The sequence below is a fragment of the Chaetodon auriga genome, chromosome 11 (genome assembly GCF_051107435.1).
Source record: "Chaetodon auriga isolate fChaAug3 chromosome 11, fChaAug3.hap1, whole genome shotgun sequence".
Lineage (NCBI taxonomy): Eukaryota > Metazoa > Chordata > Actinopteri > Chaetodontiformes > Chaetodontidae > Chaetodon > Chaetodon auriga.
The window spans coordinates 3,320,207-3,378,039 of NC_135084.1; the positions used below are offsets into that span (position 1 = coordinate 3,320,207).

At 41.4% G+C, this 57,833-nt stretch overlaps 2 protein-coding genes across 2 annotated transcripts; both read right to left on the reverse strand.

The window, feature by feature from the left end:
* Positions 1-9,122: 9,122 nt before the first annotated feature.
* On the reverse strand, positions 9,123-41,484 carry LOC143328277 (cytosolic phospholipase A2 zeta-like). Its single transcript, XM_076743344.1, has 14 exons — positions 41,400-41,484; positions 23,843-23,979; positions 23,485-23,616; positions 20,850-20,884; positions 20,082-20,220; positions 15,062-15,198; positions 13,788-14,010; positions 13,549-13,666; positions 13,040-13,177; positions 12,836-12,943; positions 11,359-11,538; positions 10,477-10,649; positions 10,183-10,369; positions 9,123-9,337 (listed from the first exon to the last, which is right to left on the reverse strand). The coding sequence occupies exons 1-14, from the start codon at positions 41,482-41,484 to the stop codon at positions 9,123-9,125; spliced, it is 2,007 nt and encodes a 668-aa protein (XP_076599459.1).
* A 2,588-nt stretch (positions 41,485-44,072) lies between these two features.
* Positions 44,073-55,134, reverse strand: LOC143328278 (cytosolic phospholipase A2 zeta-like). The gene is made up of 12 exons (XM_076743345.1): positions 55,021-55,134; positions 54,749-54,789; positions 51,092-51,230; positions 50,070-50,206; positions 48,066-48,288; positions 47,832-47,949; positions 47,323-47,460; positions 47,126-47,233; positions 46,290-46,469; positions 45,390-45,562; positions 45,096-45,282; positions 44,073-44,548 (listed from the first exon to the last, which is right to left on the reverse strand). Exons 1-12 carry the CDS (start codon positions 55,132-55,134, stop codon positions 44,334-44,336), a joined length of 1,773 nt encoding a protein of 590 aa, XP_076599460.1. The 3' UTR covers positions 44,073-44,333.
* Between the last annotated feature and the right edge of the window lie 2,699 nt (positions 55,135-57,833).

A 57,833-nucleotide genomic window follows, 5' to 3' on the forward strand; every position in this document is an offset into this window, starting at 1 on the left:
CCTCCGTTTTCAGTCCTCTTCTGTTGTCCGCCCGTATAACCTTTATCCACTTGACAAATTTCGGGTTACTTGATTTAAACACATCTACCATGACTTCCACCCACTTCTCTGCTGTGGCACTGTCTGATAATTTATGTTGGATGAATTTCTTCAATAGAGCATCGCGACCTCCAGCTTACTGCCAGAGGTCTTGGCTCTTCTTTTTTCCACCTTTCTTCAATCTACTCATCGCTGAACTCACACCTTTGCCATGTGTCATCTCACTCCAACCGGATGTCCTGGAGATTAAGCGCCACTTGCGTCAGGGCCTGAGTCTATTGGCTACTGAGGCACCCTTTTTTCGTTTACTTATTATGGGGTACGCACTCAAATATGAGGATTTTTAGTGCTGAGAATCTTTTTCACATTTGAAATCCTTTCATGTTTTTTTTTTAAATGAATTTTTAATGTAGGCTATGTCAAAATGTAGCTAAATAGCTCAATAACTATGAGCATTATCGCTTAATAACTCCCAGGTCATATGACCTATTGGCCAAAAATCACTGTAGGATAGTAGATCTCATTGTGCTCTATGATATGCACCTCTTTTTATTGCATTTGAACACATTTAATAATTTTTAATGAATTTTTAATACCAGTCATAATGTAAATATGAGCAATATAGCTCAAAAACTCCCAGGTCATGTGACCTTTTGGCCCAAAATCAGTGTAGGACAGTAGATCTAAGCCTGCTCTATGACACACACCTCTTTTTATTGCATTTGGACACAATTAGTATTTTATATGAATTTTTAATTTAACATTTAATATTATTTTTTAATGAATTTTTAATCTGTTTTAGACTGTAAATATGACATTATATTTTTTATGTAGTTCTCATATTTTCAAAAATAAAATCTTAATACATTTAACACCCCCGTTTTATTTTGAAAACCGGAAGTTCCCACACGCTCTTGTAAGTTAGCGCTGACTTTCCCACTCGTTTCTGTGCGTTTGCCATGAAGTCTGTAATAAGAGCACACTTAAAATGTTGGCGCGGCTGGCTTGACCACCCAAAAACGAGAGACGGCTGATGTGACCGCAGTGTAAAACTGCTCAGGTTCATTATGTTGGCATGTACTTTTGCACAGTTGGGTGATTCTTCATTTAAGGGAGTTTTTCTGCCCCCAGGATAGATTTTAAAGAAAAAAAATGTTTTTTAGACAAAATAATTACCGTATTTTCTAAGGTCTGGTTGTAATAGCTATGAAAAAAAAACAACAACAACAAAAAAAAACCTGTGTCTCGATGACGTTTTAATACTTTTTCAGTGTGTTGAAAATTCAAATGTGCAAGAATTTCACTGTTTTGGGCTTGTCCCCAACCCAGACTTTTTGACATCCCCTCCATAATAAAGCAATAAAAAGTGCTAAATTCATTAAATCTTTACTTTGCATTTCCTCATAACAACTTAAAAAAACATTTTTCAAATTCATATAGTTTATAATTGTTCAATTTGCAATTTATTTAGAGTTAAATATCGCTGTCCCTCATACATCTGTCATTACCATCACAACATTTCAGAGAGCAATAAAGTTTTTACAAAAAGTTCTTACATTGTTGTATGCAAATTAGATGCTCCAGAGGACCATTCCCAGACATGAGGCAGAAGCCTGATTTTTTTTTTTATGACCACATATGTAAGTAATTCGATGTTTTATACATCCTGATCTGAAAGTATGTTAGTCATAGGGTCATTACCAAACAAGTTACTATTTGAGTATTTTAATTCATTAACAGGAAATTTCACTTTATTTACATATACTCAGTGTACATTTTATGCTAGCTAACCAGTTAGCTTAGCAAGTCTAAAACTTAACCAACATTTTCTGCAAAGAGTGAAAATTGTCATTACCATCACACAAGTGACTGTGATGGTAATGACAATTTATCTGTTTATTACCTTAAAACTAGAATATATTAGTTTAATTTACTATTTACTACCTTACTATGATACATAAATGAACGGTGACCAACCATGATTTACATTATTTTTGTTAGAAACTGTCAACATGGCCCCAAAAAAATACAGAGACAAAATAAAATCCCAAGTCATATGAGAGGACGGAAAACTATGAGAGCAAATAGGGCAAAAGCTTACCGTGACCTTGCTGAGTGCCATCTGAAGCTCGAACATGCTCTGAGAAAGGTGGAGTAGTATAAAAAGAGATATCAAAGGCTCTCCGAGAAGCTGAAAACCAGGATCCCCCAAAATGAAATTAAAGCAATAAATGCAGCTAAAACCAAAGGCCCTTCAAAGAACACTACTGTTTCAGAATGTAGTGCTTTCTCAGCTAAAAAAAAATATAGGGATTCTGGCACAAAAGAAAAACAAGTAGTGTCAAAGATTTTGGCTTTGATGATTCTAAAGAAGTACCACTTGGTGAAAGAAGCGCAAAACCAACTTGGTTTCTCAGCCAAGATGATGAGGAAAAACAGCGAACGGCCCGCTGGTCTTCACTTCCATAGGAAACCCTACAAAAACATAATCAGTGTGGATACCACTGAGAAAACCAAAATTTTCTTGGAACGAGACGATAACAGCAGAGCAACAACAGGGAAAAGGAAGACACTCACCCGACAGAGGGTGAAAAAGCAGAAGTGTTTTCTAAATGACACACTTCACAACATTTATCTGAAGTTCAAGATGGAAAGTCCACTGCTGAAGCTGTCATATACACAGTTTTGCAAAAACTAACCTTTTGGGGTTGTGACACCTACTTCACGCAACAGAGATACCTGCTTATGCAAAATACATGCCAATGAGCAGTTTATGGCTGAAAAGCTAACGTAGCATGCAGCCTGTTGCAGTCGCTCCGATTTCTTTTCTTTGTTTTACAAATTCTTTTGCTCTATTCTTGATTATTAATACCTGCAATTTTATGACTGTCATTTGGAAGCTGTGCCCTCTCCAAACATGTTGGCCAAGAGAGATCTGGTTTGTTTTCTCACTTTGGAATTACTACTCTCACTGGGACACAGCACCGATGTGCAGCGCATTGTTTACTCCAGAGATCAGCTGATCACGCTGAGGCCGGCCGGCTTGGCGGCCAGAACATCAGAGATCCCCACTGAAATCTGGAGGAAAACACACAGAGGATGCAGGGGAAGCAGAGGAAAAGAGCTGGGTCGAGACAACAGAGGCTTATTGAGGAGGGGGGCTCGCCGTTCTAGTCAACAACAGATGGTGTAATCCTGGTCACATTACCATCAAGGAACATATCTGCTGCCCGGACATTGAACTGCTAGCTTTTGGGCTCAGGCCATATTAATTGCCCAGGGAGTTTTCACATGCCATTATCGTAGCTGTTAATACCCCCCCCTCTGCCAACCCGACGTTGGCATGTGACGTCATTCACTCCGCCATGGCCCGTCAGCAAACTCAACACCCGAGTGCATTCATCGCTATCTCGGGTGACTTCAACCACGTCACCATGGCGACAACGCTGCCCAATTTCACTCACTATGTGAGCAACTACAAGAGAGGAGAGAACCCTGGACTTGCTGTATGCTAACGTCAAGGATGCATACAGCTGCTCCCCCCTCCCCCCCTCTGGGCAGGTCAGACCACAACCTTGTGCACCTCGCTCCCTGTTATGTGCCTCTGGTGAAGAGTCAGCCTACGACCACAAGGACAGTGAGGACATGGTCAGAGGAGACATACGAGACACTGCAGGGCTGTTTTGAGGTGACAGACTGGCAGGCACTCTGTGAGCCGCATGGGGAGGACATTGATGGGCTCACAGAGTGCATCAAGGACTACATCACTTTCTGTGTGGACTCCACTGTCCCAGCCAGGACTGTCCATTGTTATCCAAATAACAAGCCGTGGGTGACAATGGACATCAAAGTCATCCTCAATGAGAAGAAGAGGGCTTTCAGAGCTGGTAATAGGGAGGAGGTGAGAACGATACAGAGGGAAATGACAGTGAAAATCAAGGAGGCTAAGGAGAAATATAGGAGGAAGCTGGAGTGGAAACTCCGCAGAACAACTTGAGAGAGGTCTGGAGGACCATCACTGGCTTCAGGACGAACAGCTCCGGCCCATGGTCAAGCCACTCTTGGACCCTCTTCAGTTCACTCATCAGCCCCGACTTGGAGTTGAGGATGCCATCATCTACTTGCTCAGCCATGTCTATGCCCACCTGGACAAGCCGGCGAGCATTGTGAGGGTTATGTTTTTTGACTTCTCCAGTGCATTTAACACCATTTGTCCAACTCTACTGGGTGACAAACTGACAGCAATGCAGGTGGACGCCCCTCTATTGTCCTGGACTACCTGACTGGCAGACCACAGTATGTGCCCCTGCAACACTGTGTGTCAAACAGAGTGGTCTGCAACACTGGGACCCCACAGGGAACTGTTCTCTCTCCCTTCCTCTTCACCCTCTACACCACGGTCTTCAACTATTGCAAAGAGACCATCTTCAGAAGTTTTCTGATGACTCTGCGATAGTTGGATGTATCAGCAAGGGTGATGCGGATGAGTAAAGGGCTGCTGTGGACAACTTTGTCACATGGAGTGAGCAGAACCATCTGCAACTAAATGTGGCAAAGACAAAGGAACTGGTAGTGGACCTGAGGAGAACCAAGGCACCAGTGACCCCTGTTTCCATCCAGGGGGTCGGAGTGGACATTGTTGAGGATTACAAGTACCTGGGGGTACATATTGGCAATAAACTTGACTGGGCAAAGAATACTGACGCTCTCTACAGGAAGGGCCAGAGTCAGTCGTCTCTATTTTCTGAGGCGACTGAGGTCCTTCAACGTCTGCATGATTTTGCTCAGGATCTTCTATGAGACTGTGGTGGCAAGTGCTATTCTCTATGCTGTTGCATGCTGGGGCAGCAGGCTGAGGATGGCGGACACCAACAGACTCAACAAACTGATCTGCAAGGCCAGTGACGTCGTGGGGATGGAGTGTGACTCTCTGACGGTGGTGTCAGAGAGGAGGATGCTGACTAAGGTACGGACTATCTTGGACAACGTCTCACACCCACTTCATGATGTGTTGGCCAGGCACAGGAGTACGTTCAGTGAGAGACTCATCCCACCAAAACTCAAGACTGAACACCGCAGGAAATCATTCCTGCCTGTGGCCATCAACCTGTACAATTCCTCCCTCTGAATGGCCCTTGAACTTTTCACTGCCTGATATTATATTATTATACTGATACATATTCGACCAAATTCAATTTTGCACATCCTCTGTGTATACTGTGTTTATTTTTCTCAGTATATATATTTTGTTTTATATTTTGTTTTATATATATATTTCAGTATAAATATTTGAGTGATACAAAGTAAATACCCTGACAGGTTGATGGAGACCTTATGCTGTGAAAAGCCAACAAAAGAATGTGCATACAGAGAGTGTAACCTCTGCAAAGGAAAAGAGCTGCAAACTGGTGAGTTTGATCTTGGCTTACACACCCACTGGTTTAATTGGAAACATAAAGTTGAAGAGCATGAGAAGACAAAAAAAGATGGAACGAAACACAAGTTCTATAAACACTTAACGACAAAGGAGCGGATATATGGTACCCTTCAATCTCTTGTGGAAGACTTCACAACTGCTTTAAAAGAGAGGTTTGCAAGACATGTCTTCAACATCCGCCATCAGCACTCCACGCTGAGTCGTCTGAAAGAAAATGTTCGGCAGAGTGAGATTATTCTTCAAGTGGATTTTGCTGAGAATTACTTCTGCAAATCTTCATCTGAGATTCAAGCCGTACATTTTGGCGACTCACACAAGCAAGCATCCCTTCACACTGGAGTTGCCTACACAGGAAAAGGGATATCGTCAGTGTGTTCAGTTTCCTCATCAATGAGGCATGAGCCTTTGGCTATAAGGGCACATCTCTCTCCTGTGCTCTCCCACTTCAAGGAACAGAACCCCTCTGCAGCAACCCGCCTTGTCATAAGTGATGGCCCTACAACCCCGTACCGATCCAAGAAGAATTTTTATTTACTCTCCACAATGCTGTTTAGGTTTGGATTCAGCAGAGTGACTTGGAACTTTTGGAGGCCAGGCATGGCAAAGATAGATAGATAGATACTTTTTCAAGGGAAATTCACAAATGGAGTTCACAGATGGAGTTGGGTCAGCAATAAAAAGAATTGCAGATGCTATTGTTGCCCATGGAATAGACGTACCAAGTCCTTTTCAATGTCCTGTCAAAGGAGTAATTAAAGATCAAGCTCTTCCATGTCATTGAAGAAGACATTTCAGCAAAGGATGCCTTGCTACCAAATCAACTGGAAAGAGTCCATGGAACAATGAAAATACATCAGAAAATACATCAAATATTATATTATAATATTTATTTATTAAATTCATCTTTATTTACTATGTGAATGTAGCATATTCAGTAACACCCAATTGTGTTAATTTTTGTACAGATTTTCACCAACAATTTAGGTCATATCAAGTGGCGGGTACTCAGCTGTTTCTGTTCAGCTCCAGAGGAATGCAAGTGCTATGGTCCGCAGACAGTGGCCATTCAGCGAGATGAGCCGACAACAAGACAGGAAGGATCACCCCTGGATCTGCAGCCACCTGAGATGGACACACAGCCATCACCACTTGTCCCTGTTTCAGAGATCACAGATCAACTGACAGGACAATGGTGTGTCATTCAATATGACTAAGATGTGTATCCAGGCATCATTCAGGATGTAGATGCAGCAGGTTGTACCCTTGTGAAAACAATGAGCATCATTGGCAAGAACTGTTTCTTTTGGCTTTTGAAAGATGATGGATGTTCTGTGGTATCAGCCACATGATCTGCTTGGCCTTGTCCCAGAGTCCCAGCCAGTCGCAAAAAGGCACATGAGGCTACCAGAGGATGTGAGGGAGATGTTGTGCTCCCTCAGGGAACGAAACAAACTTGTGTCTAAGGTTTATGTTGGTAGCACACTCTAAACTGTCGAAGTAGCTTTTTACAAAGTGATATTTGAATGCTGTTAATTTAAAAAAGTGCTAAAAATAAAGCCAGACACTTTAATTCTGCTCTTGAGGTTCTGCGCATGATGAGTTTTTATATTGTTATGTGTCACAGTCTCGGTCTCTCACTCCCTCTGCTCCACTCTACCTGCCAGCCACGCCCACCTCATCAGCTCTACTCTGCTCACCTGCCGACACAGCTGCAGCTCATCACAATCAGCCCTGCATTTAAGCCTCTCCAGCACTCTCACCCGTTGCCAGATCGTTCCTCTGCAGTATGCGAGACTTTCCAGCGCTTTCCAGATTGATCACCCGTTGCCGACCTTGCCTGTCCCCGACCTGCTCTCCTCGTCTGCCTCCCGGTAAACTTACCTGCCTTCCGTCCCTGACCTCGTGCTCTGCCTCAGCGTTTCTGGTGTCTGACTGCTCTGCTGGTAACGGTTCATCCGCCTGGCTTCGGCTTTCCTCTTTCCTGCTCCCCATCGGTACTTCTGCTTCCGTGGACTGCTCATCTGGCTTCGACCCCCCCGCCTGCCTCCGACCACCCCTCTGCTCTCTCCTCGCCGGCAACGCTGTCCGATCAGCTGTTTCTTCAGGCTGCGGAGTTTCCTCCTCATCATCAGCGGCTGAAGAAAGATACTCCGCTGCGCGCCGGCTCGATCAGCTGTTTCTTCGGTGGCGGAGCTTCCTCCTCGTCATCAGCGGCTTTGGTAAGCCAATTCTCGTTCCCTCGCTTGAGCCCCAGAGACATTTTGAGAACGCTCAGCCCGGAGAACGAACTTACTCTGATCCATACCTTGTTTCTGGTGGTATTAAATAAAAGTCATTACCAACTGATCCTGCTCTCCGTTGTACTGCATTTGGGTCCAAAACACACCCGTTTCAGTTATGTGCATTTTCTTATTGCTAGTGTGTAAAATCAAATGGTTACTTATGTGGTTGTTACAGTCACAGAATGTGATATGTTTTATAATGACTTAAATACCATTTTTCTTACTATACTGTATTTCTTACTAGTATTTGTCTTTTTATGACATTGTTCCGGCAGGTCCCTGACTGTTGTTTAATATGGGTCACGCCACTGTTGCTGTGCATGAATTAAAATACTACACACTTATTTGAGAGTGCTGAAAACTTTATTTTCTATTTTATCATTTTTGGATTGGCACATTTATCACATAAGCAATGCTGTGGTAGTCCACCAACTGATTATTTTTAATGCAAGCAGTTAAAAAGCAGTTTGTTGTAAAAAAAAAAAAAAAAAAAAATACAAAACAAAACACCTGTGTTAATTTTTTATGTCATTACCAAATCATGTTGTCATTACCGTCACAATACATTTTTTTTTTTGACAGAAAATGTTGCTTTTCGGTTAACTTGGGTTTTACCTCAATCATTGTGGTAATGTTTAAAAGTCTAAATTTGCATTTTCTGAAAAAAAAAATATACATTGCAATTCAAATATTCTGATTAGTACGCAATATTTCATTGAGACAAGTCAATATATGAAAAACATGATATTTCAAACATGATTCTTAAAGAGCATGTTTTGGACTTACTGGAATGATTGTGAAAACTTTGCTTGTAAAATCATTTTCTATTAAAATCAGTGTTTTGTTGTTGTGATGGTAATGACATTTTGCTGTGACAACCTTGAAAAAAGCATCATAATATCAAAATTATCATGAAGTACAATCAAAGCTATGCTACGATCTTTGTTCCAGACCAATTTATAAACCTTTTGAAATAGAAAAAACAGAGATCAAAGAACATTATTTTCTCAAAATTCCACAAGTCAAAAGTGCCCTGAATTGAAGAATCACCCAGTTACTCATCAGATATTACTTTACTAATTTGCAGATGAATTTGGCTACTATCCCATGATTTAAAGGTGGTACTCTGACACAGTAACATATCTTGATTCTGGCACTTCTGTAGTAATCTCACAGGTCCTAGCTTTCTTTTGAGATCAAGATTAGTCATACAGTCCTTGTGGTTGTGAAGATATACTCTATTTATTTTGGGTAGGTCATTTCGGATAGGAGGTGGACAAAATAGGCCTCGTATTGAAGAGGATTTATAAGGCAACATACAAGAACTTGGTGTGGTAAACGGAGGCCTATTAAATCCTCATCTCTTATTTCTTTATCTTGGATGTCTTCATCTCCAGGACCTTGCGCAAGACTTCAAGGATGGTCTTCTCGTTGTTTAATATGTTGTAAGAGGCCAACTCCACCAGAGTCTCATAATCTTCTTCTGAGTAGGTCAGGTGTCTGGTGGCGTATGGAGACTCGCTGGTGCTCACATCCACCTCCCCAGCTTTTATTTCTTCCTCAGTTTCACGCTTCACACCTGTTAAATCATATGACATTAATACAACTGGTTAAAACTCGTTTCATACAACCCATCCATCTATGTTGTCACTTCAGAATAAATAAGGGACAATGAGGGTAGCAACATTAAGTGAAAAATGAAAAAGGAGCCGTAAACTATTCTAAAATATTTTGACTCATGTGATGTGATGAAATTAGTGAAATGAAACTGGTCAATTGATTGCCTGCAGTCTTAAAGTTGCACTAATTAACATTTTAATAATATCAATGGACTATGTGTAATATGAAAGGTGTTGCTTGTGGTGCAAACCCACAGAAAAGACACCCACTCTGAGGTTATCTTTAGTCTTATGGCACATTTAGCATCTTTGAGTATGAAGCTGCATCATTGACTTTCAAGTAAATTTGCATGTAATGCTCAGTAATTCAGCAGACCAAAAATAATTTAGAAATTCTAAAGTTGTCAGGGCGATTGGTTGATGTCTCAAGTGGTTGTGTTGAACATCAGTTTTAATTAGCAGAGTACATGGGATGCCCTGTTGACCTTGGGGTTAATGAGGTGGGCATCTGGCTGGGGGACCTTTGTTGCATGTCATTATATCCCCAAATTTCCTGTAATCTCTCTATTTTAGCAATCTAATACAGGTATGAAATGCACTAATAATACTAAAAATAAGTAACTCTGTCCTGCCATTATCAATAACATTTTTCCTTTTGAAAAGATCTTTGTTGGTCCATGACTTCCAGGATAACTAGACTAGCTTGAATAGTAAATCTTCATAGGAATTCTTCCGATTGCTATATTGCTAAAGTAATAAAAGCAACACAGTTGCACTGAAATTCAGCCACTTAAAATTTGCATACCGGGATGTTTGAAGTGTTTGTATGTGACATTGACAAGTGGGAAATGAACCACTATCGGGGCCTTGGGATTCTCCTTATCCTCAAAGATGTAGACCTCCTTCTGTGGCTCCTTTTCCAGACTGGCAAAATCAGCACTTGGAAAGGGGATGTTACGATCTTTGCAGTAAGCCGCTGTCTTCTCTAGGACCTGACAGATTAAACGTGATCATAAAGAGTAATGTTAATTAATTTATGGAATACATTCAGGAACCATTCTGTCTCTTTCCGGGATGAGCTTCTCCTCCTTCTGTTTACCCTGAGGATGTGCTCTGGATCCCATGAGTAACTCAGACATATGATGACATCCACATCTCTCTCTGGCCGCAGGACAGGCGCACAGCCAATATTGATAACGTGACCAGAGTCCACCAGGAACATGGTGGGGTCCTTGGGTGTCAGTTGGTTTGGGAAAGAATCCGGATGTGTCTCTGGACAGAAAATAGAAGATAATAACAAATAAGCTTTCAGCCAATTGCAAGAATTGGTGGACAAGTAAACAGAAACTGAAAAAACTGACCCAGACATACTGTCCATTGTATTCTGTGCTTTACTTTTCTGTTCTTAGGCAACCATTATATGAAATGATGCTGCCTTGCAACAGCAAACTATGTAAGGGTCCTGACACCAAGGAAGTGAGCAATATCTGTACAGTCTCCTCAGCAGTTACTCTGCAAATTCAGCATATTAAGTTAAAGCAAATATAACTAGTTTGTGCATTTGGCTGTGTGTGCCGTTAAAATGCTGCACAATATGCTATTACAGTGCAGTTCTATAGCCAAATCTCCTCTGGAAAGTCACTACCTTGTTGTGGAAGACAATCTTATGTTTTCTTTCAATCCAAGAACCCAGTACACATCAGAATATTCCTTCAGTACCAAGGGAACAAGACATCCTTTCCCTTTCAGGGTAAAACAGGGATCAAGATCATTGCCCTCTATCTATTTATCATTCTCCATTTTGTCAATCAAAACCTGTCTCCTAAAAAACTGGCCATTCTTGAAATATACATGATACTTTAACTTTATTTACCCTTAATGCATTGCTGCAAGAGGTCTAGTATTGTGCAAAAGATACTGAATTTTGTGTGACTGTGTTGTGTGCAAGCAACATATCAATAACAGGAGTGAGAGAGCCTACCTTTCCAGGCAACAAAGTTGTTGTTTTTATTGTAATCAAGGTGCATGAAGAGGCCACGCATGAAATTGTACATTTCAGCGATGACTGGACGATTTTTCATGAAATCACTCAGTATGCTTTGGATATCGGTGAGTGGATTTATCAGGTGTGTGTCTAGAGGTAATGGTTGAGAGCCAAGCTCTGTCAAAAGAACACAACATTTTAGTAACACAAGTAACAAAGTTCTGATGTAAACATGGAAGTGTCATTACTTTAATAGACTATGGTGGTAATTAATACTGTCAAAGGTTTTAAAATACTGTTATATGGTTTGTTGTGTAAACAATGAATGATTGCAACGACTTAAGAAAATGCTTTAAATGATTAGGTTGACAATAGTCTATATTTTTCTTATTATTCCATGAAATGACCAAAACCAACAATAAATCCATCCTACTAACAAGTATTGTGCAACTAAAGCCTGATATAACTTAATCCTCTGTGCCAAAGACCTTTGTTGATCAATGAACAACCACTGCAGTGACAGACATGTTTGCCATCATGATGAACATGGACACTGTAGTTGAATTTTAGTTCACCCCACATACAACATCATTGTGCCATACCGTAAGTACTCACTAGCACACCAAAGTTTCCTAAAACAATCCACACTATTCACTCCAGTCTGAATGACATCTGTTAAACATTATGATGGCTCACCTATATTTTAGGAAAAAGCTGAACCTTTTTAAAAATCAAAGAATATATTTGTGAACTATTTTTAAAGAGGCTTGACACCATTGGGAAGTGAGAAAGAATTGAGAAATTGAATGACACATTGTTGGTTTTGGCCTTAAATAGGACGTACAATAGATTAAATAGAAACACCAGCAGCTGTACCTGATGCGTTGACAGATGATCCAAGCCAGGATCTCCAAGAGGGCAGGGACTTGGTGGCAAATGTCCAAAGCTCGGCCAGCTTGGCAGAAAATATGCTGCTCCATATTTCTGATAGGGTTGAAAGATGAAAGTAAACCACTGGACTTCTTTAAATCTGTATTGTAGTACTGTGCATGGACATTGCAACAGACACCGTGGTCTTACCCATCAGTTATGGTACGGTACAACCACAGCAGTGACAGATATGTTTGATATTATGATGAACATGGTTACTGTAGTTGAATTTTAGTCCATCTCACATACAACATCATTGTGCCATACCGTAAGTACTCACGAACACACCAAAGTTTCCTAAAACAGTCCACACTATTCACTCCAGTTTGAATGGCATCAGTTAAACATTATGATGGCTCAGCTAGATATTTTAGGAAATTGCTGAACCTTTTGTAAAATCAAAGTATATATTTGTGAACTATTTTTTAAGAGGCTTGAGACCGTAGGGAAGTGAGAAAGAACTGAGAAATGGAATGACACGTTGTTGGTTTTGGCCTTAAATAGGATTTTAAAATAGATTAAATAGAAACACCAGCAGCTGTACTTAAACGGCTGATAGTTGATCCGAGCCAGGATCTCCAAGAAGGCGGGGACCCGGTGGCAAGTGTCCAAAGCTCGGCCAGGTTGACAGAAAATATGCTGCTCCATATTCCTGATAGGGTTGACAAATGAAAATAAAACACTGGACTACTTTAAATCTGTATTGTAGTACTGTGCATGGACATTGCGACAGGCACCGTGGTCTTACCCATCAGATACGGTATGCGGACTTCTGCGTGCCTCTTGATGATGTGACCAAGGAAGAACTCACTCCCAAAGTCCTCACTTTTGACAAATGCCCCATACTTCTGCATGCCTACCTCGTAGGGGGTAAACTCACACCACTCTGTCAAAGAGATTTGTTACATTATTACATAATATTAGAACAAATTCAGTCATTTTCACAGAATTTTCACTTTTTAACTTCTTCACTTCCTGCTGGATATTCACATATGCCCACGGTTGGAAAAAATGTAATATTCATTTCATTTGAAAACCTTTGTATAAAAACATTGCATTCATAGGTTTTACTTCAGTTCCACATCAAACCTGCAGTTGTTTTTGGTACAGCTATGAACAATTCCATTTGATATGCTCTATACTGTATGTCCTTGGGCTTCAATTACCTTCCACTAAATATGTTCAGGATTACAAGATAATTTTTCAGCCATTACATTAATTCATGTACACATGAAACATATCCTCCAGAATAATTACCAGCTTCAGATTCACAGCCCGATAACTTATCCTTCATGTTGACAGCAGTGTATATGGGTAAAGGGTTTTGCCCTTCATCCACTGCCAACTGCTGCTCAGACAGTGTGCTGCTGACTTCCTGTAATTGCAACCACATGTAACAAATATTATTTGAGGAAAAAAGTAGTCTTTGCACCATAATGTTAAGATTTCAAATTTATATATAATTTAAAGTGACTGCAAAGTATTCAGTTACTTACTCTCCCAAAGACAAGATGCTCAAGGACCAGGCCTGCTGTATCAATGGGGGACACAATGTAACCCTCGTTTCTTCTCTTTATCTTTTCGTCAAGGTAATACTGCAGTTTCTCAGGAGAGAAGGCACTCAGAGCACTTTTGGTCATCTGTTTCTTCGCTGCTGAGATGACACTGTCCATGTCCTCCTGTGACCAGTTAGCTTCTTGATACAGAGTAGACATAGCCCTGTTCACATGGAAAATTGTGTTAAGGGGATACAATGATCTGAAAACAATTCATATAACCTGGTAAATGTATACTTAGACAAAACACAAGGAGACAGCCGAGGGTTTGCCAGCATTTTCTCAACCATAACTCTATTTTTAGGTGTGGCCTCCACGAAAGAATTGTTTAAAGTCAGAACAAATAATTTTATTTAAAATCCATCACATTTTACTTCACAGTAAGTGCACTGCACTTATTTAGCACTTTTCTACCTTAACAGACAAGCGCATCATTATTCATCTCTCATTCACCCTCACAGACCAATGCAATGCAATGGCCTGTTCATCAGGAACAACCTGAGGTTGAGTGTCTTGTCCAAAGACACTTTAACAAATGGACAGGAGGAGGGTGTGGTGGAACCTCCAACCTGGTGATTAGTGGATGATCCATTCTACCTCCTGATTTGCCCATAAGCTACAGTGACATAATGAGACTAAGGAAGATTTAGAGTGCTTAATTGAAAACAAATCAAACAAAGAAATATAATAAAACACAATAACACTGTTTCATTTTCTTTTCATGTATGCATGTAATGTGTCACAATTAGATGAGGAACATTTGTAAAAGAAAAGAGAGAAAACTTCATCAAATCACAACACAGAAATTAAGTAAAGATGTACGGGGTGAAGTACAGGTGTTTCAGTGCTGTCCAGCAGAAAGTAGCACACACCTGCCAAATACAAATTACCATTAGTTTTCATGAGGAGGGACAATTTTCTTTTTGAGATGGACACACAATGTCCAAACTGTTTATACTGTGATATACATGAGTGTGACTCTTGTCTCTCTCTCTCTCTCTCTCTCTCTCTCTCTCTCTCTCTCTCTCTATATATATATATATATATATATATATATATATATATATATATATTCTATTTTCTAGCATAAACAGGTCATGCTTCTTATTCACAGCCCCACTGCAATGTTTCCTTGTACACTATGCTAACTGCCTATGAAAATAAGATTGATAGTAGAATACTGTGGACACTGACTACTCAACTGGTTTTCTCACCATGTGGATCCAGAAACTCCAGTGATGTAAGTGGTAGCATCCAGGACCCCAATACTCTTCAGGGCCTTCAGACTACCAAGCAGGCCTGTCATGGCTCTGGTTCCTCCTCCTGAAGCCACCACTGCTATAGTTGGCACCTGGGCAGAGGATAGAGAAATGTGGTTCTCACAGATCAGTGGTGCTTTACACCAAATGCTAATGTCAGCATGCTCATAACAGTAATGTTAACATGGTGATCTTGAGTAGGTAATGTTTAATGTTCACCATGGTCACCTTTGTTAAGTAATCTTAGTTTAGCATGTTAGCATGCTAACATTTGCTAACTAGCACAAAGCACACAGCACTGCTAAGGCTGATGGTAATGTCTTTACATTGGCAGGTATTTGGTCGCAAACCAAAGAAATGGACAAACTGACATTTGGATGTAATGTAAGATCTCTGTAGCTACATAGGCTAGATGAGAGGTCACAATTTTTTTACAGTTCATCCTGTGGGCAACATTTATGCTTGTACCATAAATGTGGTACATTTATATGGTACAAATAAATCTGTGTGTGTGTGTGTGTGTGTGTGTGTGTGTACACACACACACACGCACACACATATGTGTATACATACTGGAAGACGTGAACATGGCACTGATGACTATATCCACAGAAAACATCACCGAGACCAATCAGCTGATGTATGCAGCGGCAACAGTCATCCTGCGCATGCTAGGCTACAAGATGAACAGCAGAAGCTGGAAAGAGCAGGGGAACCCTCCATGGAAAAGGAGACTGGAGAGCAAGATCATGGCAACAAGGAGGGAGGTTAGCTTGCTAACTGAACTACAGAAAGGTGTAAAGATCAGGAAGGAAGTGCCAAGGAGATACAACAAGCTGTCCATAGATGAAGCTCTGGAGACTGCCAAGCAGAGACTCATAGCTCTGGCTACCCGCCTTAAGAGATACAGCAGAGAAGTCGAGACCAGGAGAATAAATAGACTGTTCTCCAACAACCCAGCTAAGGTCTACTCTCAATGGCAGGGTAGTAAGAAGACCCCGATAAACCCACCAAAGTCTGAAACTGAGCTCTACTGGAAGAGTATCTGGGAGAAGGAGGCATTGCATAACACCAATGCCCAGTGGTTGCTCAAATTGAAAGCAGACCACAGCAGCCTTCCAGAACAGGAACCAGTAGAATTTACCACTGCAGACATCCAAGAAAGAGTGTCTAAGATGAAGAGCTGGACAGCACCTAGGCCCGACATGATCCACACCTACTGGCTCAAAAAGTTAACCGCACTCGATGAACGACTGGCAGCACAGATGAATCAGCTGCTAAGATCAGGAACCCACCCAGAGTGGCTGACCCAAAGCCACACAGTCCTCATCATGAAGGACCCACAGAAGGGCCCGGTACCACCCAACTACTGGCCTATAACCTGCCTGAGTACAACATGGAAGCTCCTGTCAGGCATCATAGTGACTAAGATGAGTAGGCACATGGATCAGTATGTGAGTAGAGCACAGAAAGGAATTGGCAACAACACCAGAGGAGCCAAACACCAACTACTGGTTGACAGGGCAGTCACCCAGGACTGTAAGACCAGAAGTACCAACCTGTGCACTGCCTGGATTGACTACAAGAAGGCCTATGACTCAATGCCACACACGGATACTGGAGTGCCTTGACCTGTGTAAGATCGACAGGACACTTAGAGCCTTCATCAAGAACTCAATGGGGTTGTGGAAGACAACTCTGGAAGCCAGCTCACAGCCAATTGCAGAAGTGAGCATCAAATGTGGTATATACCAAGGAGATGCACTGTCCCCCCTGCTGTTCTGCATAGGCCTAAACCCCCTCAGCCAGATCATCACCAAGAGTGGCTTTGGATACTAATTCTGAAGTGGGACAACAATCAGCCACCTCCTCTACATGGATGACATCAAGCTGTATGCCAAGAGTGAGCGTGACATTGACTCCCTCACTCACCTCCCCAGGATATACAGCAATGACATTGGGATGTCATTCGGACTGGATAAGTGTGGATGGATGGTGTGCAGAAGAGGGAAGATTATCGCCACTGAAGGGGTTGAACTACCTGAAGGCAATATAGCAGATGTTCAGGGCAGCTACAAATATCTAGGGATCCCACAGCAAATGGTAATCACGAGGAGGCAACATGGAGATCAGCCACAGCCAAATACCTTCAGAGGGTGAGGCAGGTCCTGAAGAGTCAGCTGAATGGCAAGAACAAGATCCAGGCAATAAACACCTACACCCTGCCAGTAATCAGATACTCTGCTAGTATAATATCCTGACCACTGGAAGAAATGGAAGCCACTGATATCAAGACAAGGAAGCTCCTTACGATGCATGGAGGGTTTCACCCTAAGTCCAGAGTCCTGAGGCTATACGGTAAGCGGAAGACAGGAGGCCGCGAACTAGTGAGCGTCAGAGCCACTATTCAGGAGGAAACAACAAGCCTCTGGGAGTACATCAGGAAGATGGCTCTCTGCTGAGTGAATGGTAGCAGAAGCCCAGTAAGGAGGAGCCAGAAGGGTTGGCAACAGACAAGCCCCTGCATGGCATGTACCGTCGACAGCTTGAGGAAGTGGCTGACATAGCGAAAACATACCAGTGGCTGGAAAAGACTGAACTGAAAGACAGCACAGAGGCGTGGCTGCACAAGAGCAAGCCTTGAACACAAGGTCAATAGAGGCCAGGATCTACCACAGCAGACAAGACCCCAGTTGCAGGCTGTGCAAAGATGCTCCTGAGACAATTCAGCACACAACAGCGGGGTGCAGGCACGTGCAGGGGGGGGGGGCGGAGGGTGCTTGAGCACCTGCCCCTTTGCCCCTTGGCACCCAAAGTGCCCTTTTGTCAGAGTGTTTTTTTTTTACGGCTATGAGCGTATAAAAGTCAGGTTGTGTTTCCGAAAATATAATAAAATAATAATATTAATAAAAAGAAATAATAATAATAAAGATCGGTCGGTCACATGACGTCCATAACGTACCCTCATTATGCGCTCACTGCCCTGACGCGCTCGGACATGCCCAGCTGGCAACGAGTTGTCAATCCGAAGACCCCAGACGGCCGAGAGAGTGGAAAAACTGACCCGGTAAGTAGGATCTGCAACGTTATTTTTTTGTGCACACAGTGTCATCTTGATATGATGAAGTGAAATGAGCAATGAGCATCCTTTGTCGTCCAAATCTCCATACCGCATCTGCCTCTCACAAGTTAGGCTAGCTAACCACAGCGTGCGTGCTGTGGGGATAAAGTCGGTCGGGACGGGCTTTTGTTGTTGTTTCTGTACCAGTAGGCTACTCTTGTTATGGGGAAAACGCATAGAGACACATCATGTATTATTTGACAGTCAAGCAGTTTTCTCCCTGTGTCTAGAAGCAATGAGGCATGTGGCTAAGGTTAGCCTATATTTTTTTTTCCATGCATGGCATATGTCTCCACCGCGACTCTCTCTCTCTCTCTCTGCGTATGTGTGTGTGTGTGTGTGTGTGTGTGTGTGTGTGTGTGAGAGAGAGAGAGAGAGAGAGAGAGAGAGAGAGAGAGAGAGACTGACACTGACAGAGAGACAGACTAGACAGAAATGCAGAGAGAGAGAGACACTGACACTGACAGAGAGACATGGAGAGAGAGAGAGAGAAATACTGACAGACAGACAGACATGCAGAGAAAGAGAGATACTGACCTACTGACTGACTGTTAGCCTTGGCTGAGGCCTCTGTCTATGAGTAGTCACCTCCAAACTACCAGCAGTATGGCAGGTCAGTCCCAGTGAGCCATTTTCAATGTTTATTATCTTTGCATCTTTCCATGACACTAACACTTATATAATCAGCTATATCTCCCCCATGTTTTTTCTAGTGTCTACACTCCGGATCAGTACAGCCCACCTCCAGCAATATCAGCAGCAGTAACCTCCTCAGTGAGGAGTTTAGTTGAGGGGATTGGTGAGGAGTCCTCACCAATCCCCTCAACTAAAGGTGTCCAATGTTGTACCCATGAGGTAAAAAGACACATATTTTGCTTTGCAGTTGTGGCCTCTAAAAAATAAATGACTATTTCAATGATATGGTATGTTGTGATTCTGTGTTCCCTTCTTTATGAATAAGGGTCGCTAAAATTCAACGGTTTATATTGCAAGGTATACTTCTGTACCGTGTTTCAAATCTGTGCTCAATGTGCCCCTTTTTAACTTTGAGCACCTGCCCTTCCAAAGGTCTCTGCACGGCCCTGGCGGGGTGTAAGATGCTAGCAGGGAAGGCATACATGGAGCATCATAATCAGGTGGCTAGCATTGTACACAGGAGCATCTGTACCGAGTATGGGCTGGAGGTCCCAGGATCAAGGTGGAAGACGCCTCCAAAGGTGATCCAGAACAACTGAGCCAAGATCCTGTGGGACTCCCAGTTCCAGACAGACAAACTGGTGATGGCGTACCAACCAGACATAGTGATGGTAGACAAAGAACAGAAGACAGTCACAGTGGTGGATGTAGTGATCCCATGACGATAACATCAGGACGAAAGAGCACGAGAAACTGGAGAAATACCAGGGTCTCAAGGAGGAGTTGGAGAAGATGTGGGGCATAAAGGCAGTGGTGGTGGTGGTCCTGGTAGTGATCAGGGCACTCGGAGCGGTAACCCCCAAGCTGGGAGAATGGATCCAGCAGATACCAGGAAGAACACCTGCTTGTAACTTTGTTGGTGGAGTGCATGATGTCATGGTGCTGTTTCATATCTTGGTCATGATGTTTGGTCCACTTACATAATATTGCTTTTTTTTTTTTCTGCAAATCATTTTTATTTATTTACTTTTACAGTAACCTAACCCTAACACCATGAATAACATTCGTTACATTCAAGCCCTTGGCAAACAAGTTCACTCAGTGCTGATTAAGCCTTTCACCACCAGGTAAATCTCTGCATTTTGCAGTACACCAGAGTTTTTAAATAACAATAATAAGGTAATAACAACGTAATAATGTCCAAGAGTTGCACTCTACCTGTTCAGGTCCTAGTTGTGAGCCAAGGCCTAAAATCTTCTGCAAAGCCTGTGCCACAACACCTTTCCTCTTCTTCAGATACTCTTTCTCTTGAGGTGGGATGTCAAAATCCAGACGAACTGCAAGAGGATCCTCCTCACTGTGGACGTCCAAGGTAAATGCAAGTGAAGCAGAACACAAAAAGCATTGTTTCACTGACTGACTCTTCTGGGTGAGAAGTGTCAAGTTTGTTGCACTCCTGTGCAGTATTGTGTTGTCTATGGTCAGAAGGCACAGTACCCATGTGCACAACAACAGCTCTATAAAAGAAAAAGAATCTTAAAAGAATGCCTTTCTAGTTTGGTGTGGAAGAACTTGACTTTCCTGCACAGACCGCTGACCTCAACCCCATCAGACATCTTTGGAATGAACTGGAATACCAACATGAATGGTCAAGCTCACTTTATTCTGTACACACATCTGTCTCTTCTTTTGTCCTTCCTGAGGCCTCTTCCATTTTTTAAAGGGTTTTTTAGGCAACTTTTTCTGTATTGAGGGTCTGAGGATCGATAGTGTCATATGCTGCACATTTTGTGAAGTCCCTTTAGGCAAAATTGATTGATGTATACAAATAAAATTTACTTGACTAATGCTTTTGTGGTAGAATGGGAGCAAATCCCTGCAGCCCCCTCAGAAGGGTGGAGGCTGTTAGAGTAGCAGATCAGTGCCCATGGTTTTGGAATGACATATGGTGTAATATTTGGGTGTCTCCATACTGCTACACCTTACCACTCATGCGTTTCCACATCTAAATCCACTGTCTCCTGTGAAGGAAAAAAATGCCACATTACTATAAAACAAATATCATTTAAACAGCCAACAAGTAAGATTTCTTATGTTCATCTCCTATAAATCTGAGGTGAAAGAGAAAAGAGTGACTACGGTAACTTTTCAGTCAGTAATTTCTAGCTGGTGAAAGACTTTTCCTGTCTTCAGGTGTCAACATTGTTAATGTGATTGTAGGATCTTTGAAATTACTCAAATGTTTGCAGAGAAAATGTAATGGCATTAAAGATGATGACAGTAATATTGATTAATTTGAATGTAAGGTCTACCTAAATTGGTTTTCTAGATAGCTTAATGAACACATCAATAATGATGGCAAGGGAGTGAAGGACATACTATTTTGACATATCTGAGGCAATAATGAAAAATAACAGCTTGGCCTGGCTCTGACTCATATGTTCAGCTGTTCAATACAAAGGCAGCACTTAATCTAGCTGCACACAAACTACTAAGTCCTTACCTGATCAATAACAAGGGACAATTTGTCAGCATGTTCGGCTGGTAGAGGCTTGACATTTACAGAATATTGCTTTCCACCAGTAGAGACAAATGTATGATAATGCATCTGGAATACAAAGAGATAAATAACATGTTACGTTAAACATTTCTTGCAATTTTGATTAATATGTTAATTTGTTGCACTTTGTAGGCGTGTAGAGAAAAGCAGCTACGAAGTTCTTATAAAAGAACAGCATGAGGGTGAAAAGTTCTTTCTGTCAAACAGATAACACTAACAGACAGTTAAAACTCACTTCAACATTTAGCTCTGTCTCCAAGTCTCTATTGATGAGGAAGCGCAGTTTTGCGGTGTCCTTTCGATTAACTGTTTGGCTCTCCTGAAAGGCCCCCCTCAGCTTCACCACCATTTCCGTAATAGCTGGCAAAAAAAATTGAAATTGAAAACTGATCAATAGCATTCAGGGTTGCTTCATAAGTCATTACTAATAGTTAGCATAATTCCAAAGCCATTTGAGCAGCTTAAAATTGAATGTTGGCCACCAATGAAGTCATTGTCCCGACAATCTTAAGAGTTCAATGAAGTCATTCATGCCTGTGAAGCTGGCTCAATCATTCTTTCCAATTAATGAAAGCACTATTTGACCAGGACAGCGACAGCTTTAAGTCATTTCAACCTGACGAATTGAATTGGACAGAATTGTAGCCTACATACATTTATTGCTTAATAGCTTGTCAACATGGATATCGATTGCAGAGAATGGGGCAGCCTGGAAGACACAGAGACACAGTTACTCTTGTTAGGGTCATTAAAGCAAGATACATTCATACTTCATAATTGTTTGTACAAGTATCAGGACCTTCCTGGTCTGTGTTGTGAGGCAGCTTGATGGTCATATATAATCACTATCAAAACTCAAATGCATTGCTTCATTTCCATGTCAAATTAGTGTTTTACTGAAATTCATGGGAGTGTGTGACCTTAAGTTTCCCGTTGATTCCTTGTGCCATTTGACCAAATTATTGAGGGCAATACATTGAGCTAGCTTGATGGCGATTTACACACTTGCTATACGAACCCTTAGAAAACGACATGAATCAGTGTCACAAGTGTGGCAGTGGGTGCGCTGATATTTTTGGTTTCACTCAATAATACACAGAAAGTCAAAGATTTCAGACTTAAACGTTAATGCCAACTTTTTGATGCAATTCCAAAATCCTCCTGCAGCCATCTTAACGGTACAATGTGTAAGAATTGGCCACCTGTGGAAGGTTGCTTGACAAAAAAAGTTAAGAGGGCTTTGAAATGTTGTAAACTTGCATTCATGCCAGCTGAAACCACAGTAGGCTTTACTGTCAGACTATCACCTCTTGAGGTACAAAGTGGTATTACAAGACAGGACTGGCTGAGGCTAGCTGCTTAGCGTGCTAACTTCAGTAGATATCTCTGCATCACAATGCACAACATCTTTGGAAATACATCAGAACTGTTACTTCACATTCTGTTGATAACGTTCATTCATTCTTGTCACTCTAATCCATGATTTCAGTCATCCTGTCCTTGGGAATTACATGGCTTCTTGTATTCCAAGCTGGTGATCATCCATACTTTGACAGGATTTCAGCTAACATGGAGGATGGAGGGGTGTGTTTATTTAGACATACAAGTTGAAGCCATTTCAAAAGTCTTACCACAAGGACGCCATTACTGAGATATTCACATGGTTGGTCCTTACTACAAAAAAAAGACATTTATTGTGAAGAAGATCAGAAGGTGTACTAGAATAAGAGCAAATTTCTGCAAATATCTTGTAAGAATGTAAACAGAGCAATATATGAATCTCAGTTACCTGTCAAGTAGCTCAAACTCTATTTGCAGTGTGTCCTCTCTCTATACAGAAATAGACACAGGAATAATCTTGAATCATAATCATTTGGTTAATGGCCATATTATAAGCACATTCACGCTACTAACATAAGAAAGAACATGGCATACACTTAGAAACAACTTCTTTTCTTCTGACCAAGTACAGCTGGTCACAGATCAGTCCCATGCCAAAATGCATCACAATTACAGCAAGTGTTGCAAAAGTCATTTTCAATATTTTGTTGATGCTTTTACCTCAGGGTTTATGATGAAGACCTCGGTCTCCTTCTTCCCGACTGTGAGGTTGGTGATGTCAAACAAAAGTGTACAAATCATGTCATCACGTGCCATTGGGTCCTCATCATACATCCTGATCTCTAAAATGTTCTGGGGAAACAGCAGAGGAACTCAATCTTCCCAAGTGAAGCAGCCACCGTTAAAACTGTAGCAAAAAAGACTACACATTGTTGTCATTTGAATATTAATGTGCTTGCTACACCGCCGAGGAAAGATGAGGTGAACTGTTTTTTTTTTTTCCAGGGTGGACTGAGCATAACTGTACAGTCAGCCAGATGCTTGTGTTTGATGTCACGCTAATACTGAGTGGACTCACTTTCACATGGTTTGGGACCCTGAAGGTAAAAGTTTCATTCCACTCTGGGTTGTTATTGTTGGACACTGTTTTTGTGCGGTAGGTCCTTGTCGTCGCCGTGGGGAGAGAGAGAATGACAAAGCAGTCGGATTCAGACACTGTAACAAAGAGACAGAAAAGACAGGAGCATGAAAACAGATGGCAGTTTCAGTTCAGCAATGATAAAGCACTGCCCTCTGCGTGTCACTGTGTATGTCTCATGTGAAAAGGTAAAAATAAATAAAGTCGGTGAAAATGATTTTAAAAAGTGGTTGTCATTCCAAAAACACGCACAGCACAAATGTGCTATTTAACAATCCTGTGACCTGAAAGCTGTTCTTACAGTAATCTTCGGATTGATGTGTGTTTGCCTTCAGTACGGTGGCATTCAGGATCCAGTGGGAGACAGCTTCTTTCTGTTGAACGAGCCAAACAAAGCAATTATAACAAGACCTATGCCATGACAACCGTTCCTCTATTTAGGTGGACAGTTTTTGAAAGCCCAGCAGAGTTATTGTGATCAAAATATGTACAACCCTGATTCCAAAAAAGCTGGGATGCTGTGTAAAATGTAAATAAAAACAACTGTTTACCAACAATAGTTTTACAACGTGTTCCTGAGCCTGATATGTGGTAATATTGTTTATATCAGGGGTTCTCAAACGTATCACTCAAATGTCTGCTTCTGATTTTTATTCAAGATCAGATGTCCAGAACGATTGGTGATAACAAAACATTTAATCAGTGAATTAAAGTCCATCTCTTGTGATTGAGCCAGCATGAAACCAAGGCAGACAAGGCTCAGACAGTTAGTCCATATTTATTTCTGACTCAGACATATTCTGACAACTACATTTACACCAGTTAGTGTGTCCCAGAGAAAGCAAGACACATTCTGTATCTGTGATTTAGGTTAGCAGTTGCCATGACAACAATGTCAATCATAGAGAAATAACACACATTAAATCCACATTCGTCTGGACTACACTGTATATTCAACATCACTTGATTTTTTATTTTTTATTGATTAATTGAAAATTTACTTCAAAATAGAAAACATTACACTTCATAATGTACTGTTAGCCTTTTCACAACATGAGGTACGATTACTGTATTTGTCCAAGGGCCCAAATTATTCAAAGCACTGTGGGGGCCGGACTTAATATACATATACGGTATATCCCAGGTTTATCTGTGTTTAATGTTTGTGTAAATATTATGTTTAGATAGTTAACTTCCTTTCTGGGTAAAGTAAAACACTGAAAAGTATTGTTTAAAAGTTTAGTTTGGTTAATTGGTTCAGTTCTGTGTTAAGTCAAGCATTTCCTCTCGTTGCTACTTACCCTCCCCTCCATGTCTTGCAGGTAGATGCTGAAGTTGTTTGAACACTTCCTGCATATATATACACTGGGTGACATCATGAGTGATGTCACTGGGACAGACCAAGTATGAGGTGGTTAATTATTGATTGTGATCTGTGTATGTCTGACTGTAATTGTATAATACATGGTAAACTATGTGAAGTGGTTCAACATGGAGAATGAATAATGTTATAACCTTCCTGTTGTCAGGTAGGTACTGTAGTCACCTGCACCACGTGTGGTACAGACTAGACTGGCTCATGCCTGACGGGGTTATTTTATTTCATTCTGTGTTCTGTGTTTACATGTGTCTCATGGCACCACTTTTGTAAATAAACCACCTGTGTTAAAAACCTGGACGTTTCTCAAGTCAAGCTGTCCTCTGTCTCTGCTTTCTCCCTCCCCCACCTAGCTGCATGTAGATACCTGGCTGGGTCTAATGGCTCCACCCATCCTTTTCTTGTTCCTAGGAAATTATCATTACCACTGCTCTAACTCTGACTCACTTACATAAACAACAAAGAGGAAACAGACAGCAGGGGAAAGATTAGATACCAGGATAATCTTATTTAGTTCAGTGTTGTGCTCTGGTTTCATTAATAATTCTGATATACTGATTAATCAAAGTACTCAAAAGCATTTTCTCATCTTCTCTTACAGAACTTATAGGGAATGATCACACTGCACAGCTGCAAATGAAACCACAAAAAGCGCTGGATGAACTAAACCTGTTCACTACCAAAGTTAAGTTAGTCTGTAGGCTGTAGACTTTATTTTAAGTTACTTAATGTGAAATTGCATACTGGGGGTATTGCTTGCTAGTATAAAGTAGTTGTTGTAGCCCTGTCAAGGCGGTAAGATGCACATTGTGTTTGCAGTTTTTTTTTTGTTTTTGTTTTTTTTTTAATATGGATGTATGAAACTCATTTTTTGTGTTTGGTTAGTTGATTCAGATTGTCTTGAGAAGGGTGTGTATGTGACCTTACCGTTATGGGGACATCAGTGGGGGGCCCTAAAACTTCCTTCTCTCTTCTTTCTCAAAAAAACGAAACCAAAGCATGAATTATTTCAATCTAAGTTCAAAGCTAAATAGTTCCAACTAAAACATAACTTTAGAAATACTGAGGAATGGAAGAGGAACAGTTACCCATCCAGCAGCTCAAAGGTCACCCAGAGTTTACCCTGGGACCAAAGAGAAGATGGCAGGAAAATATGTGAATGTGTGATGGAAAGCAAACATGGTAATCGTATCACATCCAGGCATGAATCTATCTAATGTCTGCTTCTACAGGTATGCGTCTGATTTATAGACTGCCTCCAATCTATAGTTTGGGAGTCAACAGCCTTGCTCAAGGGCACCTGAATGATGGTAATGATGGAGGGGGCCTCACTGTCTGTGCTCCAGTGAATACTGCCATTTGTGTTGACACAACCAGAGGTGCTATTAGTGGTGGACAGCAGCGTTACCTCTGCACCACCTCTGTGCTCATGCTGCAGCACAAAATATATAAGTTCCTCCACCATATGCAAACACATTACTCAGCATTTAATGGCATTGAGCAGGCTATTTCATGATGAACTTTTTATTACAATGTCTACTATGTGAGCCTCTACATGCAGCTTTTGCAATGTGGAGCTATTTTGAGACATTCCGAGGTAAAAAGTGCAAGCTCATTTTAACCACTGGAGGCCAAGCTAAACCAGTTTGTGACATTTCCACATCTGCCAAACATGCAAATGAAGATGGCACTGTGTTAGGTGGCAGCCTGTTGCTCCGTTGTTTTCATTCTTCTTTTGTTCTTTTAGTGTGTTTTTCTACGTTTCTTTTAATTTCTATTTTCTTACAGCGTTTTTGGAAACTGCGTCGCAATGTTCGTGCACAACTTTTTTGGTGGCCTTTCTGTTACTTTTTATGCTCCTTTCAACAGAGGGCCATACAGAGGGCAGTGGGGGCATTGTCTACACACGTGAGCAGCTGATCACGCTGTGTAAATCCTCACTGCTGCCCGGAGAGAGGATTGTAGTCCCGGACGAGCTGAAAAAACGACGTCGGGGCTGCAGAGCCAGAGCCAAACAGAAGACGAAGGCACGGAGATACACACCGTTAGTTCCAAATAAGATGGACGAGCTTGTCGCGCTAGTCAGGACTCAGTGGGAACGCTGACAGTGCAGCCTAATGACTTTTACAGAGTCATGGTTTGCTTTCAGATGTCCCGGACCGGAGCTTGGAGGTACCTGGCTTCAGCTGTGTGCAGGCGGACAGACACGTGGCTCGGAGTGGTAAGAAGAAGGGAAGAGGGATTGTGCTGTTTGTGAATGAAGCAGAGTGTAAAGTGTATCCCAGAATACATCAAATTCTGTGAACAGACCATACTGCCAACCCAGACTGTACACTGCTCTCCCAACACTATGCCCTGGATCACCAGTGAACTGAAAAGTCTCCTGAACAAGAAGAAAGAAGCTTTCAGGTCAGGGGACAAAAAAGAACTGTGGAGTGTGCAACACGAGCTGAGGGAGAAGCTGAGGCAGAGCAGAGATGCCTACAGGAGGAAGCTGGAGGCCAAACTCCAGCAGAACAGAGCGAAGGATGTGTGGACAGGAATGAAGGAGATCACAGGGCTCAAGGCAAAAGACAGACCAGCAGCTGGCAGCCTTGAGAAGTCCAATGAGCTAAACTGCTTTTTCAACAGATTTAGCCAGGAATGGCGCTACATTCCCCCGCCCTTCACACCTCACCACTATCCACAACCCCCCTCTGCCCAAGCTTTCTCCCTCCAACCCTCAACCCTCCCTGGTGATCCCTCCCTTGGACTCAACTCAGAATCAAAATCAGAATCAGAATCAGAATCAGAAAAAGCTTTATTGCCAAGTACGATTTTACACATATGAGGAATTTGTTGTGGTGTAGTTGGTGTATGACACATCTACTAAAAATAAGAGTACAAAATATAACAATATAAATATATGTACACACATATATATACACAAGTCTGTTTTTTGTTTGTTTGTTTTTTCCGGAAACAAAGTCTGTTTTTTCAGAAAGAAGTCCAAGCTGAGCATTAATGTAACGCATAGAGCTGTGTCTATGTCAATGTGACAAGATGAGGCAGAGGTGGAGTGTGAAGAGTGTTGGGGGGTTCCAGGCCTTGTTGATAAGGCTGACCAGAGACGGGAAAAAACTGTTCTTATGGCGTGAGGTTTTGGTGCTGATAGACCACAGCCTCCTGCCAAAGGGGAGTGTCTCAAAGAGTTTGTGTCCGGGGTGAGAGGGATCGGCCACAATCTTTTCTGCACGCCTCAAGGTCCTGGAGGCGTACAGGTCCTGGAGAGATGGGAGATTGCAGCCAATCACCTTCTCTGCAGACCGAATGACACGCTGCAGTCTGCCCTTGTCCTTGGCGGTGGCAGCAGCGTACCAGATGGTGATGGAGGAGGTGAGGATGGACTGATGGCTGTGTAGAAGTGCACCATCATTGTCTTTGGCAGGCTGAATTTCTTCAGCTGCCGTAGGAAGTACATCCTCTGCTGTGCTTTCTTGATGAGGGAGCTGATGTTCGGCTCCCACTTGAGGTCCTGGGAGATGATAGTTCCCAGGATGCGGAAAGACTCCACAGTGTCAATAGTGGAGTCACAGAGGGTGATGGGGGCAGGTGAGGCTGAGTTCTTCCTGTTGTCCACAACCATCTCCACTGTCTTTAGAATGTTGAGCTCCAGGTTGTTCTGGTTGCACCAGGTCACCAGATGGTCAACCTCCAACCTGTAGGCGGACTCGTTGACATCAGAGATGGGTCTGATGAGGGTGGTGTCATCCACAAACTTCAGGAGCTTGACAGACTGGTGACTGGAGGTGCAGCTGTTTGTGTACAGGGAGAAGAGCAGAGGAGAAAGAATGCAGCCCTGGGGGGATCCGGTGCTGATGGTCTTTGCGATGGAGATGTGTTTCCCCAGCTTCACGCACTGTTTCCTGTCAGACAGGAAGTCTGTAATCCACCTGCAAGTGGAGTCAGGCATGCTCAGCTGGGAGAGCTTCTCCTGAAGCAGAGTTGGGATGATGGTGTTGAAGGCAGAGCTGAAATCCACAAACAGGATCCTAGCATAGGTTCCCACGGAGTCCAGGTGCTGGAGGATGAGGTGGAGGTTGACTGCATCGTCTACAGACCTGTTGGCTCTGTAGGCAAACTGCAGGGGGTCCAGAAGAGGGTCAGTGATGTGTTTGAGGTGTGAGAGCACAAGGCGCTCAAAGGACTTCATGACCACAGAGGTTAGGGCGACGGGTCTGAGGTCGTTAAGTCCTGTGGTCCTTGGCTTCTTGGGAACAGGGATGATGGTTGAAGACTTGAAACAGGCTGGCACATGACATGTCTCCAGTGAGGTGGTAAAAATGTCTGTGAACACTGGAGACAGCTGATCAGCGCAGTGCTTCAAGGCGGATGGGGAGACAGAATCCGGTCCAGCTGCTTTCCGGGGGTTCCGTCTCCTGAAGAGCTTGTTGATGTCCCTCTCATGGATGGAAAGAGTCGTCACTGAGGTGTCGTGGGGGGTGGTTGCTGGACTGTCCCTTTGTCTTTCAAAGCAGCAGCAGAACTCATTCAGGTCATTGGCTAGGCATCGATCGTTGATGGAGTGGGGGGCTTTAGGCTTGTAGTTGGTAATCTGCCTGAGCCCTTTTCAGACAGACGGAGAGTCGTTAGCAGAGAACTGGTGTTGGAGCTTCTCAGAGTACAGTCGTGTAGCCTCTTTCACCGCCTACTCCAAGTAATCAGTGCAATAGTCTGGACAATAAGCTGTGCATTAAAAACATGTACATAACAATCTGTAAATACGATCTACAATTTCTAACAATTTTTTTACAATTTCTTTCTTTTTATTTTTATTTAAATCCTCACTCTTTTGTATATACTGTTTTGTTTCTAATCTGCATTGCACTTTTCCCCTCGCGGGACAAATAAAGGAATATTGATCTTGATAAACTTGTAGTTTGACTCTTTGTATCTGTCTTTGTCCCCACTCCTGAAGGCCTCTTCCTTTGCCAACCTTAGGTGTCTGAGTTGGGCTGTGAACCAGGGTTTGTCGTTGTTGTAACTCACCCTGGTGCGTGATGGAACACAGCAGTCCTCACAGAAGCTGATGTAGGACGTCACAGCCTCCGTGTACTCATCCAGACTGTTGGTAGCAGTCCTGAACACATCCCAGTCAGTAGAGTCCAAACATGCCTGGAGATCCTCCACAGCCTCGCTGGTCCACTTCCTTGATGTCCTCACTACAGGTTTGCAGAACTTTAGTTTCTGCCTGTATGCAGGAATCAGGTGTACCATGACATGGTCAGAGTGGCCCAGTGCAGCACGGGGGATGGCGTGATAAGCATCCCTGACTGTGGTTTAACAGTGATCCAGAATGTTCTCCTCTCTGGTCGGGCATTTGATAAACTGTCTGTATTTAGGGAGTTCATGCGTGAGTCATATGAACAATGGAAATGCAGGTGTGATAGTCTTATGACATCAATCCTGTATTCAAAGGCAGCATGGAAGATGCCTACTTTTGTGCCATTGGTGCTCTGACAAAGGGCTATCCCGATGGACAGCGGTGGACAGCCGGTGTAGGACAGACATACTTTAGCACCTGGGCCTTCTGGTGTCAGTAACAGCGGAGGAGCGGCGCCTTTAGTGGCTATGTAACCCAAATAAATGGGCGAAGCCTGTTGCAAGAATTCGTTCCAAAAAATGTTGCGTCTAGTGATAAAACACTGCTGATTGCTCATCGAAATTATCTACAAAAATATTCTTACTTGGTTACCCTAATGATTAAAAAGAAATTTGGCTGTAACTCTTATAGGATATATGGGTGGCATTTGATAAACTGTCTGTATTTAGGGAGTTCACGGAAATGCAAGGCAGAATGTGTGTGGAAGGTGTCGGTATCACACTTGCTGATATGTAATCAACTGCTTAACCAGTTTCACAAAAGTTTTTTATAACTGAAGGCCACAGAGAAAAGAAACTTTGTTGAGAAATACTCTGTAAGGGACTGTGCATGGATGGATAACGGGACAATGGAGCCAAACTTACAGGCTTTACTACAAACATTAAACTAAATACTATGGAATACTACACAGAACATCGTAGGAAATCCTGAAAGGAAACCTGTGATGTGTGTTATTCTTTCATCACACATTCTTACTCTACTCAAATCCAAAAATCAAAACAAAATAAACAAAGAAAAAACTAGATTGGGACATCTCATTTTTTGCTGTGCTCCTCCTCCTCCTCTGGTAGCTGGTTTCTGTCTGGGCTCTTGATTTCCCATCTTGTTTTCTGTATTTATTTTAATTTTCCTTAAACTTGAAAGTTTTAATTTTTGGCTGAATTGGACATCTAAAGACATATTCTATGGACAAATATTTAAAAGTTGTGGATGACCCTTGGGACCTCTGATATTTCACGGATACACTCTGCTCTGGCCTACTGACAGAAAAAGCCTGCTACGGCCTACCAACAGAAAAAGCTTGCTGGCAGCTAAAGCTAACTAAATAGCACCAAGATGCCTCCTTTCTCCACAGATGACCTCTACAAACTTCTGCAACAGGTTGCAGTGTTGGAAACTCAAGTTCAGCGTCTGGAAATAAACGCAGAAGTGAATGGACCTTGTGGAAATGACAGCACTTTGCCGCTGACTCAAAACAGCGGACTGGAGAATGCTAACATCCAGCTAATTGGCTCTGATACAGCTCCCACGAAACTAAAGGGCTGTGTACCGGGTAATAAATCTGCCAGTATCAGTCCTCCCTGGAATGCTCTCGGGGCAAAGCCCAAGAGTAAATCAGCTGATATGGGGAGACGTCCAACAGGTAGAACCCAGCGCCCAGAGATCTGTGATGCGACAGGCTGGCCTGCGTTATCATCCTCCTCAACACCTGTGCAGAGTAAGACACAGCTGTGGATAAAAGCTAAAGGGAAGGTGAGCAACAAAACTCCCAAACCAGCTAGTGTGCAGTTACAAAATCGGTTTGCTCCACTACTGCAGGACCCTGGATCTCCAACTGAAAACCTGGATAACTCCTCGGACTCACAGAGAAGGGTAAGGCCTGACAGGAAGTCAGAAGCTAGAAAGCTACACGGAAAGCTACTGACTGGTCCTGAGACTCTGGTTGTTGGTGATTCTGCTATTAAAGACGTGGGAAGCATGTACAGCAGAAACATGAAAGTATTGTGCTTTCCTGATGATACGGTCTCCAACATGACTGACAGAATCCTCAGTCTTGTTGCAGAAATTCCAACTTTGAAATACCTTGTACTGCACACAGGTGCAAATGATATTGCAAAACGACAATCTGAAGTGCTCAAACGAGATTTAGATAAACTGCTAAATGCAGTGAGCTCTCTGAATGCTGAGGTCTTCTTCAGTGGGCCTTTACCACCAGTCAGAGGAGGAGGAGAGAGATTCAGCAGATTATTGGCAGTAAACAGATGGCTTTCAACTGCATGTGATGTCCACTCAGTGCATTTTATTGACAATTTCAACTTTTTCTGGGACCGCAGACATTTTTTCAAAGGAGACGGACTTTCCCTAAACAAGTCAGGAGTAAAACTTTTTGCCTCCAACCTATCTTTCTTCCTGCGTAACACTGTTCCCACTCCCAAGGACAAGAGACAAGAGGAATCCAAACAAAAGCAGCAAACACCAAAACATGAAGGAGAACCAACTCTCCCCCCGCCTGTATGCTCTAACCATGAAGGATGCCAGAGCAAAAAGGGGGATGCCTCATGTCCTCCACCAGGGGCCACTGCTCGTGAGGATTCACTGACTCCAACCACTAAAACTCCACCTAGGTCACCATCTCCAACTGCCCAAACTCCATCTAGCTCATCATCTTCACTGGGTATCCCATCACCATCCTCCCCCCTTCTGGAGTTTACTGACCAAATGAACAAACTTGTCAGCGCGGGTATCAGACTTACCCCTCGCCCATCTGGGGTCCTGTCCCCCCAAATTCCACCCCGCCCCCTACAACCACCCTGTCCCCCTCCACCACCACAGCGCCGACGGGCACCACCTCCACCCCCTCCACGGCTTGATCTGAACCTACTCCAGTCCCCTAGTAAGAGCCCAGCACAGCCACCTATTTGTGTTGGTAACTGATGTGTTCCGGGTCCAGCTTTTAAGGCAAATGTTATGCCTGACTTTTCCAAGGAAAAGCCAGGGCCCATTGTGCCGGAAGCAGTGATTCATGTCTCAATAGGTAGGAGGAGAAGATCGGCCCATCTCTCCAGAAACATCACATCATCGAATTTAACATGTATTCCACGTCAGCCACAGTATGTTCTAAAACATGGGGATGTTGGACTTTTTAGCACATTCAATTTAGCCCTTTTAAATGTTAGGTCTTTGGCAGGCAAATCATTCTTAATCAATGACTTTATCATCAAGCACAAGCTTGATTTTATGTTTTTAACTGAAACTTGGTTAGGACAAGATAACAGCGCAGCTGTTCTCAATGAGTCAGCCCCTCCGAACTTCAATTTCATAAGTGAAGTAAGGATGCATAAGAGAGGAGGTGGAGTCGCCATTTTGTTTAATGATAGCATTCAATTCAGCAGAGTCTCTTATGGTCAGTTTGAATCTTTTGAATATGTTGCCATTCAATCTAAGTCTCCCTGTCGATCAGTCTTCGTAACCATCTACAAGCCTCCAAAATACAATGCAAAGTTTTCCGATGAGTTTGCCAAGCTACTGTCTGTTGTTTGTATTGATTTTGACTGTGTTGTGTTAGTGGGTGACTTCAACATTCATGTTGATAATCTCAAAGATGGATGTGCTAAAGAACTTCTAAACATCCTGGATCATTTTGGCCTATCTCAGCACGTAACACATTCAACACATAACAAAGGGCATATATTAGATTTGGTTATTTCCAAAGGGCTCAATATCTCTGAGGTTGTGGTGATGGATGTTGCTCTTTCTGATCATTACTGTGTGTCATTTAAAATGGCCATACCTGCTACTCTTAACAAAAGTGGAACAGAGGTAATCAAAAAGCGTTATATTAATGATAACACCTGTGCAGTCTTTACTCAGTGTTTTACACCATCACCAACACTGCCCTCAGCTTCAACTGATGACCTTGTAAATAGTTTCAGTTCCAAAGTTATGGCTATTATTGACTCCATCGCCCCAGTTAAGACAAAAGTTTTATCAGGAAGGAAAAAGACACCTTGGAGAAACACCACACTGGTCAAAGTCCAGAAAAGAGTCTGCAGACAGGCAGAGCGCAGGTGGCGAAAAACTAAACTCCAGGTTCATTATGAGATTTACAAAAACAGTCTCCACACCTATAACCATGAACTAAAGAAGGCAAGGCAAGCATTCTTCTCAGAGATTATCAACAGAAACTGTAATAATGCCCGCACTTTGTTTTCTGTTGTGGATAGACTGACAAACCCCACAGCATCAGTCCCTCCTGAGCTGCTATCCAACAAGTCATGCAATGAATTTGCAGCCTTTTTTACAGATAAAATTTCAAGGATAAGACAAACAGTGTGCAGCTCCAGCTCAGGCAAAATGATATTTCCATCTGTGCCTTCTTGTTCTACAGTTAATCTAGCACATTTTAACCTTCTAGATCATACAAGGCTAGCAGAAACTGTATCACAGTTAAAATCCACAACATGCTGCCTTGATACTCTGCCAACAAACTTTTTTAAAAATGTCTTTAATTGCATAGCTCCAGATGTGTTGCAGATAATAAATAATTCTCTTCAGTCTGGTCACTTTCCCCAGGCCCTGAAAACTGCAGTACTAAAACCTCTCCTAAAAAAGACTAATCTGGATGCTTCAGCGATAAGTAACTACAGGCCAATATTGTAACAAACTCTGGAGGAACTGGGACTCAGGTGCAGAGAAAAACTCAGGAGACGGAGTGAGGTTCCAACAAAAATCACTGTCTTTATAAATATCGAACAAAAGGCAAACAAAGAAACAAGGAATCCAAAAAGGCTAACAAAACAGACAGGGAATAAGCCAACGCTAGGAATAAGAAAACGAACAAGCAAGGTTCAAAACCACTAGGATGCACACAGCAAATGCTAACAGCTCTGTCAAGGAAACAAAGACAACCTGGCAAAGCCATGAGGAGCTGGTGGGTGTATATATACACACACAGGGAAGGTAATAATCAGGGACAGGTGAGTGAGTGGCCGCAGGTGTGGATGATGAAAGGCGGGAAAACACAGGAAACTGAAACGACACAAGAGGTTAACATTACAAAATAAAACAGGAAACAACATGACCACAATCCAGACTGTTACAAATATCAAATCTTCCCTTTCTAGGAAAAATTATTGAAAGGGTTGTTTTTCAACAAATGCATGCTTTCATGATGCAGAACAATCTTTTTAATGCATTTCAGTCTGGATTTCGTCCACACCACAGTACTGAGACTGTACTTATCAAAGTTTTAAATGACATACATCTGAATAATGATGCTTCCAAAGCCTCAGCCTTAGTATTATTAGATCTCAGTGCTGCCTTTGATACAGTTGATCATGACATACTTCTTGACAGACTGGAAAAGTGGGTGGGACTTACTGGCACTGTACTACACTGGTTCAAATCTTACTTACAAGATAGAGACTACTTTGTGTCAATTGGTGAGCATGTGTCTGAACGACAGAAGATGATGTGTGGGGTGCCACAAGGGTCCATTCTCGGACCACTTCTTTTCAATATCTACATGTTGCCCCTAGCTCAGATCATGGAGCAACATAATATTTCTTATCATACTTATGCCGATGATACACAACTTTATATTTCTGTGTCATCACATGACTACAGTCCCTTACTTTCACTGAGTGACTGTATTCATCAAATCAATGAGTGGATGTGCCAGAATTTTCTTCAGCTTAATGCAGATAAGACAGAAGTGATTGTATTTGGCCCCAAAAATGAAAGGTCAAAGATCAGTGCTCACCTTAATTCCATGTCACTGACAACAACAGATAAAGCCAGAAATCTTGGGGTAATTATTGATTCTGACCTGAATTTTAACAGCCAGTTAAAGCTCATTACCAAATCAGCCTACTACCACCTGAAAAATATAGCCAGAATTAAGGGATGTCTGTCCAAAGAAGACATGGAAAAACTGGTTCATGCATTTATTTTCAGTAGGTTGGACTATTGCAATGGAGTCTTTACTGGTCTAAACAAAAACTCAATTAGGCAACTACAGCTGATTCAAAATGCTGCTGCACGAGTCCTTACAAACACCAGAAAAATGGACCATATTACACCAGTCCTCAGATCACTACATTGGCTTCCTGTGAATCAAAGAATAGACTTCAAAATCTTACTGTTGGTCTACAAAGCATTAAATGGTCTAGGACCGAAATATATTGTAGATTTATTAACTCCATATGAAGTATCCAGACCTCTCAGGTCATCAGGGACAGGTCTATTGTGTGTTCCCAGAATGAGAACCAAACAAAGTGAAGCAGCTTTCAGTTATTATGCTCCTCACCTGTGGAACACTCTCCCTGCACACCTGAGGTCTGCACCAACTGTCAGCTCGTTTAAATGAGAGTTGAAAACATTATTATTCGCTACAGCTTTTACTTAAAGTAATCATTTTAAATGCTAGATTATTGTCTTAAACGCTAAATTATTGTCTTTTACTGGCTTCCTTTAATTGTATTTTATTTTTATTTTTCTATTCTCTTCTAATCTCTTTCTTTCTTTCTTTCTTTCTTTCTTTCTTTCTTTCTTTGAAATGTATGATTTTAATGTATTTTCATGCTTCTGTAAAGCACTTTGAATTGCCTGGTGTATGAATTGTGCTATACAAATAAATTTGCCTTGCCTTGCCTTTTTATATCACAACATACATCAAAGTATACACATCACAACCAGAATCAGAATCAGAATCAGAAATACTTTATTGATCCCCGAGGGGAAACTGTTTTTGTTACAGGTGCTCCTTACAAGAATAGAAGAGATAGAGGAGATGAAGAAAAGATAGAAGAGATATAGAAGAGATAGAAGAGATAATAGAGGAGATAGAAGAGATAAACATGTAGTGTAAGTAAAAGGATATTACACAACTTGAGATATTACACAGAGTAATTACGCTGTTGGTTATTGCACATGATTATTGTTCTAAGTCAGCAGTGAACTGCAGTATAAACAGAGAAGAGAGGAGATGAAAGTATCTGTTGTTATCAGAACTGGTCTTTACCAGTCATTATTATCTTTATAGGCTATGAAGGACATTCGTACCATAACATACAAGCACAATAAAGATCATGGAATGAGAACACATGAGATCACTTTAAAGAACCAAATTGAAACATTACAATTCCCCCTTTTGACATGATTCTATCATGTCTCTTCAAATGATGGACGTTATATGTATACACGTCTCATAAATGCTGATAAAATAATGATAAATAAAGTAATGGTAAATCAATTACATCATCAGCAGCATAAATTCTTCATACAGAGATTGTCTATATAGAGACACTATCCGACAATGATTTAAACAAAAACATATCACTCAAACTCAATTAATACAATAAATGAGTACAATCATGAATAACAAATGAAATGACAAATAATATGGATAATATGATGTATCACAAACCACGTGGATTTGGCGATCTTGTGAAATAATGGTAAGAAAAATGAGGATGCGTAGTGACTAAACGGGTTTATTGTGACTTAAGATGTGATAGTCTTATGACATCAATCCTGTATTCAAAGGCAGCATGGAAGATGCCTACTTTTGTGCCATCGGTGCTCTGACAAAGGGCTATCCCGATGGACAGCGGTGGACAGCCGGTGTAGGACAGACATACTTTAGCACCTGGGCCTTCTGGTGTCAGTAACAGCGGAGGAGCGGCGCCTTTAGTGGCTATGTAACCCAAATAAATGGGCGAGGCCTGCTGCAGGACTTCGGTCCAAAAAATTTTGCGTCTAGTGATAAAAACACTGCTGATTGCTCATCGAAATTATCTACAAAAATATTCTTACTTGGTTACCCTAATGATTAAAAAGGAATTTGGCTGTAACTCTTACAGGATATATGGGTGGCAGAGATGGGATCAAGTCACCCATGTGCAAGTCTCAAGTAAGTCTCAAGTCTTAACCTTCAAGTCTCAAGTAAGTCCCAAGTAATTTTTTTCTTCAGCAAGTCAAGTCAAGTCAAGTCACAGGTAATGTCAAGTCAAGTCGAGTCAAGTCCTGTAATAGATCAAGTCAAGTCCAAGCCAAGTCACATTATTCCAATTTTACCTGCAGAATCTGGTCTTAATAAAGAGAAAACATAAGATATTAGTAACTGTTAGATAATATTAGCAGCCAATTTATCTAACCTGTTTAAAAAGTATGACTTTGTAATTACTGATAAATTCAGTAAAATACATGGAATCAAAACACAAATAACTTCATGAAGTCATTTATTATTAGTCACCCAAAACTCAATTCCTTCCTTGAAGCATTTTAGTTACCTAGCAAAAAGCAAAGAGGAAAAGTAAGAAAAAATAAACCTAATAATATAGAGCATCAAAGATGTATATGTGTTTCATCTGTGATCATCTTGAGACACCAAGTTGGACATCAGAGCTCTAAATACTTCCTGACGGTTTTACACACCAAACCTTCACTCTAAATAAAAAACAAATAACTTCAAGTTTTCTCGAAAAAATATTACCTGACAGCCAGGCTACAACATTTAACTTTGTTACATTACAAGTCTGGCTGTCTGTAGAATATCTCAGAAAGTCATTTCTTTTTCACAAATTGTTGCATTTGCAAAATATGAGGTTGGAAAGTGTCTTGTCTGCGAGCCGTGCACGATGTGGCCTCATAATTATGCCACCATGGCTGAAGACCCTTTTGTCCTACACACCGATGCTTCCAACCAGGGCTTCGGGGCAGTTCTGTACCAGGAACAGGAAGGAAAAATGCATGTCATAGATTACACATCCCGGACCCTTCCTGGCTCAGAGAAGAGCTGCCATCTCCTTTCCGGAAAATTGGAGTTCCTTGCCCTTAAATGGGCCATGTGTGAAAAATTCAGAGATTATTTGATCAGCTCATCCTGCACTGTGTATACAGACAATAATCCGCTTACTTATGTTTGCGAAACTCAATGCCACCAGATGCCAGTGGGTTGCTGAATTAGTGGATTTCCACCTTACCATCAGATACGGACCAGGAAGGGAAAATGTCGACGCCGATAGTCTCTCGAGGATGCCTGTGGACATCAATGCCATGATGGAAGAATGTGTAGAGGAACTGTCATCCCGTTCAGTACAAGCAATAGTACAGTCCGTTGAGACACCAGATTCTCACACAGTATGGTCTATGGCTCTCTCTGTCAGAACATCAGCCTCTCTCACTTGCAGAGATTTGTTGAGCTCAGAGGGAAGATAAAAATATCGGCCCTGTGGTGGAGTGTCGTCAGTCAAATAACAGGCCTGATAGTAAACAATTAAAATCATTCAGTGCACAGATTAAAGACTAATAGGTGAATGGGAGAAACTCACTCTGGATGATGATGGCATCCTGCGTCGGAAAACAGTAACAGGAACACAGCTTGTCCTGCCAAAGAAATACAAGGCAGCCGTCTTGACAGAACTGCATGATGAAATGGGACATCAAGGAGTTGGCAGAACTACCTCGCTGGTAAGGGAACGCTTCTTTTGGCCCTGCATGCAGAAAGACATTGAACATTATGTGGCACAGAGTTGCTCCTGTTTGAAGCGAAAGAAGCCCAGTCAAAAGAATAGAGCACCGTTGACAAACATTGTCACAACTCAGCCATTTGAATTAGTTCCCGTGATTTTCTTGCATGTTATCAAATGTTCAGGTGGGTATGAATGCATCTTGGTTGTTATTGATCACTTCTCAAGATTTGCCCAGGCCTATGCTACAACCTCCAAGTCGGGTAAAACGGTGGCTGATAAGATATTCAACAATAATGCATTGAGGTTTGGATTTCCCCAGCGCATACACCATGACCAAGGAGGAGAATTTGAAAACCACAACTAAAAAAGAACTGTGGAGTGTCAGGCTCATGGACAACAACATACCATCCTCAAGGAAATGGCCAAGTTGAACGCTTCAATTGCACACTCATTCAGATGCTGAAAACACTTGCAGAAAAGGAGACCGACGCCTGGGAAGTCCTGGTCATTAATCCTTTTGCAGGATCATTGACCAACCCAGCTATCATGTGAGTCGTAACGGTCACATGAGTCATGGTGTTTATGGGTCAGTGGATGTTAATGGGTGAGGGATGGTGTGAATGGGTGGGTTGTTGACCCACCTGGCCATCATATCCTCCTGACTACCAGGAAAAAAAAATATTGCCCAATCACAACCTTTTTTTGAATTCCCCAAATCTTTGGAAGGTAATTAGAATACTGAAAACCAAAGTACCAAAGCCCACCCCTTCTTCACATTTGGTATTATTGAAAAGCCCTAAATGTTCTCTGTAGATAGCAAAAGGAGTTAATTCAGTAGTATGCAGTGGGTGAGAGATATTTAGATTTACAAATGTCCTCCACAGAGGACCAATTTGTACTACTGGTAGTCAGCAGGTTATGAGTCGGTAAGGTCACGTTAAGCTGCCTGGGGAGGGATATCAGGACTGTATTGCAAATGGCTGATAAGTAGTGTCGTAGGCCACCTCCTCTGTTCAGTGTTGCTTGTTCCAGTTTGATATGGGTGACTTCTTTCATCAAGTATAAATCCAGTTTAATCCTAAACTGAGGCTTCTGTTGACTTTTACAAAGCATTGCATGTGTGGATGACAGTGCAACACATGCAAAGTGGGCAACTTGAAGGCCTTGATGTATTCCAAAATGGACAACATATTGGGTGACTAGTTTGGTCTGCAAGTGGACCCTGGCAAATGTGGGCAGATGATTGCACTTACATCACACAGAACATAGCTGCTACATGGACAAAGCAATAAATCATCTGTGGTGATCAGCCCCTGACATTTCCAAATTGCACCCTGATCCATGGATCCCCCTTCCGGATCAGTCACCGCAAGGCCTTTTCAGCAGTGCCCAGAATGTTCTTGGTGGCTTGTCCTCACTGTAGCCCTTTCATTACAAGGAGTTTGAGAATTTGGTGTAATGAATGGTCAGCAAAGCCCTGGCACCAAACTTCAATTGGTGTACAGCGGGCTCTCTCGTCATTGCTCCAGCACTTGTTGGGGTCTTCAATCTGGTCGTCACAGGGGACTGTGATTTCCAGCAGGACCATTTGCTTTGTAGATTCCAATATTCCTTTGTCTGGTGGAGCGGGCTGAGTGGTTGCAATGTTTTTCTGGGAACCTGAGCTGCTTCCTAGGTCAACTAGCCAGTCCCGTGCAGTGGCAAGAGGCTCTCCTTAGGAGCTAGGTTGATATTGTGCCTTCTGCCCTGCTCTGATGAAACTGATGAACAGTTTGGGGGGGCTTGTTGATTGTTGCTGTTTTGAATTGTTGTGACTGTGTCTACCGAAGACCTTAGGACTGTAGAATTTAAGGAATTTACAGAGCATGTTCATGCTTCAAAGTATAGATGTCTCAGCAAAACAGTATGTTTTTTCACAATGACACCAATTAATTCCAATGAAAGTTGAACACTGGACCTAATGGCTCAATTCAAAGATCAAAATTTTAATGTGTGTGATTGATCATGAAATTTTCTTCATATTTTTCTTTTGTAATGGATGTGTGTTGCAAAAAGTCTGTCTACATCAGAGAGCATCATGTGACGTGCAGTTTCAACTGTCGCCACTAGAGCCAAATCACCTGTGTTGCTGGAGGTTTGTTCCCAGTGGAGGAAGCTTTTTCATTTTTGACACTCCATGAGCTTTTCAAACTATGATAATACAAATAATACTATAATACCATTAAATGAGGCCGCCCCTATAGCTCACTTGGTAGGGTGTGCACCACATGTATTGAGGCTGTCAGTCCTCTGCAGTGGCCGCGGTTTGACTTCCACCTGTGGCTCATTTGCTGCATGTCGTCCCCTCTCTCTCTGCCCCCTTTCCTGTTGTACCTTCAGCTGTCGCTATCATAAAGGCTAAAAAGCCCCCCCCCCCCCAAACAATTTAACAACAACAACAAGAACAACAACAACAATAATGAACCCCTGCGTTTCCTCTCGTGCCAGCCCCAGAATAAACGTTACATTTTTAGCCCCATTACTATCATTAGCAGCTTGTTGTTCATTGTCATTTTATGTGCATCCCAGAGAGACCAGCAACCACTTTGCTGAAGCTAATGGGGGTGTGTGACACTTTGATATCATGGGGTGAAAAGAACATTGCAGCCTGTAGGGGCTTCTAGCAGGTTTCAGTCATTTAGTTTCAAAGTGCCTCAAGTGGGGACATGTAGGACTACCCATGCACTGAGTCTGTGCCCTTAGTATTCATCCATTTTCATTCTTCAGTTGGCCTGCTACTGATGATCAAGCAATTAAAACAGTTGTGTCTTTTTGTGTGTCTTTTTGTGTTTGATGCAAAATGAAGAATGGTGGTGGTATAGAATTCCTCCTTCATCACATCAAAATTTTTAACAATTTCAGCTATTACAATGAATTGAAAACTCAAATAGCATTAATTTTAAATTGCTTTTTTAAAACCCTACAGATGATTTAGATTTATATGTTCTACAATAGGCGCAGCAGGTAGTGCGCGTGCCTCACAGCAAGAAGGTTGCTGGTTCGAACCCTGGGTCGGGCAGGGCCTTTCTGTGTGAAGTTTGCATGTTCTTCCCGTGCATGCGTGGGTTCTCTCCGGGCACTCCGGCTTCCTCCCACAGACCAAAAACATGCTCATTAGGTTAATTGGTCTCTAAATTGTCCGTAGGTGTGAGTGTGAGTGTGTGAGTTGTCTGTCTGTGTGTCTGTGTATGTAGCCCTGCGATCGGCCGGCAACCGGTTCAGGGTGTACCCCGCCTCTCACCCATTGCTAGCTGGGATAGGCTCCAGCCCCCTGCAACCCCGAAATGGGATGCGCGGGTAAAGAAGATGAATGAATGAATGAATGTTCTACAATAATCCATTGAGTGACCAAGTCTTCAGAAGCACAGTTCACAAAGAAAGTTTATAAGGAAAAAATAAATTATAAGATTCCCATCAATTCCATTTGGACACAGAGGACTTGATAGCATACAAAGCTTTACATCACACCCATTACCACAATCTAATTGTAAGTCTTAAGGCGGTGCCTTCCCTCCAGTTAGGCAGACATTTTCCAACGATAATGCTTTTACCACTCAAAGCCTGTTTGGCCTGGGACCAGTGCCAGACTGTCTGATTTGGAATAAATCTTAGCCATAAACCTTACTGTTAATACTTTGTTGGCAGTGTCTCTGAGAATATACAAGATATGAGTTTTCAAACATTGCTGAGATCTTTGAATAATTATATTGACATATACTTCAAGACAGACATCAGACCATATTAAGCATCAATAAATTCATTGAATTAATACTAATTTATAATCAATATTAATTGTGATGTAGATTAGAGGTCCATCATAGAACATTGCTTTAATATGTCATAGAAGGCCTTTCAAACTCAAAATGACAAATAGTGAACTGCCATAGTTATGAGAGAACAGGGCATCAAAGCTGGTTCAGGTATTGAAAGTTTTCCAGTTCCATGCTGTTTTCCAGTGTTTACTCATGTAATCTTTCTCTGATGATTCAACACTGCAAAAAGAAATGCATGTACAATAAACTGCATACAGTGTTGGGTTGATGTTTATGGATGTCAGCAAGCATGCATGAGAAATTTGGTTTGTTGTTTTTTCTGTCATTGCGATAGATCTATAATTTTAAGGTAGGTGAAAAAGTTTAGGGAATAAATGATAAACAATTTGTGATACTTTAACTTTCAGTTCTACAAAGTGAAGATTAGTATGTGCCACATTGAAACGTTGTTTATAGTGTTGCTAAGCAAATATCCTGCTTAGTATCCTAAACAAGAGAGTCATATCAGGCTTAAGACAAATTACTGTAGCCACATGTCAGCTTGAATAGAGGTCTGCCAATTACCAATTAAGGCAACATACAAGAACTTGGTGTGGTAAACGGAGGCCTATTAAATCCTCATCTCTTATTTCTTTATCTTGGATGTCTTCATCTCCAGGACCTTGCGCAAGACTTCAAGGATGGTCTCCTTGTTGTTTAATATGTTGTAAGAGGCCAACTCCACCAGAGTCTCATAATCTTCTTCTGAGTAGGTCACGTTTTTGGTGGCGTATGGAGACTCGCTGGTGCTCACATCCACCTCCCCAGCTTTTATTTCTTCCTCAGTTTCACGCTTCACACCTGTTAAATCATATGACATTAATATAACTGGTTAAAACTTGTTTCATACAACCCATCCATCTATGTTGTCACTTCAGAATAAATAAGGGACAATGAGGGTAGCAACATTAAGTGAAAAATGAAAAAGGAGCCGTAAACTATTATGGAATATTTTGACTCATGTGATGTGTACAATGTAATTAGTGTTGAACATCAGTACATGGGAGTACATGGGATGCCCTGTTGGCCTTGGGGTTAATGAGGTGGGTATCTGGCTGGGGGACCTTTGTTGCGCGTCATTATATCCCCAAATTTCCTGTAATCTCTCTATTGTAGCAATCTAATAAGGGTATGAAATGCACAAATAATACTAAAAATAAGTAACCCTGTCCTGCCATTATCAATAACATTTTTCCTTTTGAAAAGATCTTTGTTGGTCCATGACTTCCAGGATAACTAGACTAGCTTGAATAGTAAATCTTCATAGGAATTCTTCCTATTGCTATATTGCTAAAGTAATAAAAGCAACACCGTTGCACTGAAATTCAGCCACTTAAAATTTGCATACCGGGATGTTTGAAGTGTTTGTATGTGACATTGACAAGTGGGAAATGAACCACTATCGGGGCCTTGGGATTCTCCTTATCCTCAAAGATGTAGACCTCCTTCTGTGGCTCCTTTTCCAGACTGGCAAAATCAGCACTTGGAAAGGGGATGTTACGATCTTTGCAGTAAGCCGCTGTCTTCTCTAGGACCTGACAGATTAAACATGATCATAAAAAGTAATGTTAATTCATTTATGGAATACATTCAGGAACCATTCTGTCTCTTTCCGGGATGAGCTTCTCCTCCTTCTGTTTACCCTGAGGATGTGCTCTGGATCCCATGAGTAACTCAGACATATGATGACATCCACATCTCTCTCTGGCCGCAGGACAGGCGCACAGCCAATATTGATAACATGACCAGAGTCCACCAGGAACATGGTGGGGTCCTTGGGTGTCAGTTGGTTTGGGAAAGAATCCGGATGTGTCTCTGGACAGAAAATAGAAGATAATAACAAATAAGTTTTCAGCCAATTGCAAGAATTGGTGGACAAGTAAACAGAAAGTGAAAAAACTGACCCAGACATACTGTCCATTGTATTCTGTGCTTTACTTTTCTGTTCTTAGGCAACCATTATATGAAATGATGCTGCCTTGCAACAGCAAACTATGTAAGGGTCCTGACACCAAGGAAGTGAGCAATATCTGTACAGTCTCCTCAGCAGTTACTCTGCAAATTCAGCATATTAAGATAAAGCAAATATAACTAGTTTGTGCATTTGGCTGTGCGTGCTGTTAAAATGCTGCACAATATGCTATTACAGCGCAGTTCTTTAGCCAAGTCTCCTCTGGAAAGTCACAACCTTGTTGTGGAAGACAATCTTGTGTTTTCCTTCAATCCAAGAATCCAATACACATCAGAATGTTGAGACTATTCCTGTCAGCACCAACAGAACAAGACATCCTTTCCCTTTCAGGTAAAACAGGGGTCAAGTTGGGGTGTATCATTGCCCTCTATCTATTTATCATTCTCCATTTCATCAATCAAAACCTGTCTCCTAAAAAAATGGGCATTCTTGAAATGTACATGCTACTTTAAATTTATTTACCCTTAATGCATTGCTGCTAGAGGTCCAGTATTGTGCAAAAGATACTGAATTTTGTGTGACTGTGTTGTGTGCAAGCAACATATCGATAACAGGAGTGAGAGAGCCTACCTTTCCAGGCAACAAAGTTGCTGTTTTTATTGTAATCAAGGTGCATGAAGAGGCCACGCATGAAATTGTACATTTCAGCAAGCACGGGACGATTTTTGAAGAAATCACTCAGGATGCTTGTGACACCAGTGAGTGGATTTATCAGGTATGTGTCGAGAGTTGATGGTCGAGTGTCAACCTCTGTCAAAAGAACACAACAGTTTAGTAACACATACATGACATTCAGAAAGTTCTGATGTAAACATGGAAGTGTCAGTACTTTAGTAGACTATGGTAGTAATTAATACTGTCAAAGGTTTTGTGTGAACAATGAATGATTGCAATGACTTAAGAAAATGCTTGGAATGATTAGTGACAATAGTCTATATTTTTCTTATTGTCAACTATCCCATGAAATGACCAAAACCAACAATAAATCCATCCTACTAACATGTATTGTGCAACCAAAGCCTGATATATCTTAATCCTCTGTGATCAATGCACAACCACTGCAGTGACAGACATGTTTGCCATCATGATGAACATGGACACTGCAGTTGATTTTTAGTCCATCTCACATACAACATCATTGTGCCATACCGTAAGTACTCACTAGCACACCAAAGCTTCCTAAAACAGTCCACACTATTCACTCCAGTTTGAATGGCATCAGTTAAACATAATGATGGCTCAGCTAGATATTTTAGGAAATTGCTGAACCATTTGTAAAATCAAAGTATATATTTGTGAACACCGTGGGGAAGTGAGAAAGAACTGAGAAATGGAATGACACGTTGTTGGTTTTGGCCTTAAATAGGATTTTAAAATAGATTAAATAGAAACACCAGCAGCTGTACCTAATGCGCTGATATCTGGTCCGAGCCAGGGGCTCCAAGAAGGCAGGGACCCGGTGGCAAGTGTCCAAAGCTCGGTCAGGTTGACAGAAAATATGCTGCTCCATATTCCTGATAGGGTTGACAAATGAAAATAAAACACTGGACTACTTGTATTGTAGTACTGTGCATGGACACTGCGACAGGCACCGTGGTCTTACCCATCAGATACCGTATGCGGACTTCTTTGTGCCTCTTCATGATGTGACCAAGGAAGAACTCACTCCCAAAGTCCTCACTTTTGACAAATGCCCCATACTTCTGCATGCCTACCTCGTAGGGGGTAAACTCACACCACTCTGTCAAAGAGATTTGTTACATTACTACATAATATTATTAAATTCAGTCATTTTCACAGTATTTTCACAGAATTTTCACTTCTTCACTTCCTGCTGGATATTCACATATGCCCACGGTTGGAAAAATGTAATATTCATTTCATTTGAAAACCTTTGTATAAAAACATTGCATTCATAGGTTTTACTTCAGTTCCAAATCAAACCTGCGGTTGTTTTTATTACAGCTATGAACAATTCCATTTGATATGCTGTATACTGTATGTCCTTGGGCTTCAATTACCTTCCACTAAATATGTTCAGGATTACAAGATAATTTTTCAGCCATTACATTAATTCATGTACACATGAAACATATCCTCCAGAATAATTACCAGCTTCAGATTCACAGCCCGATAACTTATCCTTCATGTTGACAGCAGTGTATATGGGTAAAGGGTTTTGCCCTTCATCCACTGCCAACTGCTGCTCAGACAGTGTGCTGGTGACCTCCTGTAATTGCAACCACATATAACAAATATTATTTGAGGAAAAAAGTAGTCTTTGCACCTTAATTTTAAGATTTCAAATTAATATATAACTTAACTGCAAAGTATTCAGTTACTTACTCTCCCAAAGACAAGATGCTCAAGGACCAGGCCTGCCATATCAATGAGAGACACAATGTAACCCTCGTTTCCCTTCTTTGTCATTTCTTCACTGTAATACTGCAGTTTCTCAGGAGAGAAGGCACTCAGAGTACTCTTGGTCATCTGTTTCTTCGCTGCTGAGATGACACTGTCTAAGTCCTCCTGTGACCAGTTAGCTTCTTGATACAGAGTAGACATAGCCCTGTTCACATGGAAAATAGTGTTAAGGGGATACAATGATCTGAAAACAATTCATATAACCTGGTAAATATATATTTAGACAAAACACAAAGAGACAGCCGAGGGTTTGCCAGCATTTTCTTAAAGCTGCAGTAGGTAAGATGGAGAAGAGAGCAGAATTAGCCTGAAAATTTGAACCAACACAAGTTCCACGTCACCCCCCCTCCCTCTCCGCTGCACTCATGCCCTGCCTCCAAGCCCCTCCTCCCTGCGGCGTCTGCGCAGCTGCCATGACAACCAGTAACGTTAGCCTTAGCATCGGAAACAAGCTAACTCTGCCCAGCTGCTACATCACAGTTGCTAACATACCGTATGCGCTGCAGAGTGTTTCTGTAACAATCACCATATTAGCTTTCTGGTTATTTGTTGTCTTAGCCGTATATGCTGTTGTCAGCAGCAGCGGTATGGGCAGTTTCTCCTTTGCGGGTGGCTGTTGCTCCGCATAGCTTTCAGTAGCCTCCTGACGCCGCTCACAGAGTTGTTTGACTGCGCAGCAGCCGGCAGCATGAGCGGAGGGAGGGGGCGATTCACAGCGTGTGTGAGCAGTGATTGACAGATGTCAGACACTCTCTCAGACGCTCCTCTGATTGGTTGTTTTGTGCCAGGCGCGGTGGATTCTTGCAGATGGCATTAGGAGCAGTAGGTGGGATCAATGGAGCCGTTTTTTTCATAGATTACATGTTTCATGCACTGCTGTCTGGGCATAGGGACAGTTTTAGCAAATATGACAAAAAATTACTTTTATACAAGTTACCTACTGCAGCTTTAACCATAACTCTGTTTGTAGGTGTGGCCTCCATGAAAGAATTGTTTAAGGCCAGCACAAATAATTATTAATTATTAATTTAACCCATCACATTTTACTTCACAGTAAGTGCACTGCACTTTTAGCACTTTTCTACCTTAACAGACAAATCATTATTCATCTCTCATTCACCCTCACAGACCAATGCAATGCGATGGCCTGTTCATCAGGAACAACCTGGGGTTGAGTGTCTTGTCCAAAGACACTTTAACAAATGGACAGGAGGAGGGTGTGTGGAATCTCCAACCTGGTGATTAGTGGATGATCCATTCTACCTCCTGATTTGCCCATAAGCTACAGTGACATAATGAGGCTAAGGAAGATTTAGAGTAATTGAAAACAAATCAAACAAAGAAATATAATAAAACACAATAACACTGTTTCATTTTCTTTTCACGTATGCATGTAATGTGTCACAATTAGATGAAGAACATTTGTAAAAGAAAAGGGAGGAAACATCAAATCACAACACAGAAAATAAAGTAAAGATGTAGGGGGATGAAGCACAGGTGTTTCAGTGCTGTCTAGCAGAAAGTAGCACACACCTGCCAAATACAAATTACCATTAGTTTTCATGAGGAGGGACAATTTTCTTTTTGAGATGGACACACAATGTCCATTCAAAAATACAAAAAAAAAAAGTTAAAAAAAAACTGTAGGACTCTTGTCTATATCTATCTATCTATCTATCTATCTATCTATATATCTATATATATATATCTATATCTATATATATATACACGTATGTATATACGTATATATATATATATATATATATATATATATATATATATATTATATTTTCTAGCATAAACAGGTCATGCTCCTTATTCACAGCCCCACTGCAATGTTTCCTTGTATGCTATGCTAACTGCCTATGTAAAATAAGATTGATAGTAGAATACTGTGGACACTGACTACTCAACTGGTTTTCTCACCATGTGGATCCAGAAACTCCAGTGATGTAGGTGGTAGCATCCAGGACCCCAATATCCTTCAGGGCCCTCAGACTACCAAGGAGGCCTGTCATGGCTCTGGTTCCTCCTCCTGAAGCCACCACTGCTATAGTTGGCACCTGGGCAGAGGATAGAGAAATGTGGTTCTCACAGATCAGTGGTGCTTTACACCAAATGCTAATGTCAGCATGCTAACATGCTCATAACAGTAATATTAACATGGTGATCTTGAGTAGGTAATGTTTAATGTTCACCATGGTCACCTTTGTTAAGTAATCTTAGTTTAGCATGTTAGCATGCTAACATTTGCTAACTAGCACAAAACACGCAGGCTGATGGTAATGTCTTTACATTGGCAGGTATTTGGTCGGAAACCAAAGAAATGGACAAACTGACATTTGAATGTGATGAAAGATCTCTGTAGCTACATAGACTAGATGAGAAGTCACAAATTCAGTACAATTCATCCTGTGGGGAACATTTATGCTTGTACCAGATTACATCCATCTGACTGATGGACCAACATTAAAGCTTGGCCACAAACACTGCTAAAAATTAAATAGTTGCCCAATAACTCCTGATTTGAATATGCTGGGATAAAAGACATGGTATACATGCAGGAATAATGCATGTGTATGTGTGTTTATAGAGTAGCTGTGTGTGTGTGTGTGTGTGTGTGTGTGTGTGTGTGTGTGTGTGTGTGCCAGGACTGTTTCATATCTTGGTCATGATGTCTGGTCCACTTGCATAATATTGCTTTTTTTTCTATTTTTTTTTTTTTGTTAAGCAAATCATTTTTATTTATTTACTTTTACAGCTGCAGTGCAGTACTTTTATATATGAATAACATTTGTTACATTCAAGCCCTTGCCAAATGAGTTCACTCAATGCTGATTAAGCCTTTCACCATCAGGTAAATCTCTGCATTTTGCAGTACACCAGAGTTTTTAAATAACAATAATAAGGTAATAACAACGTAATAATGTCCAAGAGTTGCACTCTACCTTTTCAGGTTCTAGTTGTGAGCCAAGGCCTAAAATCTTCTGCAAAGCCTGTGCCACAACAACTTTCCTCTTCTTCAGATACTCTTTCTCTTGAGGTGGGATGTCAAAATCCAGACGAACTGCAAGAGGTTCCCCCTCGCTGTGGATGTCCAAAGTAAATGCAAGTGAAGCAGAACACAAACCAAAAAGCATTGTTTCACTGACTGACTCTTCTGGATGAGAAGCATTGAGTTTGTTGCACCCCTGTGCAGTATTGTGTTGTCTATGGTCAGAAGGATGCGCATGTCTGTAAACTTTGGTCTGGCTGTTTTCATGGTTTGGTAGAGGCCCCTTAGCTCCAATGAAGGGAAATCTTAATGCGAAATCATACAATGATATTTTAGACAATTGTGTTCTTACAAGTTTGTTTCAACTGATTGGGTTTGCCCTTTCCTGTTTCAACATTACAATACCCATACAAACAAAAGCAGCTCTATAAAATCTATTTAAAATCTAAAAAGAATCTTAAAAGAATGCCTTTCTAGTTTGGTGTGGAAGAACTTGACTTTCCTGCACAGAGCGCTGACCTCAACCTCACCAGACACCTTTGGAATGAACTGGAATACCAACATGAATGGTCAAGTTCACTTTACTCTATTCTGTACACACATCTGTCTTTCTTTCTTTTGCTCTTCCGTCATATGCTGCACATTTTGGAAAGCTCCTTTAGGAAAATTTGATTGATGTTTAGAAATGAAATTTACTTGACGAATGCTTTTGTGGTAGAATGGGAGCAAATGCCTGCAGCCCTCTCAGAAGGGTGGAGGCTGTTACAGCAGCAGATCAGTGCCCATGGTTTTGGAATGACATATGGTGTAATATTTGGGTGTCTCCATACTGCTGCACCTTACCACTCATGTGTTTCCACATCTAAATCCACTGTATCCTGTGAAGGAAAAAATGCCACATTACTATAAAACAAATATCATTTAAACAGCCAACAAGCAAAATTTCTTCTGTTCATCTCCTATAAATCTGAGGTGAAATAGAAAAGAGTGACTACGGTAACTTGTCAGTCAGTTATTTCTTGCTGGTAAAAGATTTTTCCTGTCTTTAGGTGTCAACAGGCAAACAGGTATTCGAGCTTTCAGCACTTGTTTCATTTGAAAACCACCAGGTGAAAAGTGTTAATGTGATTATTTTGATGATGATTTTATTTTGACATATCTGAGGCAATAATGAAAAATAACAGCTTGGCCTGGCTCTGCCTCATATGTTCAGCTGTTCAATACAAAGGCAGCACTTAATCTAGCTGCACACAAACTACTAAGTCCTTACCTGATCAATAACAAGGGACAATTTGTCAGCATGTTCGGCTGGTAGAGGCTTGACATTTACAGAATATTGCATTCCACCAGTAGAGACAAATGTATGATCATGCATCTGGAATACAAAGAGATAAATAACATGTTACGTTAAACATTTCTTGCAATTTTGATTAATATGTTAATTTGTTGCACTTTGTAGGCGTGTAGAGAAAAGCAGCTACGAAGTTCTTATAAAAGAAAAGCATGAGGGTGAAAAGTTCTTTCTGTCAAACAGATAACACTAACAGACAGTTACAACTCACTTCCACATTTAGTTCTGTCTCCAAGTCTCTATTGATGAAGAAGCGCAGTTTTGCGGTGTCCTTTGGATTAACTGTTTGGCTCTCCTGAAAGGCCCCCCTCAGCTTCACCACCATTTCCGTAATAGCTGGCAAAAATTGAAGTTTGCAAGAGAATACTATCACATGCATATCTGTGAAAACTGATCAATAGCATTCAGGGTTGCTTCATAAGTCATTACTAATAGTTAGCATAATTCCAAAGCCATTCATTTGTCCTGAAGATGACCTCTCAAAGGACTCTTGATTTTTGTAATTTGAGGTATGTTACATGTCTCTTGGTCAGACTGTTTTCTTCCACAGCCTGCTGAGCTTGTAAAAACTGAGAGGACCTACAAATTTAACACAGACTAAACAGCCACACTTAGGCTGCAATGTTCACTGTAAATAACACAAATGTAAAGATGGATAAAGCCATTGTTTAGGTTTAATATCCATTCTTCATTTAGCTCCTGTTTCGTCTCAAGCAAGGCAACATCTGGTTCAATGGTTGCTGAATGCTCCACGACTAAAACAGTCAACTTGCAGGCTGTGGAACCAAAACTATTAGTTAAAAACATTGAGAGTCTTTGTAGAGCTGAGGGGAATGGAGTTAAGAAGCTGAGTGATAATTCACTGTGTGTTCATTACCAAGTTACCCCTTCCACATTACAGTCATTTGAGCCATTGTAAATATAAAAATATTGATTTGAGCAGCTTAAAATTGAATGTTGGCCACCAATGAAGTCATTTTCCCTACAATCTTAAGATTTCAATGAAGTCATTCATGCCTGTGAAGCTGGCTCAATCATTCTTTCCAATTAATGAAAGCACTATTTGACCAGGACAGCGACAGCTTTAAGTCATTTCAACCTGACTAATTGAATTGGACAGAATTGTAGCCTACATACATTTATTGCTCAATAGCTTGTCAACATGGATATCGATTGCAGAGAATGGGGCAGCCTGGAAGACACAGAGACACAATTACTCTTGTTAGGGTCATTAAAGCAAGATACATTCATACTTCATAATTGTTTGTGCAAGTATCAGGACCTTCCTGGTCTGTGTTGTGAGGCAGCTTGATGGTCATATAAGATGCATTGCTTCATTTCCATGTCAAATTAGTGTTTTACTGAAATTTATGGGAGTGTGTGACCTTAAGTTTCCCGTTGATTCCTTGTGCCATTTGACCAAATTATTGAGGGCAATACATTGAGCTAGCTTGATGGCGATTTACACACTTGCTATACGAACCCTTAGAAAACGACATGAATCAGTGTCACAAGTGTGGCAGTGGGTGCGCTGATATTTTTGGTTTCACTCAATAATACACAGAAAGTCAAAGATTTCAGACTAAAACGTTAATGCCAACTTTTTGATGCAATTCGAAAATCCTCCTGCAGCCATCTTAAAGGTACAATGTGTAAGAATTGGCCACCTGTGGAAGGTTGCTTGACAAAAAAAGTTAAGAGGGCTTTGAAATGTTGTAAACTTGCATTCATGCCAGCTGAAACCACAGTGGGCTTTACTGTCAGACTATCACCTCTTGAGGTACAAAGTGGTATTACAAGACAGGACTGGCTGAGGCTAGCTGCTTAGCATGCTAACTTCAGTAGATATCTCTGCATCACAATGCACAACGTCTTTGGAAATACATCAGAACTGTTACTCCACATTCTGTTGATAACGTTCATTCATTCTTGTCACTCTGATCCATGATTTCAGTCATCCTGTTCTTGGGAATAACATGGCTTCTTATATTCCAAGCTGGTGATCATCCATACTTTGTCAGAATTTCAGCTAACATGGAGGATGGAGGGGTGTGTTTATTTAGACATACAAGCTGAAGCCATTTCAAAAGTCTTACCACAAGGACACCATTACTGAGATATTCACATGGTTGGTCCTCACTACAAAAAAAAGACATTTATTGTGAAGAAGATCAGAAGGTGTACTAGAATAAGAGCAAATTTCTGTAAATATCTTGTAAGAATGTAAAGTAAACAGAGCAATATATGAATCTCAGTTACCTGTCAAGTAGCTCAAACTCTATTTGCAGTGTGTCCTCTCTCTATACAGAAATAGACACAGGAATAATCTTGAATCATAATCATTTGGTTAATGGCCATATTATAAGCACATTCACGCTACTAACATGAGAAAGAACATGGCATACACTTAGAAACAACTTCTTTTCTTCTGACCAAGTACAGCTGGTCACAGATCAGTCCCATGCCAAAATGCATCACAATTACAGCAGGTGTTGCAAAAGTCATTTTCAATATTTTGTTGATGCTTTTACCTCAGGGTTTATGATGAAGACCTCGGTCTCCTTCTTCCCGACTGTGAGGTTGGTGATGTCAAACAAAAGTGTACAAATCATGTCATCACGTGCCATTGGGTCCTCATCATACATCCTGATCTCTAAAATGTTCTGGGGAAACAGCAGAGGAACTCACTCTTCGCAAGTGAAGCAGCCACCGTTAAAACTGTAGCAAAAAAGACTACACACTGTTGTCATTTGAATATTAATGTGCTTGCTACACCGCCGAGGAAAGATGAGGTGAACTGTTTTTTTTTTTCCCAGGGTGGACTGAGCATAACTGTACAGCCAGCCAGATGCTTGTGTTTGATGTCACGCTAATACTGAGTGGACTCACTTTCACATGGCTTGGGACCCTGAAGGTAAAAGTTTCATTCCACTCTGGGTTGTTATTGTTGGACACTGTTTTTGTGCGGTAGGTCCTTGTCGTCGCCGTGGGGAGAGAGAGAATGACATAGCAGTCGGATTCAGACACTGTAACAAAGAGACAGAAAAGACAGGAGCATGAAAACAGATGGCAGTTTCAGTTCAGCAATGATAAAGCACTGCCCTCTGCGTGTCACTGTGTATGTCTCATGTGAAAAGGTAAAAATAAATAAAGTCGGTGAAAATGATTTTAAAAAGTGGTTGTCATTCCAAAAACACGCACAGCACAAATGTGCTATTTAACAATCCTGTGACCTGAAAGCTGTTCTTACAGTAATCTTCGGATTGATGTGTGTTTGCCTTCAGTACGGTGGCATTCAGGATCCAGTGGGAGACAGCTTCTTTCTGTTGAACGAGCCAAACAAAGCAATTATAACAAGACCTATGCCATGACAACCGTTCCTCTATTTAGGTGGACAGTTTTTGTTCCCGTTCCTGGTAAAGTGCAGCAGAACTCTGTTTGAAGCTTTTGGACAACACCACACAGAAGAAAGCCCAGCAGAGTTATTGTGATCAAAATATGTACAACCCTGATTCCAAAAAAGCTGGGATGCTGTGTAAAATGTAAATAAAAACAACTTTTTACGAACAATAGTTTTACAACGTGTTCCTGAGCCTGATATGTGGTAATATCATTTATATCAGGGGTTCTCAAACGTATCACTCAAATGTCTGCTTCTGATTTTTATTCAAGATCAGATGTCCAGAACGATTGGTGATAACAAAACATTTAATCAGTGAATTAAAGTCCACCTCTTGTGAATGAGCCAGCATGAAACCAAGGCAGACAATGCTCAGACACTTAGTCCATATTTATTTCTGACTCAGACATATTCTGACAACTACATTTACACCAGTTAGTGTGTCCCAGAGAAAGCAAGACACATTCTGTATCTGTGATTTCAAGACATCTTACCGTTATGGGGACATCAGTGGGGGGGCCTAAAACTTCCTTCTCTCTTCTTTCTCAAAAAAAAAGAGAAACCAAAGCATGAATTATTTCAAACTAAGTTCAAAGCTAAATAGTTCCAACTAAAACATAACTTTAGAAATACTGAGGAATGGAAGAGGAACAGTTACCCATCCAGCAGCTCAAAGGTCACCCAGAGTTTACCCTGGGACCAAAGAGAAGATGGCAGGAAAATATGTGAATGTGTGATGGAAAGCAAACATGGTAATCGTATCACATCCAGGCATGAATCTATCTAATGTCTGCTTCTACAGGTATGCAGTCTGATTTATAGACTGCCTCCAATCTACAGTTTGGGAGTCAACAGCCTTGCTCAAGGGCACCTGAATGATGGTAATGATGGAGGGGGCCTCACTGTCTGCGCTCCAGTGAATACTGTCATTTGTGTTGACACAACCAGAGGTGCTATTAGTGGCGGACAGCAGCATTACCTCTGCACCACCTCTGTGCTCATGCTGCAGCACAAAATATTATAGTTCCTCCACCATATGCAAACATATGGACAGTCATGTCTGTTTATAGTTTCTCAAATGTGGTTTGTTACAATCTGCCAGTTTCAATTCAATCAACTCTTTCAGATGGATAATCATGTAAATGTGTGTAATTACTGTGGAGGTATGTTTGAAATTTTTACCTGAGGGTCTATGAGGAATTCCTTGGTTTCCTTTTTCCCTACAGTCAGGCTGCTGATATCAAGCTTTAGGGTGGAGATCAGCTTGTCATATTTGAGAGAGTCCTCATCATACAGTGTCATCTCAAGAGTATTCTGGAAGCACAACACAGTTGTTATAGCAGGGTCTGGTTTTTCTACAAATAACAAAGAGTTCCTGGTAGCTACAGTGATTGTCTAAGAGTAGAGAGTATTATGTGTTTTACATATTGTAGCATACAGAAGCATATATATATTTACATTTCACTCGTCAAAAAACATATATTTTTGTTTTGAGTTAAGCACAAAGTCATTTAAAATGTCCTCAGAGAACCATTAATGAAGATGTATGAGAACAAAAGCTGAATTTTATAGGAGGTTCAAGGAAAAACAACTTTTATCTCTATGAAAAACCAAAAGCTCTGGACTGAATCCTACATGTACTGCTTCAAGAAAAACCCTTCAAATATGATTCTTAGGCCACGTGTTGTAAAATATTCAAACAAAGAGTAAAGAGTAATTCGTACAGTACATGTGTACATTCTATACATGAAATATCTTTGTCACTATGTTATATGTATGAACAGTTGAAGCGCTCTCACCTCGAGATTATCATTGACCTCAAAAGTAAAAGTTTCATTCCACTCTGGGTTTTTGCTGTTTGCCACGGTTTTAGTCCTGGAGACTCTTGCAGATGTGGAGGGGAGACATACAGTGACATAACAGTCTGCCTCAGACCCTGGTGTT

Coding starts and splice junctions, on each gene's coding strand:
- LOC143328278 (XM_076743345.1), bottom strand. CDS start 55,134: ATGTATGATGAGGACCCAATGGCACGTGATGACATGATTTGTACACTT. Junction 47,234..47,322: donor CCGCATACGGTATCTGATGG/GTAAGACCACGG, acceptor CAACCCTATCAG/GAATATGGAGCAGCATATTT. Junction 46,470..47,125: donor ACCAGATATCAGCGCATTAG/GTACAGCTGCTG, acceptor TTCTTTTGACAG/AGGTTGACACTCGACCATCA.
- LOC143328277 (XM_076743344.1), bottom strand. CDS start 41,484: ATGGTCCTGCTGGAAATCACAGTCCCCTGTGACGACCAGATTGAAGAC. Junction 15,199..20,081: donor CACAACTAGGACCTGAACAG/GTAGAGTGCAAC, acceptor TCCTCTGCCCAG/GTGCCAACTATAGCAGTGGT. Junction 13,178..13,548: donor GGGCTGTGAATCTGAAGCTG/GTAATTATTCTG, acceptor TCTCTTTGACAG/AGTGGTGTGAGTTTACCCCC.